The sequence below is a fragment of the Podarcis muralis genome, chromosome 13 (assembly GCF_964188315.1).
Source record: "Podarcis muralis chromosome 13, rPodMur119.hap1.1, whole genome shotgun sequence".
Classification (NCBI taxonomy): Eukaryota; Metazoa; Chordata; class Lepidosauria; order Squamata; family Lacertidae; genus Podarcis; species Podarcis muralis.
Window position 1 is genome coordinate 9619169 of NC_135667.1, and position 71432 is coordinate 9690600.

The following is a 71432-nucleotide window of genomic DNA, read 5'->3' on the forward strand; positions in this document are numbered from 1 at the left end:
GCTGGAGAAGACTCTTGAGAGTCCCATGGACTGCAAGAAGATCAAACGCATCCATTCTTAAGGAAATCAGCCCTGAGTGCTCACTGGAAGGACAGATCATGAAGCTGAGGCTCCAGTACTTTGGCCACCTCATGAGAAGAGAAGACTCCCTGGAGAAGACCCTGATGTTGGGAAAGATGGAGGGCACAAGGAGAAGGGGGCGACAGAGGATGAGATGGTTGGATAGTGTTTTCGAGGTTACCAGCATGAGTTTGACCAAACTGCGGGAAGTAGTGGAGGACAGAGGTGCCTGGCGTGCTCTGGTCCATGGGGTCACGAAGAGTCGGACACGACTAAATGACTAAACAACAACAATTAAGCATAACCTTTTGTTATGCAATGGGCACAGTCAAGGGGATCAAGAGGGTTATTTTACTTTTATCTCCCCCAAAGGATTTACTAGCACCATAGATTATATCCTAACATCTAATAATGTGCCAGTTAACCGAGATACCTTCAGGATAATTCCCAGAGCTGAAAGTGACCACTTTCCACTTGAGTTATCTCTGACATCATTCGTTTCTCCTGCCTTTCCTAAATTATTGGATGAAACAGAATATCTGATACTTGGAAATAGAAGGTTAAAATGGAATGCACAGGTCCAAGAAAAAAATGATTCAGATCCTGGATTCCCATGAATTTGCTTTATTAAAGGGGGAAATGTTGTTAGAAACAGGAAACATAATCGGACTTTATGAGAACATAATCAACTCAATGAACGCACCGATGACCACAACTAGTGTGATAAAAAACAAAAAGTTTAAGACAGACTTGGTTTGATAAGGAATGTCAGAATAGCAAAAAATGCCTAGCTAGGGAACTTAGAAAACTGAAGTTAAAACAGGATAAGCACAATCTTGCTCTACAAGCTGAGGTAGCCCAATTACGATACAATTATAAATTATTACTTAAAAGCAAGAAACAAATATATTATGAACAACAGTGGAATGCATTGGGAGATGCAGTACTTCAAAAGGACTCATGGAAATTTTGGCATCTGGTTGCCCAAGGCACAAATGGGCCGGGCTACTCGCTAGAAGCATCTGTCCAAGGAAAGGATTGGGTGACATATTTTACAGGAATATATGGCCCCTGTCCTGACCCATCACCACAAGTTTACTACACTCAGTTATCAGAACTGCCAGAATGGCCGGACGTCACGCCCAATCAGATTAAGAGGCTAATCACAAGCCAACTAGCTAATAAAGCTCCAGGAGAAGACATGAACCCAATGGAGATCTATAAGATAAGACCTGATTTCTGGTCTCCTATTTTTGCAAAATTGTTTTCATACATAAACAGCTCAAGTCGCATACCTGAAGGGTGAAAGTTGAGTATAATTGCCCCAATATATAAAAAGAGTGATAAGGAAAAACCCTGACAATTATAGACCCATTAGTTTGTTAGATGTAGCCTCCAAACTATATGCCAGGCTCCTTCTTGGGAGACTAGAAGAATGGGCAGATACAAATAAGGTGATATCTGAAGTCCAGGCAGGTTTCCAAAGAGGGAAAGAGGCAGGAGAAGGAGGTATGGAAACCTTTGATTCTACACAAGCCTGACCAATCTCTCGCTCCTCCTTCACCTGTTCTTCACTCTCCAATCCTGCCGCTTCTCCTGTCTCTGACTCACATCTCCTGGCCATTGCAGGCTCTGTTGGATCACTGACCCTTCTTCCAAATCAGTCTCCAACCCCAGTTCTCCTGGTGCTCACTCATCAGTATCCAACTGTCAGGGGCTCAGGAGCAGAGGCGCAGGGGAGAGAGGAAATGGAGAGCGAAGGGGAAGAATCTGAGGGCAGCGGAGGGCAGAATGACAGTGACCCGAGAGATTCCATAAGCCTCTCCAGTGAATCAGAAGATTCCCAGAAGGGGGCGCCGATGGCCAGGGCAAGGGGGGTCCCAGGGGGGACACACCAGAAGCAGGGGGCCAGCGGAGACTCCCAAAGCAGTAGCTGGAAATCAGGACCAGCTTCCCCACCAGAGCGTAGTGGGGGGGAAGAGCCCCATAGGTCAGAGTCAGCGTCTCCTCCGGCAAACAGGGAGGAGTCAGACCCAGCTAGCATCCCCGAAGAGGGAAGCAGCGACAGGAGCAGTATAAAGGTCAGAAGGAAGGTGGCAGGCTGGGCGCGCGCGCCAAGTTCAAATGTACAGGCGCGCGGGACAGCAGAAAGCCCGGATTGGGAACCAGGTCCTAAAGCTCGCCGGAGGGAGGGGGAAGACTCAGGGGACTCAGCGTCAGAAGAGTCTAGGAAGGGCAGGACCTCGGCGGACAAGCGGACCCAGAGGAGGAGGGAGCAGAGGAAGAGGTGGAGCAAGGCTAGGGTCTTAAACTGGTGTCTGGGGGGAGGAGAGTCAGACGGAACTTCGGCGGTCTAGGGTTTAAGACGTAGAGCTGCGCGCCGCGGCTGTAAAAGAGAAACTGAACTTCAATAAAGACTATTTTATATAACAACGGACTGGCGTTGGTCCTCTGTGAGCTGGGACCTGAGGCGGCTCTGACACCAACCACCACTCCTTGGTGTCCAGCCAGTCCCTGACATGCTCTAACATTCTGACCAAGTATAATACCAATGGACACCAGACACCAAAGTTCTCAGGTTAACTCATAAAAGTAAAGGTAAAGGTACCTCTGCCCGTACGGGCCAGTCGTGACCGACTCTGGGGTTGCGTGCTCATCTCGCTTAAGAGGCCGGGAGCCAGCGCTGTCCGCAGACACTTCTGGGTCACGTGGCCAGCGTGACAAAGCTGCATCTGGCGAGCCTGCACCAGCGCAGCACACAGAAACGCCGTCTACCTTCCCGCTGTAAAGCGGTACCTATTTATCTACTTGCAGTTAGGGGTGCTTTCGAACTGCTAGGTGGGCAGGAGCTGGGACCGAATGACGGGAGCTCACCCCGCCGCGGGGATTCGAGCCGCTGACCATACGATCGGCAAGTCCTAGGCGCTGAGGTTTTACCCACAGCGCCACCCGCGTCCCTTAACTCATAAAAGTACATACCCAGTAATGTCAAGAACCTGGGGGAAACTCTCTGATGTTCCGCATATTAATTTCTTTTTTTTTTTTATAATAAATTTTTATTAGTTTTCCATGAATAAAGAAGAGACAAAACAAAAACATAAGCATAAACAAACAAAAACACGACTTCCCCATACCACCCCTTTTCTGCATTCTTGTTTCAAGATTTTTCAGCAACCCTCTGAACATAACTTAAATATATTTCATGTATTTAACTTCAGTTAATTATTAATACAACTGTAGTTCTATATCTCTTGTAACTCTGAGCCCCTAATTTTCCAAATTACAACAGTTTTTAAGATAAACTTTAAATTTGTTCCAATCTTCATCCACCGCCTCTTTCCCCCGGTCTCGAATTCTGCCAGTCATCTCTGCCAGTCCCATATAGTCGATCACCTTCGTCTGCCATTCTTCCAACGTGGGTAAATCTTGCGTCTTCCAATACTTTGCTAGGAGAATTCTTGCTGCTGTAGTGGCATACATAAAAAATGTCCTATCCTTCTTTGGCACCATTTGGCCCACCATACCCAAGAGAAAGGCCTCTGGTTTTTTAACAAACGTTCTCTTCAGAACTTTTTTTATTTCATTATAGATCATTTCCCAGAAAGCCTTAATCTTCGGGCAGGTCCACCAAAGGTGATAGAAGGTTCCCTCCGTTTCACTACACTTCCAACACTTGTTGTTGGGCAAATGATAGATCTTTGCTAACTTAGCAGGAGTCATGTACCACCTGTAGATCATTTTCATAATGTTTTCTTTTAAGGCATTGCATGCCGTAAATTTAACACCAGTGGTCCATAACTGCTCCCAGTCAGCAAGTTCAATGTCATGCCCAATATCCTGTGCCCATTTAATCATATTAGATTTCACCATTTCATCTTGAGTATTCCATTTCAACAGCAAGTTGTACATTCTTGACAAATTTTTAGTATTGGGTTCTAACAGTTCTGTTTCTAATTTTGACTTCTCCACTTGGAAGCCTTTCTTTCTGTCCTGTTTGAATACTTCATTTATCTGTCGATAATGTAACCAATCTCTCACCTTAAACTTCAGTTTCTCAAAACTCTGCAATTTCACATTTTCACCATCTTGTTCTATAATTTCACAATATTTAGGCCAATTAGAACCCATATTCAATTTTTTCACCTCTTTTGCTTCCATTGGTGACAACCACCTGGGGGTTCTACTTTCAAACAGGTCTTTATACTTAATCCAAACATTATACAGAGCTTTCCTCACCATATGGTTCTTAAAACCTTTATGCAATTTTACCTTGTCATACCATATATATGCATGCCAACCAATCATTGCCAGAGATTGAACCTCTTTTCTTTTGTGTTAGTTTAGCTTTAGATCTGGTTCTTATCTCCTCTGCCGTGCCACTCATATCCCAAGGCCGTTCTCACAGGAAAAACTTGCAATGGAAAATCCCACTATTAGTCAGTTACTTTGCAATTTTTCCCTCTTAGCCCTCAAGAGGGAGCAGTTAAAAGTTTCCAAGTTAGAAACAACAAAGAGACAGAAAACCGGATGTAGAAAATCTCAAGTCCGCCATTAAAGTTGTAAAACTTTTTCTCCAATTTAAATTTGGTTAGTCCAATGTCAGTAACAAAGTCCCATTCAAATCTTAAATGTCTTAAAATTTTTTCACCATTTAAGGTATAGTCTATATCCACTTCAAAGTTATTTTAAAGAACAGTTTTCCCGGTGTTAAGTCCTGGCAGGTCGTCCCGGGGATCAGAGCAGTGAAAAACTTTGTTTCCCTTTAGATTAAAAGTATCTTCACAAGACTGTCTTTTTTCCCCCTTCTCCTGCCAATCTGGAGGGGAGAGATACTTTTGACAGCTCAGGTTTGACAGTTCGCAACTAAGTTTCTAATAACTGCAGCGAGGTCTTTCGTTGCTTTAAATTCCTGCAGTCCGGGGGGGGGCAGACTTCCTTATTTTTTGCCCTCCCGTTTTCAGCCAAATTTTTCTATTTTTAAAGGTTCCTGATTTTTTTCCCTTCTTACTCACGGGAATCCAGTCCAGATTTTCTTTTCAGGAAGGAATCGGTGCTCTCCGCTAATGGCGACGCGGCTTCACTCCGCAGGCTGGGTAGCGACTCTCAGCACCGCGCTCACTCCCGATGCCGCTCCGGAGCCTTTAAAAAGGCTCTTTCACAGTACCGGGGGGCGCAAAGGTGCCCACCGAGTCTCCTTGCTCTCAGGCTTCCGCGCCTGAGATTTTAGGGGTCCCCCACTCGCCGTAGCGGGTAAGACCCGAACTTGCGGAGCAGTCCTTCTCCGGAGCTCGGAGGTAGGACCGCCATTAAGCGCTGGCACCGACCGGAAGTCCCGCATATTAATTTCTTCTGTATACATTTGACAAAAGGTAGCTGGGAATAAATAAGCATCAATTTTATAAAATTATTTCTCTGTTTGTGAACAGTTCATTAATGCCTCCTGGGGCTGAAAGAAAAAGCCTTTGAAGACTTCTATAGTTTCTCCCATGCGAATTAAGAACACTAATTAAGGTTTTAGAAGTTGTTGGGTTTATGTTGTTGTTGTTTTAAAAAAAGCAAAGTTAACTTAGGAAGTAGCAGGAATGGTTGACTCAGTATGAGGGAGCTTCCTAATTTCTCCTACATCCCCACCCCTTGCCCAAAACTCCTTCAACATTTCTAATTTATAGAATTGTTTTTTATATGCATAGATCTCTTTTACAATTAAATTGCTTTGAGATGTTGCTTAGGAAGTGATTCGTGAATGAAACAAATAAAGCAAGCAAAACTATTTAGGCACTAAGTGGTATATAAACAAACCAATTATAAAACAACCCAATAATAAAAGAATCAATAGTAATGAGGTATTCTTTTTTCCTATCTCCTTGTTGCTTAGGAATTTAGGAGAGACTTAGTCCACTTCATCACACAACACTTAAATAATGGTTGGAATTTGCTACCACAGCATGGAGTGATAACTAATAGCATAGACGGCACCAAAAGTGGATTACACATATTCATGGATGCAATGACTATCAATGGCATTTAGTTATAATGACTTCATGGAGCTTAAGTTGTTTTTGCTGCTGCTGTTGTTTAGCTTACTTACTCATGGAAATAAATCAAATTGACTTACAAACATAATAAAAATACTAGAACCATTTTTCAATGGACACAATAAATAAATACATAAATAAATACCCAGAACACAGGTGAAAGAGGCCACAAATGCTCACTGGAGAGAACATTCCACTAGTGGGGAGTCACTGCTGAAAAGGTCATTCTCATATTGCCACCTCTGGGCCTCCCATGGAGAGGGGAGATGAAGTAGGGCGTCAAATGACAATTGCAGGGTTTGTGTTGGTTTGTGTGAGGAAAGGTACAGGGATCATGAGGCATGGATGATGATATTTATATCTCACCCTTTCCCCTGACAGGACTCAAGGCACCTTATAGCTAAAACAAAAACCACTAGAAAAGCATAGAAAAACCAACATTAAACATTACAATAAAAACAGCTCCCCCAAATAATAATAATAATAATAATAATAATAATAATAATAATAATAATACAGCATTTCAAACCACACTATGCAAGAATCTGGAATTCTTGAACCCATGGGAGCCAACTCCTAGGGGCTGAGGTTCTTTCACCTTCTCCCCAATAAAATACTTGAGGGGTCCCTCCCCAACCAAGTTGATGGGCATTGCCATCTGCTGCATCTTGTGAACGATTATGTGGGGCAGAGTTTACCTCCCCCCCCCATATTTTATTCACATTGCCCCCCCCCTGCATGAACCTGTTTATGTGGTAATTTGAACAGTAGATCTTTAATAGATGGGAAAATATAAAAATACAATCAACCCCTCATAATAATTGTAATTTATTTATGTATTAAAACAGTATTATTATTTTATACTAGAGTGTATTGTGGTTAAAGATCAGACAACATATGTTTGTGTGTTTGTTTGTTTGTTTGTTTGTGTGTGTGTGTGTTCTTTATAGTTAAAATTCTTTTGGCTTATTCTGAGGAGAAAATAAGGAGCTCAGAAACAACCAGAGAAATAGTTATACAAAGGGATTGAGTTGGTGGGGGGGAGAAGAGGGGAGGGTCATCCTGCAAGGCTTAAGGTTATAGTCTGCATTTGGTATCTATGTGTTTGTATTTTTGTACCCTGCATTTGTACTTTATTATGAAAGTAAATAAAAATAATTAAACAACAACTGAAGCACTTTGAATTGATTCTCAAAACTAATTGTTAAACAGTTTCATCAGAACTGGAGTTACATACTCAGATCTTCTTTCCCTGGTGAGAAGAAGAAGAAGAGTTTGGATTTGATATCCCGCCTTTCACTCCCCTTCAGGAGTCTCAAAGCGGCTAACATTCTCCTTTCCCTTCCTCCCCCACAACAAACACTCTGTGAGGTGAGTGGGGCTGAGAGACTTCAGAGAAGTGTGACTAACCCAAGGTCACCCAGCAGCTGCATGTGGAGGAGCGGAGACGCGAACCCAGTTCCCCAGATTACGAGACTACCGCTCTTAACCACTACACCACACTGGCTGAATTGCCCACTGAATTCTGCAATAGCTGTGCCTTTTGAACTATATTGAAAGTCAGCCCAATGACAGTAATTTAATGTAGAGGCTACCAGAGCATAGACAATTGAAGGTAGCCTCTCTGTAAGTATTAGAAGGCTACTTGTTTTCATGTCTTAGATGGTGTGCTTCCCAAAAGCACCTGGTTGGACACTGTGGGCTACAAGATGCTGAACTTAATGGAACTGTGCTGTGGTCCAAACCAGTCTTTTCCTATACTTTAAATAATGATTTTTGGAAGCAGGATTGCAAAAGACCTTTATCTTGTCAGAGTCAACAATAGTTGTCTATGTGGGTCAATGAATGATAATATAGATTCATATGAAAGGCCCCAGGTGTCAAAATATATTTAAAGCATATGACAAAATGTATTAAGACAGAAATCAAGGCAGAAATCCTAAAAAGAAAAATACTAAGATCTAAATGCTATAGAAGTGGTTCAGGAGAAAGACAAAGTACACTAGAACCAGCATTATAAATATTAGGTTTTAAGTATGATGTTCTTCCTTGAGTAACATCAGCTTATTTCTGGAGAGAGACGTTCTAAGGCAGCTGCTTCCTGTAGTAAAATTAATTTATTTCTCTAGTCCTTCTCTTAATTATGATTTCTGTTAGCAGCTCATTTTGTACACTTGCTTTTATTGTGGAACGTGCACACATTGTCAGAGTTTAACTCCAGAACCAACAGCATCAATAGCAGCAGAAAAATAAAATTGGATCAATCTCAGTGACTGAGAGTCTTCTAGGGTAATAACATTTGATACTAATGAAAGTATTCAGAAGACCTTACAGGATTTAAATGAGACAGCTTTCTCATTAAGCTATGAATCTCCTTTCTGGAAACTATACCAATCAAAAGTCTGAACTGATCTTGAACAACAATATTATAAGTCATTAAATTGTCAGAAATAAACTAAATAAAACAAATAATCACTTGTACATAGAACACAGTGAAATAATAGCAAGCGACATAAGAGTCCATTCCTCTTCTTTCTTCATGAAAAATAGAGAGAAGGACGAACAAGCAGCAGTATCTACTTTGAGTTGATGTGTATATTTTTAAGAATGGAAGAGCCAGATGGAATCATGTAACAGAGCTCTTTGAATTCCACCCCATAGCTCCTGGAAACAAATGATAAACAACTATATTTGCAACTTCAGAAAGAAGGATAGTATGGGTGGTATTCAACTGACTACTACTCAAAGTAGACCCATTGACATTAATGGACATGACTGCTAGGTCCATCAATTTAAATGTGCCTACACTGAGCAAATGTTATTTGCACTATCAGGGAGAACCTGAATTATCATATTTTTTGCTCTATAAGACTCACTTTTTCCCTCCTAAAAAGTAAGGGGAAATATGTGTGCATCTTATGGAGCGAATGCAGGCTGCACAGCTATCACAGAAGCCAGAACAGCAAGAGGGATTGCTGCTTTCACTGTGCAGCGATCCCTCTTGCTGTTCTGGCTTCTGAGATTCAGAATATTTTCTTTCTTGTTTTCCTCCTCCAAAAACTAGGTGCGTCTTGTGGTCTAGTGCGTCTTATAGAACGAAAAATAAGGTATATCTACCAAATGAGCACCCTGAGTATTACCACATTTTCCCTTCTGTTTTTTTTTAAAAAAGTTCTAAGAAATAGCTGACAATATACCCCTGATCTCAGTGACACTCCAAAGTCTTCTGATTATGCTCATTAAAGAATTTGCTGAATGTGCTTTGCAAGGAACACTGCTTGAGCAATCTCATGACCACAGAGGAAGGCAGCTGGCAAATTCTGCCCATTGCTTTTTTTGCAGCAGTTTTGAAGTCATTGTTTCGTATTGTGAAGATGAAGGGGCTTAGGGTTGGCAAAACAACACAGATCACCATGAATATGACTTTGTTGATTCGGGTGTCACCTTGGGTCGAAGGTCTCAGGTACATGAAAAACGTTGCCCCATAGAAGATGCCCACAATAGTGAGATGAGAGGAACAAGTGGAAAATGCCTTGGACCTCCCGGTGACAGATGGAATCTGAACAATGGTCTTTAGAATGCATGCATAAGAGCCCACTGAGAAGAAAAATGAGCCACACAAAATAACGACACTATAAAACAAACTCACAAGCTCCCACATAGTTGTGTCAGCACAAGCCAATTTCAAAACAGGTCCAATATCGCAAAAGAAGTGATCGATGACATTACCACAGAATGGGTAAGAGGTCCACACAACTATGAGTTGAAAAAATATAACTGTAAACCCTACAACCCAAGCCATCAATGATAGGTGGAAGGAGAGTGTATTAGTCATCTTGATATTGTACTTAAAAGGTTGGCAGATGGCTGTGTAGCGGTCAAAGGACATGACGGTGAGGTTAATGAACTGAATGGCTCCCATCGAGAAGACCATAAAAGTCTGAGTCATGCAACACATGTAGCAAATGGTGTTTTGGTCCAAGACCATGTTGGTTAGCATCTTCGGAATCACAGTTGTGCTACTGCAGAGCTCAGCCAAGGAAAAATTGCTGAGGAAGAAATACATGGGTGTATGGAGCTTGTGCTCTATGAAGACCACGGTAATGATGAGGCAGTTGCCTGAAATGGAGAGAAGGTACATCAGAAGGACAATCCCAACAAAGGGCATCCTCATGCTATGGAGTTCAGGGAATCCCAGAAGAATGAATTCAGTGATTGATGTAATATTTCCTTCTTCCATTTCCTTCCTTCCTGCCTGCCTTCCTTTAAAAGAACAATAAATTTAATAAAAACTGCTCATTACCACACCAGCAAACATATCTATAACAATATGCTTTGGTTAACCCATGGCTGAATATATAAATAGGTGCTACGTTCAGTTACGCTGTATGAATATTGTTCCTTTTTTGCAATAAAAGCAATTAGGTAACAGCTCAGAATGAATAGGAGCAGTTTATTGTTTAGTTTTTATTTAACTTTATTGAATTGCAGCAACAAAAACCAAACAATATCACAAGAAAAAAGAAAAATAACAAATTACACAAAATAAAAAAATAAAAAGCACACACCAAAAAATACGGACTTCCCTCCACCCATGTTTGACCTCCTTCCCTTAATCTTCTTTTATTCGTTGTGTTATTAGCATTATTTTGTTTTTGTTCCACTTCCATCCATTTCCTCAATATTTCTACCCTGTAAAATTTATTCATTGCATATTGATATATTTATCCCAGAAAAATGTTTTTTCCCCATGTACTTGAATAGGAGCAGTTTAAATGAAACTCAGTTGGGACTGTGTCTTCTGCTACATTGGGGGGACACCCTCCCCCCCATTAGGAAAAATGCGGCAGTGCCCTACCAACCTCAGTCTGCCCTCTGCAATCCCCCCCCCCCATGCTGTCTTACTTACATCCAGTCCAGAGGGTGGCACTACTTGTCAAATTTCTCCTCATTTGTCTCAGAGTCACTTTTATAAAAACTCAGCACAGAGCAGGATGAGGACAAAACTAGAATTAGTTAGATGTGGCACCACCTAGTGTTGGTCTTCCTGTCTTATGTCCTATGGAATCCAGTGAGCACTGTTTCCCCATTAACTTGTAAAGGTAAATTCAAGAACAAGGGGGACAGCATCATGTTCCACATATTCTTTTCTTCTGCAAGCATTTGCCCAAATCTAGATAATACACGCACATGTACGCACGCACGCACGCGCACACACACACACCACACAAATACATTGACGTGAATATTAAAAGAAGAAGAAGCATAATGACAAATGAGTGTGTCACTGTAATAGCCCTAATGTAAAACATCATTCTTATGAATTCTCCTGCTCCCATCTCCACTTGTGAACTTTTCATCAAGGCCACATGGGATTGCAAGAAAAAAGTCATCCAAGATTTTAATAGTTTTCCCCGTGCTAATTAAGAACACTAATTAAAGAGTCAGAAAGTTGTTAAAAAAGAAACAAGGGCAACTCATCAAACAGCAAGAATGCTTTGTTGTGTTTTTATGCATAAGATGAAAATGAAGCAGAGATTATATGTTCAAGGATTGCTGGTTGTCCCCTGAGATGGTGAGCCTCAGTTGACATCAACATGAGACCAAGTCCTTAGTGTCATTGGCCCAGTCCTGTGGAATGTTCTTGCAGTAGAGCTTCAGCAAGCAACTTCTATTTTAATTGTTAGAAACATTTTTATTTTATTTTATTATTTTATTTTATTTTATTTTGCTGTCAGGTTTACACAAATAATTTAGAAATACTAGCATTAGAAATTATTCACTCCACTTTTACAAAGCATTGTCAATCATAAACCCACACATCAATTTTATGTTGGATTGCAGTGAAATCATCAAAAGTGACAGAAGAGCTAGTTCCTCTTCTGTCCTCATGAAAAAAAGGAAAGATTAACAGACAGCAGTTTCAGCTTTGCCATTAGCTTTTTGTATATGTATTTAATAAAATAACATAAGCTTAATCAGACCAAGAAAGCATCCCTGGTTACAAAAATGCTAATTAAGAGACTACCTGAGGTTGTAGAAAAGTTTTTTTAAGTACTACAAAATTTATCTGAGATTGCCCACGCCAATTAATAATGCTAATTAATCTTTCAGAATGTCCCCCAAACACTGAGAACAGTCAACTCCTTACAGAAGAGGCAACCCAGCCAGGTAAAAGATAAAGGACCCCTGAAGGTTAAGTCCAGTCAAAGGTGACTATGGGGTTGCGGTCCTCAGCTCACTTTTCAGGCTGAAGAAGCCAGCATTTGTCCACAGACAGCTTTCCAGGTCATGTGGACAGACTGACTAAACTGCTTCTGATGCAATGGGACACCATGACGGAAACCAGAGCACATGGAAGTACCGTTTACCTTCCTGCCTCAGTGGTACTTATTTATTTACTTGCACTGGCATGCTTTCGAACTGCGAGGTTGGCACAAGCTGGGACTGAGCAACAGGAGCTCACTCCGTTGCGTGGATTCAAACCATCAACCTTCTGATTGGCAAGCCCAAGAGGCTCAGTGGTTTAGACCACAGCACCACCCATGTCCCCAAGCCAGGAGAATACACTGAGGAAAGGGAGGTGTGATACCAGATTTGCCCATCCATGCAATGAACTCAAGACGCAAAGATTTGGATTGGGCTCCTTCTTCTGTTCAATAGTTTGCTAAAGGCCAGCAGTCTGACAGGTGCAGACCAAAACACAAAACAGAAACAGAAAAGTGTCTGTTCTGCTGGGTGGATCAAGTGATTACCCACATAAACATAAGGGCAGCATTGTGAGTTTTTGATTGCATGAATCTGGGTTTTTGCACAGGTCCAGGATCCTTTTCGAATCCATGTGCACCCACCGGATCAGTGGTGTGAGATTCTAGCCCTAGCACCTGACCAGCAGATGGGGTGATGGCACATAGCAATTTCTGGTTTCTGAATGATTCAATTTCACTGTGGGCGCTGCAGTAATAGAGACGACTGTCTTCAACCACAAGCTTCCTTATCTCTAAGTAAACGATGTTCAGTGCGTTATTCCGGGAGATGGTAAATCTTCCCCTCAGAGGCTGGTGCATACCTATTGCTTTGCCATCTGGACTGATCTCTCCAATCCACTGAATTCCCTGGTCCCCCATTTTCCGACTCCATTGCATCCAGTACTGATCCAAAGAGGAGGAACTTTTGCAAGTCAGAGTCAAGGTCTCTTCTGGGCGTTTGATTTCTGAAACAGGCTGGATCAGGGAAATCTGGGACTGGGTAGCTGGAATCAGAAGGGTGGAAGCAATTTTTGATCATCAGACTGGCATCAAATATGTGCACATAGCATTTACATCTTCAATCGAGTCTCTTGCCCAGCGATTATGTCTGAATCATTGTCAAATCGTAGAAGGCCATTGTGCTCAAAGTCTGGTTTGAGCTTCCCAACACTTTATCTGATGGACTACCGATATCTTGATGGCTGGAATATGACTGCATTTTACATTTCCACAAATAAAGGAACAGAATGGTGGAGAGAGGAAAGAAAGTTTCTGGGTAGAAAGGGACAGACAAGCATAAGAAGGCTACTCTGAATAGCACCAAGGCAACCAAGTTATACACCTCATTTCCCAAAAAGAAATGTGCCATGCTGTTTCTGCCATCTCTGTATTCTATTTGGCATATAGAAATACTCACCAAACAACAAGCTTATGAATACAGAGGATGTTAATAAAGTCTGCATGATAATGTGTTTATGGGCATAAGCAATTGATGAAAGCTATGTATTGGGAGGAACAATGTGCCAGAAGGTATTTGAGCAGGGGGGGAAGTACACTAGAGGAAGTATCATTTGCATGGGGATGCCTACAAGAAGATTCAGTTCACTGTTTCATATGCAGTTGTGTAGAGAATGGAAGACCAGTGAAAAATAAGAACCCAGCAGCAGATACGGATGGGCAAATCTATCATTTTAAGTTTCTCATTTGCCCGATCCAAAGTCCAATTCTCTACATTTCAACATCAGTTGGCAGGTTTGGTTGTTTTGGTGAAATTTCATCAGCATTTTTGTGCAAATTTCTCCTAAAATGCAATTTTGCCTAATCTTCATATCTTTGCAACACAGTTTTCCGTGCTATCGTGCATTGGCAATGTTATTTTAACTAATATGTGCATTTCTGTACATATTATGCATGTATGTGTAGTTTAAAAGCTTTTGTACCCTGCTCTTTAGGCAAAATGTTACCCAGAGTAGCTTCCATACAATCAATTACTAGAGGAGAACTGTATTGCAAAATTCAAAGGCTAGTTGTTTTAATTCAACTATTGTTTCAGAAAGTGTGAATTAGGTAGTTCTACACTGTGTGATGATTTCCACTGTAGGGAGCTCAAAGCACACCATGGACACAATTTCTATCTGGAAAGCATGAAAAACAGCTAAGAGCAAAAGAACACTGTTTGTTTGTTTGTTTGTTTGTTTGTTTGTTTTAATTTTCTGTATGTGGTTGCACAAGTAACTTAATGGAAAATAAGAGCTAATGTTTTTTGAACATCAAATAATTTTAAAATATGCTTACTAGGCATTCCACACATATAGATACCTAGCCAAATCAACAAAGTGGAAACATAGACAAGATGTCCTTTGTGTTGCTTGCAGTCTGGGGACCTCTAATGACTATGGGAGAAAGTTGTAGAACTCATAACACAACAATGCATGGATGGGGAATCTGGGGTCGTCCAGATGACTTTAGACTCAAACTCCCATCAGCCACAACCAATACGTCAGGAACGATGGGGGTTATAGACCAGCACATATGGAGTGTCACAGATTCCCCACCCATGCAACAATGATTGGTTCTTAATCCGAATCTTGACTTTTCTTCACACTCAAGAAACTAATCTACATTGATCAGTTAAAATGTTATCAATTTGTTATAAAAGTGTGACACCAGAGGGTGGCATAGAGCAGTCAATGGAAAATTGCACATAACTATTTTTGAGCATTTTTACAGCTCTGTGTAGATGATGATGGGAAAAAAATATTAATATTCCACCCTCCCTGGCTAGAACTGGGCTCAGGGCAGCTAACATCAAAATATATAATACATTAAGACATAAAATTCAGCAATTGACTGAAATACAGCTTAAAATCGAATTAAAATCAAAATAAGATTAGATGGCTGCCCACAAATTATAACTATAACTATAGGGGTTGGGAACCTAAGTACTCACCAGGCTCAGCTATTTGTATGAGCCAGTGAGAAAAGTTAGAGAGGCCACTTATATGCAGGGCCTTGTAAAAGATCCAGCCAAGATCCAATTGGAGGTCCAAAAGGAATCTCCCTGCATCACCTTCTAATACAGATCAGCAACACTCTGGATTAGTATATTTTATTTTTGTGCCAAATATGAATTGTGTTAAATCTCCCATCAGGGTGCCTAGTAGGCATCTTCTACCATGCATGACCTTGTTGGTTGTAGAGCAGGGAGTATGTATGTGTATATGTGCATACAGTGAAGATGTGCTCCATCCTTATAGTACACATGTGCTGTAGACCTTGACTGTGTTTATGCTTTGTAATTCTTTGATTTCTGCACCAACAGTTTAGCAGGTTTTTTGCATTGATTTGCTTTCTCTGCCACTGAGTTTCCCCCAGAGGGTTTTTGACTGCCTGTGCATGTAGTCTTGCCCTGTGTGCCCCTTGCACAGTAATATACAGTGGTACCTCGCAAGATGAATGCCTCGCAAGATGAAAAACTCGCAAGACGAAAGAGTTTTTCGTTTTTTGAGTTGCTTCGCAAGACGAATTTCCCTATGGGCTTGCTTCGCAAGACGAAAACGTCTTGCAAGTTTGTTGCCTTTTCCTTAAAACCGTTAATAGCCAGGGTGCATTGCTTGAAGAGGTGCAGTTGCCGTGCTTCGCAAGACGAAAAATTCGCAAGATGAAAAAACTCGCAGAACGAATTAATTTCGTCTTGCAAGGCACCACTGTACAGCTGTGTCTTCAGCTTTCAAATTGTTCAGCTGCAGATATGAAGTGCTGAAGGAGATGTCCACACTGATGGTGACTTGACCTTCGAGAGACTCAGGATAGAATGTTTTGAAGTTATCCATCCGTGTAGTACCGACCCACTCCAGTCCTTTTTCAGGGGCCTGTCTGACCCAAGAAATTGAGTACCTGGCAAATCTATATCCAGATGCCCTACAGGTGAGTTTCATTGATTCTCCAGGGCTTTTAATTTCATTACCAGGTTGAAAAAATTGGATTTGAGACTGGACATCTGTGGATAAAAAAGAGAGAGAGTATAATTCATTCATATACTCTGCTGTCTATGAGAATAATGTACTGACTGTTTCTTCCCATTCTGCCAGACTTGTCTTTTTATTTAATTTATTGTCTAAATTTAATAGAAGCTAGTAAACTGGTGCTCCTTTTTCCTTCAATCTCTTTTGAGACTGACCAAACATGTGCAGTATACATTTCCGAAATAAATAAATGCAATATTTTTGCTGTAGCATTATCCAACCAAACAATCATTGTTTCTCCAGTATAAATAATAGTGTGGTAGATAAATACTTCCATGTATTTATCTACCTTGACAACTGCCATAACCAAAAAGACCAGCAACATTTTGGTGTGTATTTTGACCTAGGGCTCAAGCAGTAGGGAATTGAGGTTCCTCATGTCCCATATAATATCTGTCATGTCTCTCTTCATTGTCTTCTTCGTTATGTATCACAACATTTTCAGAATCTTTGACTGACAAACCAAAAATATAAGTTAGGACAGATCTTTCACTGGCCATCTCCTTTACCTGCTAATGTTGCCGCCCAGAAAAGAAGACACAGTGTAAAACTCATGGTTTCTGTTTTCAAAGGCAAGAGGACGATGCCAACCTGCTGGCCCAAAGCATTGCTTTAAAGGTTTCTAGGAAAGGAAACATAGATTTCTAATTTGCATATGGACATTACAGTGGCTTTAAAAAACAGCTTCCAGAGACATTGTCTCTGAGACATTGTATGTCCCATCTCTCCCCTGTGGAAGCTGGTATCTTTTGTTCTACATACTGTAATTTTTCGTTTCCATAATGATGGTTCTTGTTTTTACAATTTTGTATGTTTTTAAACTTGAAGTCTGGGACGCGGGTGGCGCTGTAGGTAAAAGCCTCAGCGCCTAGGGCTTGCCGATCGAAAGGTCGGCGGTTCGAATCCCCGCGGCAGGGTGCGCTCCCGCTGCTCGGTCCCAGCGCCTGCCAACCTAGCAGTTCGAAAGCACCCCCGGGTGCAAGTAGATAAATAGGGACCGCTTACCAGCGGGAAGGTAAACGGCGTTCCGTGTGCTGTGCTGGCTCGCCAGATGCAGCGATGTCACGCTGGCCACGTGACCCGGAAGTGTCTCCGGACAGCGCTGGCCCCCGGCCTCTTGAGTGAGATGGGCGCACAACCCTAGAGTCTGTCAAGACTGGCCCGTACGGGAAGGGGTACCTTTACCTTTACCTTTAAACTTGAAGTCACGTAGAGACTTCCCTGTCTTGGGTGAACAGCACATTTGATGAATTTAGCAATAATCAAACAATAATCATTTTGAGAGCCAGTTCTTCTAAATGGGAAGATACACATGAGGAATTTCCTCAACACAAAACAAACACCCAAGATTGTCCATAGTGTTAGTTAGTTAGTTATTTGTGTGCAATTGTGTGCTGTTATGTGCATGTTCCCAAACTGTGGTCAGCTTTGGTGTCGTGATCCTGCTCTGGATGTAGTTGAGCAGATTTGCCATAAATTCTACCCATGTCAGGATGTTAAGAGCAGGAAGTAGTCAAGATAGATCAAAGACTATTTATGTATGCCACAGCAGCAGCGAGAACTTTAATGGCCCCAAAGTGGAAGTTACAGGAGGTACGTACGATTGCTGAGTGGCAGGCAAAGATGATGGACTTTGTGGAATTGGCCAGGATTTGAGATCAGGACGATCAAAAATTTCAAAGGGATTGGAGTAAATTTATTGTACAGTGGTACCTCGGGTTACATACGCTTCAGGTTTCATACACTTCAGGTTACAGACTCTGCCAACCCATAAATAGTACCTCGGGTTAAGAACTTTGCTTCAGGATAAGAACAGAAATCGTGCTCCGGTGGTGTGGTGGCAGCAGGAGGCCCCGTTAGCTAAAGTGGTGCTTCAGGTTAAGAACAGTTTCAGGTTAAGAACGGACCTCCAGAACGAATTAAGTACTTAACCCGAGGTACTGCTGTATATTTGAATAACAATTGCAAAAATTTGAAGACACTAGCAGGATTGAAATAAATTCTACAATGTGGACAATTGAAGTTAAAGAGCTAAATTGCGAGATTGGACTTGAAAGCAAAAAACCTGCTGAAGGGAAGCATGGAAGTCGCATGTTTGGCAGAGCTGAAAGTCTTTGTGTTTGCTATTATATTGTCGAAAATATTGTTTAAGGAGGAAAATAATAAAAGCATTTTTTAAAAAAGAGTAGGAAGTAGTCAGATTAGGCACTTTTTGGCATAGTTTCAAAATTTTCTGTGGAGTATTTATACTGGAGGAAACCATTGTGGCCAACTCCCACAGTGATAGATTCTCATTAATATGCATCTGGACAAATCTCAGAGGAACATCTCCTTGGGGATAATGTGGTGGTGGAGGGAGATTTATTTAGGCTAAAGAAAATGATTATTACAGGAAGCAAGGGTCCCCCCCACCCCCACTTCAGATATTGGAAAACATGAAATGATTTAAATTATCTGCTCTACTAAAATGCTTGTAGTGTTGTCACTAGAACAATTCAAGAATGAAGCACATCACCGCATTCAATGCAATGTTGTATACACGTATATAGGTGAGTGGCTTTGTGAGAGGCAATGTGGTGTTCAAAGGCAGAGGGGCAGATTTGGGCAAAGATCTCTTTTATGTTTGCTAATTAGAATGACGGCGTTGGAACCTGAATGGCTGGTACCCACTGAGGAACCTCAATGGTAATATATTTCAAATCCCTGCTGATGCAACAAATCTACTGCTACAACATCCCTAATAGGTGTCGACCCAGCTGCCACTTAAAAACCACTGGCAGCCCACCATGTTCCAAGGCTTTCTGTTCAGCTCATACAGTCAGGAAGTTCTTTTTAATGCTTTGTTAGAATTCTTCTCACTTGAACCCATTGCTTTATGCCCAACCATTTGCAGCACTGGGAAACAAACTAACTCCATCATCTACCCCAGGCATCCCCAAACTCAGCCCTTCAGATGTTTTGGAACTACAACTCCTAACATCCCTAGCTAACAGGACCAGTGGTCAGACAGTGGTCTGTTCTGGAACAAACGAATACAAAAATTAAAAATATGGCTAACCCTTTATGCTTATAAAGGCTTCTAAACCCTTTATGCTTATTGCAAATAACCAATGCAATAATTTAGTATGCCAGATCATGGCTTCCTTCAAGTTTCTTGAGCACTACCACCTACTAGTGGTCATGGAATATGAGAACTCATGATATATCAGCAACTAGCTGAGCTTCTGGTGAGTGACAAAGTCTTTCTCATCCCAGTGGGTATATTAAGGTGATGTTTAGATTTATGCTCAGTGCCAGTTCCAGGAATCAAAGCAGTTGAATGGACACATGTGAAGTATAATATTTCAGCCTATATGTTATTCCAGGCTGCTGGAATATTGTCTGCTGACATAGGTTATCAAATCTTCACTATCAGCATTTGGAGATGTGTTTTTAGACTCTCTCTCTCTCTCTCTCTCTCTCTCTCTCTCTCTCTCTCTCTCTCTCACACACACACACACACACACACACACACCCCTCTTTGAATTGTGAGTTTTCTTCTTCCAAATCAACAATTCTGTTTGCTAAACTACATTGGCAAGTGTATAAGTTTAGCAATCCCAGTTAGAGGAATAATAAAAAAGTGTACAAGAAGGAAATCCCTTCTAATGAGGTCCCTGGAGGATATTATTATTTGCTGCTGCTTCAAAACAAATTCATTGCTTGGGAAGAAAAACATTGAAAACATAAGACACACATAAAATAACTCAGTTCCAAGCTGACCTTCCTCATAATACTGATAACTGGTATTATTTATCATGTCATCATAAAATCTGCACTAATTATCTTGCTGTCACTTACAATTTGAATGTATCTTCTTTAGTGCCTTGAATTTAAAGTTTTAGTCTCAATTAAGGAAATGTTGGTGTGTCTTGTTTTTTGTTTGTGATCTAAGGCAAGCATCTTGCAGTTGAAGGTCTATAGGCTGTATGAATAGAATTATCCTGGCTGATCTTGGCCATTTCTTCATATCATTTATTTCATGTTCAGTAAGTACATTTTACCTACTATGCCTATGCTGTAGTTTACTTGGAATGTTACCAGGATCTGACACTGCGGAGAGTTTGTCGTGCTGCAAATAAACCCTGACAGCAGGGAAGGCACAGAGAAATAATATATGCTTAATTTGAAAATAATTTGACTTAATTACAGGTTTAGTCACATCAGGGCAAAAGAACTTTTAGAAAAAGGAGCAATTAGGGAGCATGATTTTATATTTCTCTTTTTTCATTTTAAAGCAGATTTCTTACACCACTGTTTCTGAAGATCAGTTTGGAAGTTTGTGGGTAGTGTCTGAAGACGGAAGGATCTATCAATTACAGTTTCATTTTATTTCATTTCTCCCTCTCACTTTTTAGAATCTTAAATTCAGTTCTCCGCATTATGCAGCAATACAATTTTAAAAACTCAGGAAATTCATCAGCATTTTAGTGCAATTTTTCTTAATAAATACCTTTTTTATACACTAATGTACACCTTCTTTGCAAGTAATTTCCCCTAATAAAAAGGATTTTGTATGTCCTTCCCCATTAACATCTTCACATTTTATACACTTCCCCAATTAAATGCATTTTTATTAATATTGTTTGGTCAGATAACTGCATTGCAAAATTTCGATAAGTGTGAATTTGGATTGTAATGATTGAAGATTGAAGATTTAAGCAAATTAAGTTCTGCTTTCTCCTAAAGTATGTTTATTCATCTGGAGGGGGGGCATACTATTTTCCCTTGCTTGTTATTGCTCTACCAGGGCTGGAAAAATATTAAGCCAACTTATTATTCTGAAATGAGCTATAATAATCAAGCAGACATTAATGTGTCTATCTTGGTGGAAACCAGGAAGGTTAACTTGTGGTTGTACATTTGCTAGTAAAGGACCTTGCAAAAGTTTTGACGTTCATTTAATTTCCCCAGACTGAACAAAATCTAAATCTAAATGTCTCTTTCTCTTTATACATCATTCAAATCCTGCCTCAAAAATGAATTCACTGTCACAGGGAACCTTCATCCTACTTGCAATATTCACTTTAAAGGGTTGTTGTATGGATTAGTGAGAATGTATGGAATGTAATTCCATGGATCTGTACTAGGAGCAGTTGGTATGGTGTCCTCTTCCCCCTCCCCCTTGTATAACACGCCTATTGATTTAACATAGGGTACTTGAGCCTGGTCTGAAATTAAACTAGAAATCTAAGCAGGATGATGATATAGCTAGTTTGTTAAGTATAATCGTATAATTGACACCAAAAGGGGGAATGCATTTCTGCGTTACTGCAGGCTTTAACGATTTTCCATGGGGCTATATTAAGCTCTCCAAACTTCTAGATCTGTTGATAACTAACTATTGTTATTCTCTGCTAGCTAGCATGTGAGTGTTTAACCTTAGATCAGGTAACAAAGGTACCGGGTTGCAAATCTCCGTTTTGAAAGGGAGTTCCCAGCAAGTGTGGAAGTAAGATTAATAATGGAGCTCATTCCAGAAGCACATAACCTCAGGTTGTAATGAAGGCTGTAATGGGGGAAAGATAGAGTTTTGACCTCAGTCCTGTTTAAAATTATTTTTAAGATAATAAACCTGAACATCACAGAACTGTTTGGATGTATAATTTACTGTTGTTGTTTTTTTGCTCTGTTTTGAAGAAAGTTATGCAGGTAAAGCTTTGAATCAAACTTTTGGGCCTGGGCAATCTTTAATTCCAGAAGGAGTCAGTTTTTATGCATTCCGTACCTTCAAGCTGCACACTGCAAAGGTTTGCTGTCTTGCTGATCTTTCCCCCCCATGCTCTTAGCAGGTATAGAAAGGAGTCGGGCAGATGAGTCTTCTTCAAGAAATGCCTCAAACAAATCAAACTGTCCTCACTGAGTTTATTCTCCAAGGGTTTCCAGGTTCCGCAGAGCTGCAGAAGTATCTATTTGTTCCCGTTCTGCTTATGTACATCCTCACTGTCACAGGCAACATCCTGATTGTTTTCATCGTCATCCATGATCACCATCTCCACAACCCCATGTACTTCTTCCTAGGGAACTTCTCTTTCCTGGAGATCTTTTATGTCACCACGCTGTCGCCCAAGATGCTGGCCAATTTCTTGGCAGAGAGGAGGGCCATCTGCTTCTACTGTTGCATCACCCAAGCCTTTTTTCATTTCCTTCTTGGGGCTACTGAATTCTGCCTGCTTGCCTCAATGTCCTTTGACCGCTACATAGCCATCTGCAACCCACTGCATTACAGCATCATCATGAACAGCAAGCTTTGCCTGCAGTTAGCCTTGGGGTCTTGGCTGGGAGGTTTCTTCACTGTCATAGTGCAGACCATCTTGATCTGCCAACTCCCATTTTGTGGCCCCAACCTGATCAACCATTTCTATTGTGATGTGACCCCATTGCTGAGCTTGGCTTGCTCTGATACCCACCTGCTCGAGCAGATAGTGTTAGTGGGGTCTGCCCTTCTCCTGTTCAGCTCCTTCTTACTCACTGCCATCTCCTACATCTTCATCATCTCCACCATATTGCGCATCCCTTCTTCGTCGGGGCGACAGAAGGCTTTCTCAACCTGTGCCGCCCACCTGACGGTGGTGTCCATACAATATGGAACAGTGATGTTCATGTACGTGAAGCCCAAAGCAAACTCCTCTCTGGAGGTAAACAAAGTGGTATCTGTGCTGAATACAGTTATAACCCCGCTCCTCAACCCTTTCATCTACACCCTGAGGAACAAAGACGTCAAAGAAGCTTTGAGGAAGGCAGTGAATATTAAAAAAAAAAAATCCACTGAACTGATACGGAGTGACTTGATTTGATTGCCATTTATTGCCAAAGAGGATTAAAAATATATAAAGTTGGGAAACTGTCTATGTCAAAAAATAAAAAAAATAAAAAATTCACAATCGTAAGCAACACTTTCAGAAGGTCTAGGAATCTTTTGGTCTCAGAGGATGGTGGTCACCTTTGAATGTGACTCGGAATCTACAACTAATCCAAAATGCCACAGCTAGACTGGTGACTGGGAGTGGCCACCGAGACCACATAACACCAGGCCTGAAAGACCTACATTGGCTCCCAGTACATTTCCGAGCACAATTCAAAATGTTGGTGCTGACCTTTAAAGCCCTAAGCACTGCTAATGTTCCTTTTGAAGAGCTGGGTCCTTGCAGAGTCCAGCTGGGTCCAGCAGGTGCTTGCAGAGGTGGAGGCAGCCAGGTACATTTGCCCCAGGTCTTGGAGGACTAAGCTGGCTGGGTGTGGGGGACAAGGGACTAGCTGCTTTTTTTGTTTGAGTTTGTAAGATTAATAAAACAAGATTCCCGTGTCAGGTCTCAGACAAGCCAATGGTCATAGATAATGATAGAAATATATATATATTTTTAAAAAATGTCCAACTAAGTTTGTTCTTGGTATGAGCTTTTGTATGTATGTACACTTCTTCAGATAGATAATGATGTCTGTAGTCTACCACATCTAGAGGGAACTGGAAGGCCCAGCCTTTCTTGGAAACAGGCACTGCAGGTAAACTCAACACAAACTAATTATTTAAATACAGTAGTCGGGGTGTCCTATTTACTCTTCAGTCTCAAGGCCCACATTGCCTTTCTACTCTCATTCATCTCTACAGAAAGTTCCCTCTTCAAGTAGTTCCTCCACACCCAGGAACTAACTGTATACACAGGTACAATGTGTTGACTACTCTTTGCCTAAAAGATGGCCATTTATTCACATTTCTATACTTCTACTCTGACAAGGCACCTGAAGGCACTAAACTATTAGAATCATAGAATTGTAGAATTGGAAGAGACCCTGAGGATCATCTGGCCCAAACCCCTGCAATGCAGGAATATGCAGCTGTCCCATACAGGGATTGAACCTGCAACCTTGGTGTTATCAACACCACGCTCTAACCAACCGACTGGTTACAACCACTTGTATTTTGCTTTGTTTTTAAGGAAAGCATTGAAGACATTCCTAAAGGATGATTCCAACAATGGTGATTTGCCATGAGACTTAAACAGATCTTCCATGTTCATAGGCATTATCATTCTCTGGGCAACAAGAAAGGGGGTTTTTAATGTTGGGGGGGGGGGCAAAGCACAAGGGAGAGCCATTGTGTTCCTGCCTTGCATGTATGATCAAGGCAGGAAGCATCTGGTTAGCAGTTTTTGGAAGCGGGATGCCCCCCTTTTCTGCTGCTCTGATCTAGAGATGCATTTTGTGGTCTTCCAGCTTTTACTCATCTCCCATCTAGTCCAGTACTCTGTTCTCACAGATGCCTATGGGAAGCCTGCAAGCTAGACAGGAGTGCAACAGCACTCTGCCCACCTGTGTTTCCCAAGAACTGATATTCACAGGCCTACTGCCTCTGGCAGTGGAGGTAGAACTCAGCCACCATGGCTAGTAGCTGCTGATAGCCTTTTCCTCCAGTAATTTGCCTAAGCCCCTTGCAAAGCCTTCCATTGTTTCCTGTGCAAGCAAGTTTCATATCTTAATAATAATGCATTCTCTGAGTATTTGAGGCCAGGAGTCCACCAGCAGCAGCTCCACAGCATTCAAACCCTCCGGCTTTGTCCAGGCACTTGCCAAGGAAAACATATCTTAAGTTCCCCAAAGTGCTTCTCTGTCTCTCTCAGGTGGTTTAATTTCCCTAGTGGGAATGGTTAGGACTGAAGTACTCTTTCCCATATATTTATATTGCTCTTGTAAACCCGCACCAAAGAACTTCATTGTGCTCTACAGGAAGCAGAATGCAAAAAGATATATGCCTGAAGTATTTGTTCTTTTCCTCCTCATTTATGTGCTCATCTGCACATATACAGGCATCAGAGCAAGAGGCAGACAGTGTTATAGTTCGATAGCATCTTTAGCTGCTATTAAGTATCATGCTCTATATTGCATATATTGTTTTTCTCATTATCATAAGTGCTTTGAAAATAGTGGATACTGTACAAATACTAGAATATGTGACAATGTTTTCCAGGAAACAAACAGAAAATGTTTACTCTGAGAACCAGTCGGGATGTGTAAAATTGTGAGTACCCTCTTTCTTTTTCAATCATATGATGATGTGTGGTTTATTTTTCTACATCGATCAAGTGCTATTTGTTATTGAACCAACAAGGTGGTTGCAGCACAATGGGGTGAGTGGTGAGCCAGTGACCCATATTTTCATCGATTGTGCAAAATTATTGGTCAACTGCAAAAGCTTTACTCAATTGATAGTCCAGTCATGCCACTAAAGGAACTGAGTGGCAATGTTCAAAAATCTTTCAGCAGAAAACAAAAGGAATTAAGTATATGCTTTACTTCATCTCCATCGATTGCTGTAACTTTTATGTGTGAATGTTTTGAGGTTCTAAACAGCACCGTGTCTTCAGAGCCACAATCTCACACCTTCTTTAAAAATAATAATAATGAAGTATACACTTAATCCAGATCATTAAATGAATATATTTTTTTTTACAGAGCCATATAAGGTTTTCTGCCCAAATTGCAAAACTAAATCTGAAATGCAATTTGCAATCTGGATTTGACCTTTTTTTTATTTTCAGTCCAAATCTGACATTTTAAATTTTAATTTTAAAATCCCTAAAGTTCACTTTAAAGTGAAATCATATAGTTCAATTATCTACGTGTGTGGAGGTGCAAGGAATATATGGAGAATTATGAGTTTTGTTCTCCTTAGAAGGAAGGCTAAAGTGGTATAGCGAGACAGGGTTTATGATCATAGATTCATAAAATTGTAGTGTTGGAAGGAACCAGAAGGGTTATTAGTTCAGCACTCAGCAATGCAGGAACCCTGACTCTTTTCCAGAGAATGTAATTATTTCTTTGTGCTGTATATATGGATAGTTACAGAGGGCAATCTTTCTTTGGAGACTAATAGCATGGGTGGATATTGCCATTGCATCTGCTTATGAGCATTTCTATTGGCCTTTAAGATCTGTGAAGTGGGTATGTGCTAATAGATAGAATCTGGGGATAGGGAAGCAACCCAATTCAGTTCATGTTAAAATGCAAGCTTACTACACTTTCTGAAACAGTACATGACCCAAAACACAGCCGTCCTTCATAATCTGTGTTTCTCCCAATTTAGCAACGCCATTCTCCAGTCAAGTAAAACATACAATAATGCATATAGTGGGGAGAAGTGAGCATGAAAATTTATATCTTTAAAAAGCATGCAAAATTGGTTTTGAAATGTGAAGAGGCTAGATAAATGAGAAACAGAGAAACAGATTCACCCATCCCTAATAGAATCACCTTCTAGATAGAGCATCTCTCTGACCCGGTTTTGCAACTCTTCCCTATGTTTTAATGCAGGTGATGATGGAAAACCAAACAGTTGTGGTCGAGTTTATTTTACTGGGCTTCCCCAGCATCCAAAAGGTGCGAATTCTAGTGTTTGTGAGTGTCTTGGTGATCTACACCTTGACTGTCACTGGGAATATTGTCATCGTGGCCACTGTAGTCCATGACACCACTCTACATAAGCCAATGTACTTCTTCCTTGGAAACCTTTCATTCTTAGGAATCATCTATGTGACCGCGACCATACCCAAACTGCTGGCCAACTTACTTTCAATCAAGAAATCAATCAGCCTAGCTGGTTGCAAAGCTCAAGCATTCTCCCATTTTTTCCTGGGGGCCACCGAATTCTTCCTTCTCACCGCCATGGCGTATGATCGCTACATGGCTATTTGCCACCCTCTCCACTACCATGCCATCATGAGCAGTAAGGTTTGTGTTCAGCTGGCTTGTGGCTCTTGGCTCGGTGGCTTGATGACGGTCTTGGTGCAGACGATTCTAGTGTTCCGCCTGCCTTTCTGTGGCCCCAATATCATCAATCACTTCTACTGCGACGTTGGACCATTGCTGAAGCTGGCTTGCACTGACACTCGCCCCATAGAGTGGATCGTCTTCATCGTGGCCACCATTGTGGTCTTCTGCAATTCCCTGATGACGGTGGTTTCGTACATCTTCATCATCTCCACCGTGATGAGAATCCCGTCAGCCTCTGGGAGGCAGAAAGCTTTCTCCACTTGCATTGCTCACTTGATGGTTGTCATCATGCTGTATGGGGCAATCATCTTTATCTACGTCAGGCCAAGCGGACATGCCTCTTTGGGTTGGAACAAGCTGGTATCCCTCCTAAACACCCTAGTCACTCCACTGCTGAACCCTTTCATATATACACTCAGGAACAAGGAAGTGAAAGATGCCCTGAAAAAGGGATTCACCAGGAATAAAGTATTTGAGGACAACAAATGGTAAATGAAAGGAGGATTATGCACAATGTGGATGGGATTGGGTCTAGTGGAACTTTTCACTGGGAGATGTACAGAACTCAGAAATCGCATCTGATCAACCCATATACTTGTGCTATTTTCCCCAGGTATGGAGGTGTCAGTTTATAATGGACAAGAAATGGATAATGAACAGTAGGCACCTGAGGTTTAGGGAATATACTATTACTGGGCGGGAAATACACATGTGCTATGCCAGAGAAATGGGACATTAGATCTTAGCACCTTCATATACATACCCACTGTGACTATGAACTCAGTTAGGTGGCATTGGGGAACTCACTCATAGCTCAGCATGGTCCCTTTTCATGAAATGGGGACTTACTTTATAGAGATGTTTCGAAACTGGGTGAGAAATTAAAGATGTTGGGAGCTGACAAAATGTGGGCAGAATAAATTTGTGGCAGAAGCGTAAGGAATAGTTCGAATTTTCATGTACAGTTGGATATTATTTTTTTTAAAAAAAGAAATCATCAAATTGTGTTGGATTGTCAAATTATTGTTGCATTCTTTGGAAGATGAATGGAAAGAATGGCCTACAAAGATCACATAAAGCATTTTTTACTTCTTTATTGATAGATCTTGTCACACACAAAACATATACGACTGTGGGCAAATTCAACTTTGGCTTTCTTATTGTGAATGATTATTTACTTTTGTGCTATGGTTGTTTTCATGCATTTTTTACAACTCTTTTTTTTAAAGTGAAATAAATAAAATAGAACATATTAGGTTGAATTATTTTCCATGAAATGACATGAATAAGGGAAGATCTGTGTGACAGGAAATGCCTGGAAGTTGTCACCTCCTAAATCTTATCTAGAAGGAGAGGTATATATGCTTCCAGAGATGGATTGCTATTTATCAAGGGAAATACAACTGGAATGATCACCAACACCAGATGTAACATTAAGGACTATAACTTTAAGGAATTGTGCTTGAGCTAGATTCTCTTGCCTCCCTCCCCTTTCCTGTTTCCTTATGTGTCATGTCTTTTTAGTTTGTGAACCTAATGGAGGAACCATCTTAGAACTTACTCTGTAACCTGCTCTGAAAACATTTTTTTAAAACTAAAGGGTAGGGTGTAAATGCTGTAAATGAATAAAATAAAAAAAAATGAAAATCTTTTATAGAATGTTGCAGTTTCCCCCCTGCACTAAGGGTGTGCTTGTGTGAATGTGACAGTTGTAACATAGCCATAGGGTGGCCCTGGCAAGGCTTCAGTGTTGGATATGATGACTTGTGTAGTCTAATGTGGTCATGGGATATTTGGGCAGGTTTGCCACAGGTCAATTCCAAAGTATTAAATGATGCTTCTCTAATTCATGGTGTGTATATTGCAGCAAGAAAACTAGAATATGTGTGCATTTGTGTATTTCCTGATTAGTAGTAAAAGCCTACAAGATCAGATCAGAATTCACCAGGTGATTCCTAAAAGCTAATAGCAATCAGGATGTCAGACAATTATATCAGAGGTGTTTGATGGTGCCTGCCTTAACTTATGAAATACTTCACATTATGCGAACGTCTGAATGGGTTTTTAGACCTCATCCTGTAAATAGAGCATATAGGCAAAGAGCAGCAAAAATTGGAAGCTAATGAGATTGCAAAGAAAGTCCTCTAATCCTCTAAAGTGTTTTAGCTGCTTTGGGTTTTTTTTCTTTTATGAAATAAATAAGGTAAAAAAATAAATCATCAAAAGAGTTCATTGTGTCTGGAGTACTTTGGATGAGTTTGTTTTCTTCTTCAAAAGAGTTGATCCTTCACAGATAACTGGCCCTTGTTGATTAATTTCTGCATTAATTTTCTGCTTTGTGGAACAGAGAAAGTCTTCACTATATTTCCATCTTGAAGACTTATGCTATTGAAAAAGCTCTGAGAGCTAGAAATCTTCCACAAATTGGCCCCTTGATGATTATGAAAGCTCTTAAGGTTTTTAAATCTCTTGGGTTTGACAAGAATCTGAAATTGCCCTAAGATGCACTTGACAGTTCCAAAACCACTGAGAGTGGATGTTTGTGTCTGAATGCACAATTTGAAGAGAGAGAAGTAACTTAGACAAGAAAGCAACTCTTAAACTCAATATTTCGTAATTACTGACTAACTGGAGATAACTTATCTGTACTTCAAAAAAAAATCAAGATCCTTAGTTACTTTTAGGGTGGAGATTATTTGCATTGAAAGCTCTTGTCCCTCAAAGTTATCTGGATGTTTTGCTTCAGATTTAATTGGTAGAGCCAACTACATCTAAGGCAACCTGGTATTACTTAATTATTTTATTTCTTAAAATTTATTTACCATTTGATTGTAAAACCAAAAAACACTTCATATCTATTGTTTATGCCTCTGCTGTTCCAGCCTATTAGTATGTATTTATTTATCAATGCATTGATAACCTGACTTTTAACCATAATTTCTGAGGGGCTTCACAACCCTTTTTTTAAAAAGCAGGAAAAAGCGATACAATATATAAATTAAATTCAAGTTAAATTAAGGAAGCATCTGAACATCCAGTTTTGAGCAGTATGGAAAATACCATTAAAAGGACACCTAGTTCCCATTAAATATTGGGGTGTGAGAGAGAAGTGTCTCCTTGAGTCACATGAGAGGGTCCAAAACAAATGCGAAAGAAAAGGGGGTTTCACTCCATTTAGAAATAGCAGCATTTAAAATATCTAACAAAGTGGAAGATGTTCATCTCTCTGCTTCCCTTTTTTCTCAATCCTTTTTCCATTTGTGAATCTATGGGACTCTAAGAAGCTTCTCTGAATCTTTTGTTAGCACCACTCATTTACTAGCAGTCATCACAACTTACTAGGTTTGAAGTTGATCACATCAATCAACAAGCCAAGGAGAGCCACATCAACTTAGTAGGATGTCAGTCAGTCCTACTAAGGTGAGTTGTTTTCTAAATATTATTTAGTAAAAACTACCTGCTAACCAGAAGGTTGGTGGTTCGAGTCCATCCAGGAATGGCTGTGAGCAGGATTCCTGTATTACAGGGGCTTGGACTAGATGACCACCAGAGTCCTTTCCGTCTCTATGTTTCTATGATTCTATGAAAAGGCTAAACAGCCTTAGAAGTCTAACAAAAAAAAAATTGTGCATGAGCATTCCTGGGGGCAACTACCTTTATCAGCTGTGTTCATCAAATGAAGGTCTTAAAATATATTTGCTAGAATAACATGTGGTTCTGATGATGCAGCAAGAGCTCAGCTTCAGTTTGTTGTTGTTTAAAAAGTATGTTCCATTGCAGAGGGCAAAGAATGGATCCAGAGACCAACAACCAGTCATCAGTGAAGGAATTTGTTTTCCTCTCTTTCCCATCCCACCGTGAGGTTCAGATCTTCTCCTTTGTGGTCCTGCTTTTCACATACCTGCTCACCCTCACGGGAAACGTGGTCATCCTCTCCATTATATGGACTGACCTGCGACTCCACACTCCTATGTACTTCTTCCTCAGTAATTTGTCTTTTCTGGACATCCTATTCACTACCGTGATTGCCCCCAAAATGCTGTCCAGCCTCCTGGCTGAAAAGAAAACCATTTTGTTCACAGGCTGCATCACTCAGACATATTTTTATTTCTTCCTGGAAACGGTGGAGTTTATCCTCTTAGCAGTCATGTCCTTTGATCGGTACGTGGCCATATGTCATCCATTAAGGTACACCATCATTATGAATGGACATGTGTGCTTCCTTCTGGTTCTGGGCTGTTGGGTAGGGGCTTTCCTCTCAGTTCTTTGCCCTACAGTTGTTGTCTCCAGACTTCCATACTGCCGCCACAACATCAACCACTTCTTTTGCGACATTGCACCTCTGCTGGAAGTAGCCTGCGTGGACACTCACTTCATTGAGCTCCTTAACTTCCTTCTGTCTTCCTTGGTGGTCCTCAGCTCATTGGTGCTCACTGTGGTCTCTTACAGCTATATCATCTCCACCATCCTGAAAATCCCATCTGTCCAAGGGAGGCAAAAGGCCTTCTCCACCTGCGCCTCTCACATCACTGTGGTCACCATCGCTTACGGGAGTTCCATCTTCATGTATGTCCGTCCAAATCAAAGCTACTCTCTGGCTTTTGATAAGGTTGCTGCCATCCTGACCACAGTGGTGACTCCTCTTTTGAACCCTTTCATATACAGCCTCAGGAATGAGAAGGTCAAAGAAGTTTTGAGGGAAGCCCTAAGCAGGACATTTTGCTCTAAGGAGGTGGTTTCCTGATTCAGGCTTGTGTGCCATTTCTTCCCATGTAAGGAAGTTAAGGACTGGGAATACTCTTTTGGACTTTGGAGGTTAACACCTTTGGAGCATCAGTTTAAACACATTTACCTGAGAATATGTACAACTGATCTCAATTGAACTTATTTCACTGGACATGCATAGGACTGTACATTTTGGGAGTTACAGTATACCATGAGATTTAAGATCATATAGGACTACCATACATTTAAAGCACATGACTTCCATTAAAGTGTTACACCTCACAGAGCTATAATTCCCAGAACCCTTAACAAACTACAGTTCTCAGGATTTAGAGGGGAGATGCCATGTGCTTTAAATATGCTGTATACGCAGCATCCAGCATTTAGTAAGCTATCTGTTTGACTCACAATCAATATAATGCAAGGTTTTGCGTTGTCAGCTCCACATCTCCACCCTTTTGTTACAGACACATCAAAATACTCCAGAAGCCCTCAAATTCTTGTTTGGCCTAGCTTTTAACAATTCGGATTAAGCAGGTTAGGGTTAAGAGCTGGTTTCCATCAAATATAGTATGTTATATGTTATATAGTATGTTATAGAGCTGATTTGCCAGTACAGCTATTCCTAGGAAAAATAGCCAGGATATGAGAGAGAGAGAGAGAGAGAGAGAGAGAGAGAGAGAGAGAGAGATTTGGTTTCTTCATGTATGTGAGACCCAATGTTCATCCCTTGTCCTGCGTAAGCTGGATAGTGGCAGTCTTAAACATTGCCCTCGTGCCAATGCTGAACATGGAAGTGAAAGAGGCTCCCAGGAGTGTGATATTGAAGAAGACAGAGTTCCTTAAAGAAGTTCTTGAAAAAATGTGTTTAAAATTGCAAGTGTGATGCTTCCTACCTATTGCTACTAGTAGCACAAGAACGGGGGGCCTTCTCTGTAGTGGCCCCCATCTATGGAATACTCTCCCCAGGGAAGTTCACCTGGAACCTTCATTATACACCTTTAGGTGCCGGGCAAATATGTTCCTTTTTTCATCAGCCTTTGGTTGATCTGACTGACAGACTATGCCCTTTTAAAATGTGTTTGTTTGGTTTTTTGGTCGAGGGGTTATTGGGTTGTTGTTTTCATATTGATTATATATATGGTGGTTTTTATGTTGATTTTGCTCTGTGAACCACCCTGAGACCTTCTGAGTATAGGGCAGTATATAAGTTCAATTAAAAAATAGTACTACTACGAACACCAGCTCCCTCGGCCTGAAAACAAGATGAGCACCCCATCCCATAGTCGCCTTTGACTGAACTTAACTGTCCAGGGTTCCTTTACCTTTTAACTTACTTTGTGCTACTACTAACTTCTCCAGTGAAAGAGAAGGTGAGATGTGGGTTACCTTTTTATAGGAGGATTCTGAGAAATATTTTTTGGATGATGTATGTCCATCCAAATCAAAGCTACTCTCTGGCTTTTGATAAGGTTGCTGCCATCCTGACCACAGTGGTGACTCCTCTTTTGAACCCTTTCATATACAGCCTCAGGAATGAGAAGGTCAAAGAAGTTTTGAGGGAAGCCCTAAGCAGGACATTTTGCTCTAAGGAGGTGGTTTCCTGATTCAGGCTTGTGTGCCACTTCTTCCCATGTAAGGAAGTTAAGGACAGGGAATACTTTTTTGGACTTTGGAGGTTAACACCTTTGGAGCATCAGTTTAAACACATTTACCTGGGAATATGTACAACTGATCTCAATTGAACTTATTTCACTTGACATGCATAGGACTGTACATTTTGGGAGTTACAGTATGGATGATGTATTTGGGGCACATATAATATTAAAGCTGCAATCCCAACCCCATTTACCTGGGAGCAAGCCTCACTACATTCCATGTGAATAACATCTGAGTAGGCATGGTTAGAGCTGCAGTGAATTTTCAAAATGGCAGTGTGTTGTTGTTGTTAATTGTTTATTAAGGTCAGTTTTTTACATCATGCACAAATGCCTAGCAGTTTCCTTTCATTTGTGGAATGATTTGCACCTTTGTGTACATGTCATTTAGTGAATACCATTTAATTCCTTCAAACGTGTGGCTTTGCTATTGGAATTGTCAGTTACTACTGCAAGCCACTGTGGCTGCTCTTTGTGTACTCTAAGACCCTCTGTATTCAGTATATACACATTAGAGGCTTAAAATACAGCGAGGTCTCTTTCAAGCTGCATTTTCATGTACACATCCAAGATGGAGTGAAGATATCTTCACCCAACATGCATTGCCTGTTTGGTTTCCCTATCTTTGCCACACACACACTCACTCCCATGCTGGAACTCCTATTCACGAAACTGCCTTCTGCAAATAGATGCTCACCTATGCATGCACAACAGCTGTTTCAGATGAACAGACCTGACTTAAGTACAATGTGAACAAGAAGTAAGTGATAATGTGTACAAAAGTAGGATTGCAAAAATAGGAAATTGATTGATTGATTTTTGCAAATGGGGAAGTTAAACCCCTTATTGAATTTCTCCTATTTAAACGAATGAAATGTTTAGTTTTGCCCAAGTGTGGCCTTATGTTGTCCATATACACTTCTGAGAACAATGGTTTCCTTGGATCATTCTGTGTTTCCAGATCTTAGACAAGAAAAACCACACACACACACCTGATGCAGTCTTGTTCTGATGTTTATATAGCCCACCTCTGTAAGTTGTGCACTAGGGTGAATTTCATATGATCAAATATTTAACAGGCATACAGTCTTGCCGAAAAGAGGGAGGGAAAGGATCAGCTGAAAAAGGCAGTATTCATGATTTGTCTAATGGCCCTTATTAAACCATCAAACACTTGATAGGGATGTTGGAAGATGCATTATAATGAGTCAGACCACAGGTCTATTGAGATCAGTATTGTCTACACTGGCTGCAGCTCTCCAGGGTTTCAGACTGGGGTTATCAGTAGCAGTCAGTGTGGTGGGGCAGAGCCACATTTCTTTTAATTCCCCTAACAGACACTTTGTGTAAATCGGGTCCTCCCTTAAAGAGGGCACGTGTTGCAGTGAGGCCTGGCAACCAAACCCTGTGTTGTGGGTGGGTACGATTGGATAGCCACAACACCCGATTGGTAGGTCCCTTGATGCAGGGTTTGATCAGGCCAATGGGAGGCAGCCAAAACGGATCAAGGGACCTATATATACCTATGCACATGACCCAGAGCTTCCTCTTTCGGTGCGTGCATCAGAACACCCACCCACCTCTCCCTATTTTCCATGGCTGTGTGCTTGACCTTGTTATGCCGTCGTCTGGACAGGGGCACTGCAGGAATTTCCCCACTTGGCTGATTGGCTGGTGCCATTTGGGTTTCGCCTGCCACGTAGCAAATCGTCACACCTTGTAAGGTTGTGGAAAGGCTCTGGTTCAGGTGATAGGGATGGGGGAACACTCCCACCATCCCTATGTGAAGGGTATTTCATTAAAGGAATCCAGGGACTCAGGGGTTTGGTCAACCCTGTGAGGGGGTTGTGCCTGTGCCGGAGTCCAGGCGGACATCTGGGTGGTGGACATAGCCTGTTCCCGTCTTTCCGCCTATCTGGGTTTTCACCCTAGACTCACCTATGCTGGTGCCCTGGGTCAGCGCTATCTGCAACGGTGCAGAGAGCTAGTCGAACCAGAGCCTATGCAACCACTCACTTGCTGTAATCAATAAAGTGTGGCCTAAATTCTGCCAAAAACCAAACCAAAATTTGAGTCTTGTCTGAATTTATTTAAGGGGGAGGTTTAAAGGTCTGAACACGCAACATCTTGTCTGATGAAAATATGTTGAGATCTCAAACGCTTCTCACAGCTTGGTGACATTTTGCTTGTGTCTACTAAAGATAGTGACCAGCTGTGGACTCTCTTCTCCTCCACACACTCTTATGAACCAACATGACCAACTTCACATTTTAGGCATTCTGAATATTATGTCAAACTGTAGATGGTTGTTTATTAAGCCAGCTGAGATTCCAAATATGGATATTTGCCCATCTGAAGAATACAGAAACGCACACATGCACACACAATCCAGCTTCACCAGGCTTCTGCCTGACATATTTTATCTAGAGAAAACTCTACATAACTCTAGTTTGATCTAGATTCATAAATAGTGAGAATACTCATGAGACAACCCTTCCCTCTTGGACATCATTCTCATGAGAAATGCATATCCAACAAAACCATGTGTTATATTATGTTGAGAGACTTGACGAAATAGCCTCTCATGAGAAATGCTTGGCACGTGGACAAATTGGTTGCTTGGAAGATCAAAGAAAATAAATGACCTGCTCAAAAGCCGTCCTTTCTAATGAAGATTCTCTATTCCTGTGGAACTGTAGTAAGGATAAGCACTGTGTTATCATAGCAATTTAATCAAGTTGAAGCATTCATGTAGAACACAACTTTGTCATGTGATGGTGAAAATAGGCGCAAGATGGGGTCTAAAAAAGCCAAGAGGCATTGCAGCGGGTGTTATTCTTACAGAGTTTCAGCCTGTTGATTGTGTTGAAGACTTTCCTTTATTTTGTATCTCTCAATTGCTTTCATCTCCAGAATCATGAGACATTCTTTCCCACAATTGGAGTAGACATGTAATAAATCTTTTAAAAATAAGTAGAGTAGTGACATTTCTAATATATTGCATATACTGTCCTGGTTATTCATAAAGTGTTATGCACTACTAAAGACTTCCTTTTTAAAAATAAATAAATAACTTTTATTCAAAATTATAACAAAACATATTTTCCAAAAACATATCCTTATTTCCCCCCCCATTTTTCCTCCCCCCATAAAACCCATCCCCCCACTTCCCTCAGTTCCAGTCTTTGGTTTCTCCAATAATGCTATTTTCTGCATGTTACAGAGTTGCATAGATCCTCCAACTGTTTAGCTTATTATTATCAGCAAAAAAATTGTGAATGTTTATTCAAAACCTGCCAAGGAGTCCAGTTCACTTTGTCGCATCTTCAAATACTTTGTGAAAGGTTCCCATTTATCCTTATTTCGTCGTTTATGTGTCAGTTTTGCCAGTTTTGCATAGTCCATCAATTTTTCTTGCCATGATTCTTTAATCGGAGTTTCTTCAGTCTTTCATCCTTGTGCTACCAGAACTCTCGTGGCCATTGTCGCATACATAAAGATGTTTTTCAACTTTAGTTTTTAACATTTGTTAAAAAACCCGAGGCATTTTTGTTGGGGATTGTAGGGAAAGACCTGCCAAGACTTCCAACACCATGAAAAAGGAGCTACCATGAGCTATCGTTGAATAACCAGGAAAAATGATAGAGGATTTCTTAGCTGATGGCGTAAAAGTGATGACAGAACTTTAAAACAAAATTCCATAAGGATCTATCTTCATTGATGGTAAGTTTATTTTCCTTCAGTGTTTCTGCCTATTATATTCAGGATGAATTGCTATTTTCTCCATAGTTTACTATTTTTGACTCTTCACGTGGCTTTCCATTTGTCTTCTTTTGCAGCCTAGGTCAGTTTAATTCTGTCAATCTGGAAAAAATCATTACGTGTGTGTGTGTGAAGTTTTGGACATACTTTGAACCACCTCAGAGGATTATTGGAGTTGTTCTGCTGTGATGACCATATCAAATACCTCAACGGTAGATGAATTTATTCTACTGGGAATTCCTTTCTTCCATGAGCTACACAGTATCTTCTTTGTAGTAGGTTTATGTATGTACATTATAACTATCCTAGGAAATGGGTTCATCCCCATCATTGTAGTCATTGAACAAAAGCTTCAGACACCGATGTACAAATTCCTGAGCAATCTTGCTTTTCTGGAGATCTGCTACTCCACAACAGTTGTCCCTAAGTTACTACAAACACTAATAAAAGCACAAACCACTATTTGTTTCTATTGCTGCATGACTCAGAATCTGTTCCATTTTATTTTTGGCGGTACAGAGCTTTTAATCCTCACGGTGATGTCCTTTGACCGCTATTTGGCCATATGCAAGCCTCTTCAGTACCCCATGATTATGACCAAGAATGTTTGTATTCAGATGTCCTTGGCTACCTGGTATGGATCATTCATCATTATGTTTCTTCAGTGTGCTATTATGTGGATGTTGCCTTACTGTAAGTCCAATACCATTGACCACTTCTACTGTGATTTTGGTCCATTGTTAAAACTAGCCTGTTCTGACACCAGCGTCAGTCAGTTACTGGGATTTATCAGTTCCATTGTGTTTGTCATCATGACCTTGATCTTCAACACAGTGTCCTACATCTTCATCATTTCCTCTATCCTTCGGATACCTTCAGTCAGGGGTCGCAAGAAGGCATTCTCCACCTATACATCTCACCTGATTGTTGTTTCTATACTGTATGGAGCCTTGATCTTCATTTATGTCAGGTCCAATGTCCTTGCCCAATCTCGCCTGAGCAGAGTAGTAGCAGTTTTGAACACTGTCCTCATTCCAATGCTAAATCCTTTCATATATACAATAAGGAATGCAGACGTGAAAGCTGCTGTCAGGAGTGCTATCCATAAAAAGAGTGCGGCCCTCAAAAAATGATTTTTAAAATGTGCTTCAAAAAACTGGCTGGTAAAAGTTGTCTTGTGAGAATCCTGAAGATTGAGACATTAGTATTTGACATGGATGATGAGTGCAATGCTAGGGGCAAAGAAAATCTTAGCTTAGTGTTAAAGGCACACTGTAGGGTATGTTCAAAAATATAATGCACAATAATGGTAATATTATAATAGAATTTGCTGCAGTGTAGATCTTTCACTAATGCTAGCCATATTACAGTTATTACTAACTATGATTGCCAATGGTTGTGCTATTATGTCATTGTTATTATTGGGTTGTATCAAAGGCTAGTTCTACTAAGAGGAGACCCATTAAGGTTAATGAACATGACTAACTTAGATTCATTAACTTCAGTGGGTGTACTCTAAGCAGAACTAGCATTCTGCTTGGCTGTACTCCTGGATCCATTGCTGTTGCTTGAAACTCAGGTAGCCTCAGTGGCTCGGAGTGCCTTCCATCAGCTTCGGCTGGTGGCCCAGCCTAACTTCTGTTGTCTGCTCTGGAAGCCTCTAGGTTACATTACTGCTATACATTATATGTGCAACTGCCTCTGAAGACAGCTCAGAAACTTCAGCTGGTACAGAATTTAGCAGCCAGGTTGCTCACTAGGGCAAGAAGAAGGCTGCCCTAAACAAACAAACAAACAAACAAACAAACAAACAAACAAACACTTAAAACATCAATCAACATCTCCTTAGAATTTCAGTCCCACACCAATATTCTGATGTTTGGTTCATGTTACCAAGTGAAGTCTTCAAGTAGTTTTAACACTGAGAGTTACTAATCTTCTATTGTTTCATGCTCTAAAGTGATGACATTTATTTTAAATCTGTTTTTATATTTTTGTATGATCTGAAAAACCTTTTAGACTTGAACTGTGCAGTGCAAATGTATGTAAACTGATTAAAGAATATGTGTGTTTGTGCGACCCAAGTTCTTCAGTTGTTGCTTGTTGTTGGATAGAATTGTGGGACAACATAATTTGTTGAAAGATCCTTATTAAATCACGAAAGTGACACTTTTATTTAGTCATGACCTATGGATTGTTTTTATAAAAAGAAACAACTGCTCTGAAAACTAAACCTTATTGCTACTAATTAAGTCAGGGGCTGGTGGGTGGAAATAGCATTGGTGGAAAACCTCCCCTTCTCTATGGTCCCACCATGCCCCTAAAATGCCCCCTTTCATTAGGGTTGCCATATTTCAAAAAGTGAAAATCTGGACACAAATTCACTGCAGCAATTTCTGACCGAACACTGCTTCCATAAGTCTTCTATTTTATCCAGGTGGAAATTACCATGGGTAATTATTTTTCTATTGTTTGTTCTTTCTTCATCTAAATCATCTCACTCAACAAACAGGTGCTTTCCAGATGTTTTGCACTACAACTTTCAACAGCCCCAGTCAGCATGGCTGATGATCAGGGATAATGGGAGACATAGCCAAGGGGACCAGATCTGGGAAAGCTATTCTAAAGTATTAGTTGACTTTTATTAAGGAAGTCTTGAAATTCCCCAAATGGGTATTCAGCAGATGAGTAAGCCACCTTCCCATTTGCCTTTCTCATGTGAGTTTGCAAAGTTCAATCTGCAGAAAACTTTCTACCTGTTAATGAATCTTGTTAATAGCCATTGGAGAACCCTGCATTATTGGAAGTTTGCCATGTCCCTTGAGAAACATGAAGACTTCTGTGTTCCAAGACATATTTAATAAAATGTATTTTAAGTCCCATGTTCCAAGATTTGGACAAGCGCTTCTTGTTAAAAAGTAGACAAATGGAACAATCAATTTCTTGGAAGACAAAAGCTAAGCTGTCAAGAAGGACATCTTGTTACAAACTGTACAAACGGTAACATTCAAACATTTTAGGAAAAACCTGCATTTGAATCATTTATGCCCATCCAAAACGTCTCTAAAAACAGAGAATGGAAGATGTACAGCAAAAACACTTAGGGGTGAGTGGAATCACTATTATTTAAGTGTGGCTAATTTTACAAAATGTCAGTGTGGAAGCCCATTTGACATTTGCTGAAGGTTGCTTTTTAGTGTTTTGGTTATCAATTCTTTTTCCTTTTATTTATTCGTTAATGGCTGGTTGCATTGTATTTTTCCTTCTTTTGCAGCACATTTCTTCTCCGAATTCAAGATCATGAGGAACTTCCCATTATTAAAACAAGTGGGTAATTATCCACCTAACAGTAAGTAGCGATACTTTCAGTGTATGCAAATCATGTGAATATTTCACTAACACGAAAAGTGTCAGAGAACTTCATAACTTTTGGTGTAAATTTAATATCATGGCCTTAACCCCAAATATCCCCTTAATTGCTGAAAATGTCTTTTTAACTCCCCTTGCGTCCATGTTTTTAGCAAGTTACCTGGACTCAGGTTACACTCCACCACCCAGCGTTACCAATAGCCAGGGATGACAGAAGTTGTCACTTTATTTGGTCTACAGACCATAGACATCAAATATGGTTGTAAAAGGGACATTCCCCACCACTGTTTTAAGGCGTTGTAAATTATATAACTGGGTATTTATTTTTTGTGTATTTACTAAATTTATATCCTGCACTTCCAAAGCAAACCATAAGGTATCCATAAGCAACATATTTGCTTAAAATGTTCTTAATTATTTGGCTAACAGTCTTTCTTTCTTTCTTTCTTTCTTTCTTTCTTTCTTTCTTTCTTTCTTTCTTTCTCTTCTATATTTCTTTAGTCAAAAAGTCTGCTGTCTAAATATGAAAACAATAACATCTTGAGCTGCTGCATCTTTCAAAGTCCAATAAATCTACAATTTTGCTTGATATATACTGCTGGTACTTCCAAGGAAGCCTTCCTTCATGAGTTCATTTGTTCATTTTTTCCCTTCTTTCTAATACTCCTTCCGAGATTTAATTAAAATGAATCACATTGAATCGATTTTAGAAGTTCTACTGCTATTTTGATCATCCTCAGTTTAAATGACTTTTAACTGGTGGTACATCGTTAGGTTATTTTATATATATATATAATAATAAAACTTTTACACGGGAAGACACCCGAGGACACCAAAACCTGCATAATAATAAAAAACTTCCACTACAGATATGCCATTCCCACTCCCCCACCCCCCAGCATCCCTAGGCAGTCTAATTCTATATAAGCTTGTTGCTTGCATCCATCTATCACTGTGTTACCAGCACCGAAGTGACCTCCATGGAGCACAGGTTTAGGCAGTGTGTATGGAGGTCCTGGACTGCCCAGATGACAAGACCCCCTTCTCAGCCTCACTGATGTGGTCCAAAGGAAATCAGAGTGATACGTTTGGCACCAGATGCCTGCACAAGTTGCCAGAAGATGATGTACAAGGTGCCATCCAACCATTTTAGGGACTCCACTCTGGGTTTGTGTGGTGTTTTCTCCTTAGTATTTTCTTCTCCTGAAGATATCCTGCAAGGCAATGGGGGTTTAGGATCAGAGTTGTCCTTCTCCTAGATGGGAACCCAGGGTCCTTCTTATACATGGACATTTGGGATGTCCTCCAAGACACAAATGAGGATTATTTGATGGTGATTTCCACTGATGAATACATCAACAGTGACTGAATTTATCCTTCTTGGGTTTCCTTTACTACCTGATCTTCACAGAATCTTCTTCGTTGTGGGTTTATTCATGTATATCGTAGCCATCATTGGGAATGGCTGCATCCCCATCATTGTGGCCTTCATACCAAGGCTTCAGACACCAATGTACATCTTCTTGAGCAACCTTGCCTTTCTGGAGATGTGCTACACCACTACAGTTGTACCTAAGTTGCTGCAGGCCCTTTTAGAAAGACAGACCACTATTTGTTTCTATTGTTGTATGGCCCAGAACTTCTTCCACTTCATGCTGGGAACTACGGAGCTTTTTATCATCACGGCCATGTCATTTGACCGCTATTTAGCCATATGCAAGCCACTTCGTTACCCAATGATTATGACCAACAATGTTTGTATTCAAATGTCCCTGGCCACCTGGTATGGGGGATTTATTATTATGATTTTTCAGCTACCCATCTTGTGGACGTTGCCGTTCTGCAGTTCTAATGTCATTGACCATTTCTACTGTGATTTTGGCCCCATGCTAAGCATAGCTTGTGCCGATACCACCCCCAGTCAGTTGCTGGAACTGTTGAGCTCCATCCTATTTATTCTCTCAACCTTCTCTTTAAACATTCTGTCTTATGTCTTTATTATCTCAACCATACTTCGCATACCCTCTGCTTTAGGGCGCAAGAAGGCATTCTCCACCTGTGTGTCTCATCTGATTGTGGTGTCTATTTTGTACGGTGCTCTCATCTTTGTGTATGTGAGGCCCAGCGTCCTGCACCCATCCCCAGGAACTAGGGTTGTAGCAGTCTTGAACACTATCCTCACCCCAATGTTGAATCCTTTCATATATACCATAAGGAACACAGAAGTGAAAGAGGCTGTCAGGAGTGCAATCCATAAAAAGAGGTGGATCCTGAAAGAAGGCATTTAAAATGCATTCCAAAGGGAAGAATTGGTGAAGTTCAGATTACTGATGGAATTATGCATATGGATTACTCCTCATTCCTATTTCTCTCATTAATCTCAATGAGAAGTGAGGTTCAAATCAAATACCTTTTTTGGCATCACAGTATAAAACATTTAAAATCAGTGGAATAATTAAAAGGACAAGGGTGAAGCTGTTGAAGATCATAAGAAATATATATTTTTTTAAAAAATGTCCAGTAGCACCTTAGAGAAGAAGAAGAAGAGAAGAAGAGTTTGGATTTGATATCCCGCCTTTCACTCCCCTTCAGGAGTCTCAAAGCGGCTAACATTCTCCTTTCCCTTCCTCCCCCACAACAAACACTCTGTGAGGTGAGTGGGGCTGAGAGACTTCAAAGAAGTGTGACTGGCCCAAGGTCACCCAGCAGCTGCATGTGGAGGAGCGGAGACGCGAACCCGGTTCCCCAGATTACGAGACTTAACCACTACACCACACTGGCTCTTAAGTTTGTTCTTGGTATAAGCTTTCGTGTGCATGCAAACTTCTTCAGGTATCTATATTGGCTGCCTCAGACCAACATGACTACCTACCTGAATCGAAGATCATAAGGTGACACTGTGATCGTGTGCACTTATACATTCTGCTTCACCCTGTCTGTTCCCTGAAAGGATGGTTCGTTAGGAACCCTTTCAGGTAAAATTATGGCTAAAAAGGAAGCTACTAAAGCAGTGGTATCTTGGTCCCGATCTGCCAGGAAAAACCTCGTTTGGCTTCTTCTTGGAGTTATAGGCCGGAGAGCCAACATTTTGCTCAGCATCAGTTGGCGAGGTCTACTGTGTAGAGAGCAATCTAAGAGAATATGTTCTGCTGAATCAGGTACTTCTTGGTTGCAGGCACACCGGCGGGCTTGATATGGAGTATGTGATAATCTGCCTTTGGTCACTGCAGAAGGGAAAGCAAGTGAGGTTTTTCCTCCTATCTCTGCTAAAAATACAAACAAATCCTGAAAAGTATATGCGTTGTTACAAATATTTTTATATGAATGACATTCTGTATACTGTATATTACACACACACACACTATAAAAACAGCACAAAAATTATATACAACAATGTCTATAGCTATATGAAAAAATTAGGCATCAATATGTTTATTCAGTTATGAATAATAAATATAGCACAGCATATTATTTGTATTATGTGTGTAACGGATTGATTTTTGTGTATACCTTGCCATATAATTAGACTTAAGGGGTGGGTGGGTATTTAAAAATGACAATGCAGAAGTATTTTGGGTGCAAGTGGACACTTGATGTTAAGAGGTGGTCCAAGACAAGCAAAACTTGATAGAGTCGGAACCACCGAATGCCATGAGTAAATTCATTTTGAATAGATTTGCCTCCACTCTTATGCAAATTGAGAAAGAAGCAGACTAGTGGCTTATACACACCTCCTTTTGCTTTGCCACCTTCCCTCTGGGGAAACCCATTTTTTTTAGTGCTGAATCGGAACAAAGAACAATAGGGTTTTCTGCAGATTGCAGTTTGTTCTGGTATAGCACTAAAGAACAGATTTTCCCAGGGGAGAGCAATTGGGACAAAGGCAAAACTGTTCAGACCCATGCCTAGAAAGAGGCAAACTGCTTGTACAAGGCCCAACAAAAAAGAAGAGTAGATAAGCCCTAACATTAGAACTATTGTGGGAGAGGGAGGGAATAGGGAGACTAGAAACAGAACCCTATGGAAAGGAGGAAGGTGCCTTACACTAAGTCAGGCCATCTAGCTCACAACTGTCTACACTGGCAGCAGCTCTCCAGGGTTCAGAAAAGGGTCATCCTCCCAGCCCCAACTGGGTTAACCTAGAGTTTTGTGGGGAATCATTCTGAAAACTGGTGATGTGTAAAGAGATACCCCAGGGGAAAGGAGTAATAATAGGCTGCCAATGAGCATTGAAGCTGAGAGCTTCCTTGATTGATAGGCAGGTTCGGTTGAGTGGAGGGGTGGTACCAGATGTATAGAGGGAAGGGAGAAAACCTTTATAAAAATATTAATAATGCGGGGCTTCCGGGTTAGCGCCATCGTCTAATGGCGGATTCCCTCCGAGCTCCGGAGGGAATCGGCTCAGTAGGAGACGGGTCCTGCCGTGGCGACGACGCGGGGACCCTCAGAAAGCACAGACGCTGAAGCCTATGGACCTGGTGACTCGGCGGGCACCATTTGCGCCCTCCCCGACCTGAGAAGGAGCCTTTTTAAAGGCTTCGGAACAGGGGACAGGGAGCGGCCTGGTGCTGAGAGTCGACTGCTTCTCCTACGGAGTGAAGCCGCATGCCATGGTCGGAGAGCGCTGACTTCTACCTTTGAACATTTGGACTAAAAGTAACAACCCGTGAGTAATACGGAAATCGGATTTATAAAAGGAAAATTTTTGTTTGAATTCGGCACGATCGGGGAAGGCGCAAAGAGGAAGTCCGTCTCCCCGCCTTGTAAACAACTTGAAGCAAGGACTAGATAACTAAGGTTGAGAGAACATCTTCTTTTTATTGGATAAAATTATTAATTGCACGATTTGGCAGTATAAGCAATCTTGCTGGAGGATAAGAGTTAACTTTGAGAGCTGAAGTGCCACCCCCCACCCCCCGGGGACCTGGGAGTGATTCGCGAGAGAGAGCCTGTTGAGGAGACATAGAAGATTTTGACAGCTGTCAAACTAGCTGTCAAAGTTGGAAAAAAATAGAGAACTTTGTTTCTGTTGTCTTTGCTGGTTATATTTGCTACAATATAGTTATAAATTGTTGGAAACAAAGAAGAACTGAAACAAATTAACTTGACTTTTGGGTTGGAACTGGAAGGAATACTAAATAACCAGAATCCCTCTAGAGGGGGTTCAGAGACATTACAAGAATGGCTGCAGGTGGAAAAATACAGGCTGAACTGGACAAGGCTTTTTTTCTCTTGGGAAAGTTGCAAGAGCAAAGTGATGTTTTGGCTACAAGTGTCACAACTTTGACGTCAACAGTAAATAAACTTACTGAGTTGGATAAGGACTTGACTCAAAAAGTCCTGGCAGCTGAACAAGAAAAGAAATCTGAGAGATTGGAGGAAGTGGAGAAAGAGATATATGCTGATCAGGAGGAACAGGAAGGAGGGGCTCCAATGCTGCAGATGGCAAAGGAGAGCCAGAGGCCTGTCAAGATGGATATAAAGGCAAATAAGGACTGGATGATGAAAATCTGGTTTGAATTGAAGAATGAAGAATGGAGAGATCTCCTTTTGTGGAGATCTGAAGATCTATGGATTACAAATCTGATCAAGGTGGAAGCTGGAGCCTTTGGGACATTTGGACTTAAAAGGATTAAGAAACAAGATTTGAGCTCCACTTTTAAATATGGAGGTCTGGCTGGAAGAAATATGGACATTATTGGGACAGAGCTTCTCCGAGATTTGGTGATTAATACAAAGGACTATCAAAAAAACCGGCAGAGAGGAATTGAGAGAGAATTAAGAGCCTTGGACGTGAGGTCTCCAGGATGACAGCAGATGGACTGATGGACATTGGCTGGGGATCGAAACCGGGAAAGGGAGGGTGGGGTTTGGGAATCCAAAGGGTGTACAATTATATCTTGATTTTTTTAAAAAAAAATTGTTTTGTTGTTAGTATAAAGATGGGGAATTCGTGGAAGGGAATTTGGGTCGACCTTAGGAAAAGGTTTAAGAAGGAGTAATGACGTATAAAGATTGATGTATATAAGTTAAAATTGGATATACAAAATGAATTAAATATTATAATGAACTAAATATAATAAGGTTAAAAATTGGGGACAAGAACTTGTTGAACTAACAATTGGAAATGGAATACAAGAAGGGGAGGCGTGGGGAAGTCGTGGAAATAGGTTATTGAAAATAAGGGTTGTAAACGTTGAGTGTTTTTAATTCTTTTTTTCTTTTTTCTTTTTTCTGGATTTTCTTGAAAATTTCAATAAATATCATTTTAAAAAAAATATTAATAATGCAAGAGAGCAAGAATTCACAGAATGGAATCACAGGTACCCTTATGCTGAAGAAAGGAGCATGAAGCTTTAACCAAGTGAATTAAAGCTGGAGCTTGGAATAATAATAATAATAATAATAATAATAATAATAATAATAATAATAATTTATTTATACCTCGCCCATCTGGCTGGGTTTCCCCAGCCACTCTGGGCGGCTTCCAACAAAATATTAAAATGCAATAATCTATTAAACATTAAAAGCTTCCCTAAACAGGGCTGCCTTCAGATATCTTCTAAAAGAGAGGGAAAAGCAACAGATGCACACACACACACACACACACACACACACACACAAAACACACACACACAACAGAGCATATGTGTGTCAGAAGAACATAAAAGAGAAATTTGTAGAAACCCAAGGGGGGGGAAATATAAGAAAACAGAGCGAATAAAAAAATGGCTCCTTCCATTTGCAGAAGGGCTCTGCTGAATAATAATCCAAAACATCTGAAGGACATCCATTTGGGGATCACTGTCCTAGAGGAAGGGTTGTTTACCTTTAAAGAAGTCATTCTCACTGGAATTAATGTATAACTATACCAAGATTTCTTTGGGGAAAAGACAATGGAGGTTAATGGAAAGGGCAGAAATATCACACTATAGCGATAATAATGCCAATGGCCTTAAGCAATCAATAGGTTCTTGGGGGTATAATATCTCATGAGAAATTATTGGAAAGTGAACAAATAGGGCATTTGGAATATTGAATACAATAGCGATCCCTCCAGAAGTCATGTTTATCAAGAGGATTCTGCATCCAGCTAAGAGACAGAGCAGAACAGACACCAGATTTCTTTTGTAGTTGAATGAGATTGAACAAGCATTTGACCTTTGGGATACTGTGGAAACATATGGAATGCAAGATGCAGACCATAGAGCCATTTGTGGATCAAGGCAAAGCATCTTAACTGTGTTGTCATTTTCACTACAGAATTTTAGCAAAAGGTAAGACTATGTCCTTTTCAAGCAGGTTGCTGGCTGCCAGGCATGCTGTCTGTCTTTTTTTAATGCCGTCCCTTTCTGTTCAGCTTTCTAGCAGGTGCTTTCCTTTCACATTGCTTTCTCCTTATTTATTTGCCTCTCCTACTTCTTGCCCCCATTTCCATTTTTTCCATTTCCCCTTTTTCTTCCCCTTTTCCATCTTCTCCCCTCTTTCTACCTCCTCTCCCCCCCCCCCCCCGTTTTGTTATGATCTTCTCATTTCCTTCCTTCCATTCTGAACAACAGCCTCAAATTCTTGTGGGTTTTGCCTCCAACCAAGCTGATATAGGCAGATTACAAGGTGTATGTGAGAGAGGAAGAGAGAGAGTAGGATATGCAGAATAATAATATGTAAATGTTCTCTTAACTCCCACATAGTTCAATGAGGTTTACTCTAAAACAAAATTACAGTAGAAGGAAAAAAGGGAAGGAGGGCGGGGAGATAGATAAAGGGGTGAATTGAATTAGCAATCTGAAAGATGCAACAATACAGTACTGGGTTGGGGGTGACATTCAGGCTTTGCACTTCCACTGGCACTGTTTCCATCAAACACTTCCTACCTCCCTAATATTACTTTTAAAGCAGTCATGAACAAATCTGATTGATTTAAATTTATTGTGGGCTGGGGCATATTTTGGCCATTCCTAAATTTGATTATATGTTAACTGAAAAGCTCCAGTTGATACAACAACATTTATCTTTCACTGTAGAAAAGCGAGAACATCCTGATAAATAGAAGTGCACTCCAAAATATCTTCCAGTTACAGATAGGTAGCCGTGTTGGTCTGCCATAGTCAAAACAAAAAAAATTCCTTCCAGTAGCACCTTAAAGACCAACTAAGTTAGTTCTTGGTATGAGCTTTCGTGTGCATGCACACTTCTTCAGATACACTGAAACAGAAGTTGCCAGATCCTTCTATATAGTGAGAAGGTGGGGAGGGGTATTACTCAGAAGGGTGGTAAAACCAAACTTAAAACCACGGAGAGACCTGGTCTGAACAAAGATATTGGATTCTTATCTCATTATACATGACAAAGCCATTTTTCACCTTCTCACCCCTTGCTTTTTCCTGTAAGACCTATTGCAGTCGTTAAGAGTCGTCAACAGGCTCATCACAGCTATCTGCCAATCACCCATTCCCACCACCCTTCTGAGTAATACCCCTCCCCACCTTCTCACTATATAGAAGAATCTGGCAACTTCTGTTTCAGTGTATCTGAAGAAGTGTGCATGCACACGTAAGCTCATACCAAGAACTAACTTAGTTGGTCTTTAAGGTGCTACTGGAAGGAATTTTTTTTGTTTTTCCAAAATATCTGAATATGTATTTGTTTGTTTTTTCCTACACCCCCAGTTTCCATGCCAGTTGTTCTGAAGAAGGCTTCTTTGTGGATTTTAAAAATATTGGATATCTTCAGAGCCATACTAGTGGATTATTTGGGCTGTGTGCATTTGTGTGTTTGCTAACATGGAGCTGATGAATGCATCGACAGTGACTGAATTTATTCTGCTGGGGATCCCTTTTCTGCATGAATTGCATGGAGTGTTTTTTGTAATTGGTTTATTCATGTACATCATAGCCATTGTAGGCAATGGGTTCATCCTCATCATTGTCACCATTGAGCCAAGACTTCAAACCCCAATGTACATTTTCCTGTGCAATCTTGCATTTCTGGAAATCTGCTACACAACAACTGTTGTACCAAAAATGCTGCAAACACTTTTGCAGAAAAAGACTGCTATTAGTTTTGCTTGCTGTATGGCCCAGGGGTTTTTCCACTTCATCCTGGGCAGCACAGAGCTTTTCATCCTCACAGCTATGGCTTTTGACCGCTATTTGGCCATATGCAGACCACTTCAGTACCCAATGATTATGACAAAGCATGTTTGCATTCAGATGTCTTTTGCCACCTGGTATGTAGCATTCATAATTATGTTTCCTCAGTCCATCATTGTGTGGAGGCTGCCTTTCTGTGGGTCCAACATTGTTGACCATTTCTACTGTGATATCGGTCCCGTCTTAAGCCTAGCCTGTACAGATACCCACTTGATTGAATCTCTGGGACTGTTGAGCTCCATCCTGATTGTCATCATGACCTTGATCCTCACTGCAGTGTCTTACGTCTTCATCATCTCCACCATCCTCCGCATACCTTCAGCCACAGGGCGTAAGAAGGCGTTCTCCACTTGCACGTCTCACCTGATTGTAGTGTCCATGTTGTATGGAGCCCTTGTCTTCATGTACGTGAGACCCAACGTTCATTCCTCATCTCGTCTAACAAGGGTAGTGGCGGTACTGAACACTACCTTCACTCCAATGCTGAACCCTTTCATATACACAATAAGGAACACCGAGGTCAAAGAGGCAGTCCGGAGCGCAATCCACAAGAGAAGAGGATTTCTCAAGGGCGACTTTTAAAATATATATATTCCAAACTATGTACATTTATGGTGTGGTGGTTGCAGATTTATGCTTGCTTTTTAATTTTGTGTCTATATAAAGCCTATTATTAATAAATCAACAAAATGCAAGGTTGGTAGGCAACTTTCCTGATGTGAGATTTCAAACACCGAGACACATTTATGCAGAGCCATCATTTCAGGTTTCTTTTTTTAAAAAAAAAGATATTTATTAGAATTTTACAAAAAGAAAAAAGAAAAAAGAGAAATAAAAATAGATTAAAAAAAAAACAATTCCATCTTTCCATCACTTTCTTTCATTTGCTTATTTCTCGGACCTCCTCACACCTCCCTTTTTGTATTCCAATTCAATTTGTTAGTTCAGCAAATCCTTCCCCTCTTTGTTTATCCTAATCTTTAATCTTAAAATAATGTAACATTAAATTTTTGTCTGTTAATAACCCATTTTTTTCATACTCCTTATAGCGTTATAGCTAAAAACCACATAACTTTTCATCCAACATCATTCTAACATTCATTAATTTTACAATATTTCTGTAGGTAGTCTTTAAATTTCTTCCAATCTTCTTCCACCGACTCTTCTCCCTGGTCTCGGATTCTGCCGGTCATTTCTGCCAGTTCCATGTAGTCCATCACCTTCATCTGCCATTCTTCCAGGGTGGGTAGATCTTGTGTCTTCCAATACTTTGCGATAAGTATTCTTGCTGCTGTTGTAGCATACATAAAGAAAGTTCTATACTTCTTTGGCACCAATTGGCCGACAATGCCCAGGAGAAAGGCCTCTGGTTTCTTCAGAAAGGTATATTTAAATACCTTTTTCAATTCATTATATATCATCTCCCAGAAAGCCTTAATCCTTGGGCACGTCCACCAAAGGTGAAATAATGTACCTTCATTTTCTTTATATTTCCAACACTTATTATCGGGCAAATGGTAGAGTTTTGCAAGCTTGACTGGTGTCATGTACCACCTGTATATCATTTTCATAATATTCTCTCTTAAGGCATTACATGCCGTAAACTTCATACCTGTGGTCCATAACTGTTCCCAGTCAGCCATCATAATGTTATGTCCAACATCTTGTGCCCATTTAATCATAGCAGATTTCACCGTTTCATCCTGAGTATTCAATTTCAACAGCAAGTTATACATTCTTGACAAAGTCTTAGTTTTGGGATCTAACAGTTCTGTTTCCAATTTTGATTTTTCCACCTGGAATCCAATTTTCTTATCCAAATTGTATGCCTCCATTATTTGATAATAATGAAGCCAATCTCGCACTTTGTTTTTTAGTTTTTCATAACTCTGCAATTTCAGTTTGTCTCCCACTTGTTCCAAAATTTCCCAATATTTCGGCCATTTGGCCTCCATATTGAGCTTTTTCTGAGCCTTCGCTTCCATCGGTGACAGCCACCTTGGGGTTTTATTTTCAAGCAAATCCTTATATCTTGTCCAAACATTAAACAATGCTTTCCTGACAATATGGTTTTTAAATGCTTTATGTGCTTTGACCTTATCATACCACAGATATGCATGCCATCCAAATACATTATTAAAACCTTCCAGATCCAAAATGTCTGTGTTTTCAAGGAGTAGCCATTCTTTCAACCAGCAGAAAGCTGCTGATTCATAATAAAGTTTAAGGTCTGGCAGGGCAAATCCACCTCTTTCCTTTGCATCTGTTAATATTTTAAATTTTATTCTGGGCTTCTTGCCCTGCCAGACAAATCTAGAAATATCTCTCTGCCACTTCTTGAAACAATCCATTTTGTCCACAATTTGCAATGTTTGAAATAAAAATAACATTCTTGGCAATACATTCATCTTTATCGCAGCAATACGGCCTAGCAGTGAAAGCTTCAAGTTTGACCAAATTTCTAAATCTTTTTTCACTTCTGACCAGCATTTTTCATAATTGTCTTTAAATAAGTTCCCATTTTTAGCTGTCATGTTAATCCCCAGGTATTTCACTTTCTTAACCACTGTTAAGCCTGTCACATTCTGAAACCTCTCTCTTTCAATCACTGTTAACTTTTTCTCTAAAACCTTTGTTTTTAGTTTATTCAATTTGAATCCTGCAACCTGACCAAAATCTTGAATCAGTTCCAAAACTCTTTTGGTACTAGATTCTGGCTCCTGTAATGTCAGTACTAAATCATCTGCAAATGCTCTCAGTTTATACTGTTTAGCTCCGACTTGTACACCTTTAACCAACTGGTCCCTTCTAATCATCTTCAGCAAAACCTCCAGGACTGATATAAAGAGCAATGGAGAAATTGGGCAACCTTGTCGTGTTCCTTTTTCTATCTTAAATTCCTCCGTAACCTCGTTATTAACAATTAACTTAGCCTTTTGTTCAGAGTAAATTGCACCTATACCATTTCCAAATCCTTCTCCCACCCCCATCCCCTGTAGGTTCTTCTTCATAAAACTCCAAGAAATGTTGTCAAACTCCACGTCCACAAATATCAAAACTGCCTTAGTATTAATATTCACTTCTAACTTTTCCAAAATGTTAAATATATTCCTCATATTATCAGACAAATGTCTGCCCGGAAGAAAGCCTGCTTGGTCTTTATGAATCTCTTCCATCAACACTTTTTTTAATCTCTTGGCCAAAATATCTGCAAAAATTTTGTAATCCACATTGAGTAATGATATGGGGCGGTAGTTCTTAAGCTGGGTCTTTTCAGTTTCTGTTTTCGGTATAAGTGTAATGTACGCTTCTTTCCACGACTCTGGTGCCTTTTTCCCTTCCAATATTTCATTACAGACTTCCTTTAAAGGTTGTACTAACCATTCTTTTAAAGTTCTGTAGTATCTTGAAGTCAATCCATCTGGTCCTGGAGATTTGCCCAATTGCATGTTCTGAATGGCACCTTCTATTTCCTGTTCAGATATTTTACAATTCAGCATTAATTTATTTTCTTGAGAAATTTTTTTGTAATCCATTTATCTTCAAAAATCGATCAATGTCAGCTTCTTTCTGTGGCCCTTGTGTGTATAATTGTTTAAAATATCTCTGGAAACATTTTTTAATCTCAGTTGGGTTCTGTATGTTCTTTCCTTCCACTTCTAAATTTGTAATAGTATTTAATTTTTGTCTTTTTTTCATTTGCCAAGCCAACAATTTTCCACATTTATTAGCTGATTCAAATGTCTTTTGTCTCATTTGTTTAATTTTTCCATTCTATTTCCTGATTCATCATTTTCATATATTGTACTTGATATAACTTTATTTCTCTCAGGATCTCTTGCGACTTTGGTTTTGCTCTCAATTTCTTCTCACTTTCTTTCAGGTTTCAGGTTTTGGGTGGATTGGGACAAAGCAATTTCTATGTCTACTTACAAAATTCTCAACAAGGCACTCTGAGCATATATTCAAGATTTGATTGTAACCTCCACCCCCCAAAAAAACTCACCTACCGTTTAATATCTGCTGTAGTTACTCTTTTGCACCTTATAATAAGATTGGAGAGTTACAGTAGCAATACTCATTAGGTAGTCACTCTTCTTTAAAGCAAAGTTCTGTTTTTGACTCATTGATCTTGTGCAAAAATAAGACAATCCAATAGTACAATGCTACATATGTCAACTCAAAACTAAGAACCATTGTTTCCAGTTTAACTTATTCTGATGCAAGTGTGTCTTAGGGGGAGTGAAGCAGACCAAGACCCTTGAGCCAAACTGGGTAGCCTCCAAATTAGCCCAAGCTGAATTGAGCTATTCTACCAATCTTCAAAATGGCTTCTGAATGGAGTCTTCTGATTAGCACAGAATAGATAGTCATGTTCTCCAGTGGCCTCCTTATCCCTCCCATTTATGCTTAAAAAATGATTCCACCATACGTTTTTCCCAAGTGAAAGTCACCAGCTGCCCTCAGTAACATCTGTCATTATTTTCAGCAGTGTGATTTTAGATAACAGAAGGAAGAATATCCTGACCAATGGAAGGAGCATTCACACCTAATTTGAGACCCAGCTGAGACAAAATGGAGGACTTACAGTGGTGTATCTCAGGCTGAGCTGAGGAACTTCAGTCAGTGTAGCCATGGCGGAGCGCAAACTCAACCAGAGACCAACCTTTGCTTATCCCAGTGAATCTTAGGGTGTAGTCCTATGGCACAATCTACCAAGATGAGCATCTTAGGATGCAGTGGCTCTCTGGCTCAGAAAATTTATTCCCAGATCAGCTGCACTCAACCAGCGTTCAGCTCCCGACCTTAGCTCAGCCCAAGATAAGCCATCACAACCTGTTCCTCCTGGCTCAGCCACACCTTTTACCTGTCTGTAACCTGATGGTGTGGGAAAGTGCTTGTGGTCTGAGGAAGAAGGACACTTTCTGGACCCAGGAGGTTCCCTAGTGCTGCTTTGATGGACCACCAACTAACTTCCTCCCAAATAATGAACATTTGCATGTCTCACTAGGTTGATTTTAAAAAAGAAACAACAAAAATCGACAGCACACTGCAAGCTTATTTCCCATGGAGATGATTTCTGTAGAGCTTCCTCATACCCTCTCAGACCACTTTCCCATTGAGCTCAATGTTGCTTATTGGCAGCAGCTATCCAGGGTTTCAGGCAAGGGTAGCCTTATCATAGCCTTATCAGCCATATCATAAATGCTAATTTATGTATCCTTGTATCTGATTCTACTATGAAGTAGCTAATCATGCTTTGTCAATGGTTGCTGAAAAAGACTGCATATGGAAATTGGAATCAACATTCCCTCTGGCACTCGTGGACCCCGTAATACCCAGAGACATCTTCCTTGTAACTCACCGATGCCTCTTGCCCCTCCTGTTATTTCCATTGCTGTTTCCCTGCTTGGCAGGGGGTTGGACTCGATGGCCCTTGTGGTCTATTCCAACTCTATGATTCTATGATGCCTTTTTGTTTGTTGAGTGGGTATCCAATTATTATTTTTTTGGCAGGGGAGTTCCTGATTTTTTGTATGTTTAGGTATGGATTTGGGGACTTTATAGGTGTGTTTTTTTCTGTTGTGGGGGGAACGATATTCCTGGAATCACTATTTTCTATTCTGTGAAAGGGATATTTTGTAGCACCCAAGACAGTTTCTTAGTTTTCCCAGTATCTCCCTGGGCCCCAAAAAGTTTGGGAATCCCTGCATATATTTATGTGCTACAAATCTCAAATGGGGAGGGATGTCAGGGCAAGTCTAGGGCTGAACACGCTTAAGATTCTTCCTTCAATCAGAAGCATGGCATTGCCAATGCAAAAAAAAACCCATCACAAATAATAAAACAACAACTTGCTTCTGCCCAAAGAATGGAGGATTGGCCATACTCCTTTGTGCCTCATTAGGTTGCAGTGAACCATTGTTGATTAGTAATTCATTATATTCCCTATTGTGGCTGAAGCCAAGCAGGCATTCATTTTGAATTTCTTTGGCAGTCTTCACAACATTGGTTGTGGGCCTTTTTGCTAGCCATGAGGGCGTTTGTCATTCTTAAAGCTGAATGAAACCATTTCCTTTTTTATAGTCTGCATGTCTGCTCCTGATTAAACTGTGTGCAACCCTAGAAAACCTACACATTGACCTGGGTTGGAACTTACACTCACTTGGTGTTTTAATTATTATTAAAAAAAAAACCAACCCAGTGAAGCAGTAGCTAATTGTGCTTTATCTTGTAACATTATAATCCCCTGGGTTAAGTAAAACATAGATTCAGCTTTAATTAGCTGAAGTAATAACTGTATTGCTTGATCAGTTACTTAAAACATTTTGAATCACTTGATGGGTTCTTCTGAGGTCCTACACGAGTTTTCTTTGCCTTGGACATCTGAAAGATTCTTAAAGAAGAGGAAATGTTAAGTACAAAAAGGGATGTGAGTATTCTCTCCTGCTTTGTGGGTGATCCACATTAATTGTTGTCATTATATAAACTGAAATGCATTATATGGACTATGGGGCAGATTTAGGATGTTCTTCCTTTTAAACTTTATGTCTGACAGCTTGAGGGGGCTGAATATTCAGATAAATTTGGATTAAGTTTTAATTGTTTTTTGATATTTAGCATTTCTTTAATTGCATGTTTTCTTGTTTGCTACCCTGGGCTAATACTAATATTAATACTAATACTACTTGTAATAAGCCATGCAACCATACTGGTGCATCTAAAACCTTTTTCCAGGATCCAACCCAATAAAACTTCAGATATTTTCTAGTTCAGGGAATGTCATTTACCTTCACAAGATGACATGAAAAACTATCAGCTAGGATAGTTCATACAGTAGATTGCAAATGACTCCACCTAGCAAAAGGTTTCAGGCAAGTCATCTCCAAATATTGTCATATTTATTGGACTTCAATTTTCCCAAAATGTTTCGTTCAATGTTTCCCAAGAGATACAACTCCCACCTCAATATACATAACTTCTCCATATTCCCAACAAGGTTTTCAACTCAAAGAATCCAAAATGCAGGTTATCTTTCATTGTACTCACCATGGGCATTTTAAAATGGCAGGTAGGGTAGAATTCAACACACTGCACTATTACAAATGTTCAGTCTGTGCAAGCATATAAGTTTGCCAGATAAAATGACCCCTGCTCCTCTTGTGTGCTGTTCTGTGGCGTGTCCGAACTGTTCCCAGAGTCAGTTTCAGACTGAGGCATAGTGGGGAGGACTCATGAGGAGAGGGGAGGGGAAAACAACCTATTGTGCTGGGCTCCCACTCACAAAATTCATTGGATGAATCCCACCATTAATGTTTTGATGTCACACTGCACATTCACTTCTTTTGAATATGACTGCCATAGATTGATTCATCCACTGAAAGCTCAAAAACTGTACCCTGGAACAAACTTGGATTACTATTTAGTTGTTGTTTTTCTTAAATATTTACATGTGTTTTTATCTTGTATCTTATTCTGTCAACCTTCTGAGATCTTGTGATGAAAGGTGCTATATAAATTTAATAAATATGGATTGCTCCTGCTAAAATCTACTGAGCTTAATCATGTCAATGAACCCTGTGTCCATCTTCTTGCTCTCCCTCTGCATTCTTGTAGGAGTGCTTTTGTTAGTTTTAAAAATTGCCTAATCCTTTTGCTCGTTCATTTGTTCATTCACATGTTTTTCTTCCTAAGACATGAGTCAAATATGGCAAATGACACATCAGTGCATGAGTTCGTTCTTCTGGGCTTCCCAACTCTTCGGCGGTGGCACCTGTCACTGTTTGTACTCATCCTTGTCATATACATTCTCACCTTGGCAGGGAACGGCCTCATCATCATCATCGTGAGAGTCAGCAAGCAGCTCCAGACCCCAATGTATTTCTTCCTGAGCAATCTTTCTTTCCTTGAGATCTGGTACACAACCACTGTCATCCCTAAAATGCTGGAGACCTTCTTGATAGCCAGGACCACTATCTGCCTCCATTGTTGTGTGGTGCAGTCCTTCTTCCACTTCTTCCTTGGCATCACTGAATTTCTCATCCTCTCCATCATGTCCTTTGATAGATACATTGCCATATGCAAACCTTTACATTACACCACAATTATGACCAAAAACCTCTGCTTACTGTTGACACTGGGTTCCTGGTCACTGGGATTTGTAGTTATCTTCAGTCAGGCAGCTTTGATACTGAAATTGCCATTTTGTGCTGGCAACACCATTGACCATTACTACTGCGACGTTGGCCCCATTTTGAAATTGGCCTGTGCAGACACCAGCCTCATTGAATTCCTTGGTTTGTTGGGGACAGCCAGCATAATCCCAAGTTCCTTTCTCTTCACTGTGGTCTCCTACATCTACATCATCTCAACCATTTTGAGGATTCCTTCCAGCAAGGGACGGCAGAAAGCCTTCTCCACTTGTGCTTCCCATCTCACGGTGGTCACCATATTTTATGGAGCTGTTCTCTTCATGTACTTGAAGCCCACAGCACACTCCTCCGTTCACAGCAACAAAGTGGTCTCTGTTCTCAACACGGTATTAACCCCATTGCTGAACCCTTTCATATACACCATACGGAATAAAGAGGTGAAATCTGCCTTGTGGAAAGCTATAACAAAGTGAAGTGCCGCAGGGAGTAGCTGGTGGCAGTATTGTGATATATTTTCCAGCTGCGGTACTGTATTTCCAGAATGATTTTAGTAGTAACATGTTTTACTTCTGTTTGCATGGTGTTTTCAGTGGGGATTGGACAGCTTTGCCTGCCCCCTTGATATGGTCACAAGCACAAGATAAGACTGTGTCTGCCTTCCTTGAAATGGGACTGACTTTGAAATGACTGTTCTACTCAACCATCCTTTTCAAGAGAAGAGATGAGGGAAAAATTGAACTCTAGGACTTTCTGTATGGACTCTTTGCTTGAGATGACTGGTCTGAATCATGTGAATCATCTAGTAACCACACAATATACTTATGAGGGGTGGGGTGGTTGGTTATTGGGGAAATATGTGTATATTCTTGGTAAGAGAGTAGTCTCAGTACAGTGATACCTTGGTTCTCAAACGCCTTGGTTCTCAAACAACTTGGAACCCCAACACTGCAAACCTGGAAGTAAGTGTTTTTTTGGAAGCTGAACATGCTCCATTTTGAGTGCCACATTTCCGTTTTGAGTGTTACGCTGAGGTCTGTCTGTTTTTGCTATTTATTTTGCGTTTTTGTTTTGCAGCTTTTTTGTTTTGTTTTTGTGACTGTGCGGAACCCAGTTCAGCTACAGACTGATTGATTGTGTGACTGGAGGACATTGTTTATTGCTTTCATTTTATGGATCAATGGTCTCGCTAGATAGCAAAATTCATGTTAAATTGCTTTTTAGGAGTTGTTTTTTAAAGTCTGGAATGGATTAAGTTTGAGAACCAAGCTACCACTGTATTGCCGCTTCAGTCATGGAATGCTCTCCCTAGGAACACTGGCTCCACACTTGCATCAGTGCAGATTACATGACATCTGTTGAAATTCCCTTCCCAAAAGAACTATCAAAGATGGAGAAGATTTGTCCCCTTTTCACCCTGCTGCCCACCCCACCCCACCCTTTGTTCATTCATGTTCACAGACTTGTACCTGGACACCAGGAATTGCAACTGAATGAAAATTGTGATTTAGCAAACCAGCTTTATCCCTTTTGTAGCTTTATCCCTTTTGTATTTGCAGCTTTATCCCTTTTGTTTATGCACAGGAGGGTGATGCAAGCAGGATTTGTATATAGAGTAATGGAAATATTTTACTTATTTCATAAAATTTCCATGCTGTTTGATATTGTACTTTTTATAAGTGGGTGTTTGTTGGAAGGGCAGAGTTCACTTAAATAAATGAATATATTACCCCGGGCTCATAATCAAACCTCTCAACTTGGGGAGACCTAAAATAAATAGCAATAACCTTGCAATCTGCACTTAATTAAATTTTAGGGAGCTATCCTATGCAGAAAAAGTTGGTGAAAAGCAAACTGTTGTAAATTAAGCTGGTGTATAGTTGCATCAAATCCCAACCCTGTTCAGCCTCAAGGGTGCTGCTGCTGCTCCACCCGACAAAGGTAGAACAAGCCTTTAAAATAAGGTTCAATGCCAGGTTGCCAGGTCACATGATTAAGCTAAACAGGTTGGGATCCAGCCTAAGCCACCCACCACCCCTTTGGTCCTGTCTCTGCTACACCCCCAGAAACCCCTTTTGCAGAATTTATAAGTAGTCAGGGTGACAAGTTGTACCTGTGTATCTTCAACTGAACCTTCACCTGAACCTGGGTTGGGTACTTAAGACCAGCTCAAGCCAGCTGAGTCAAGAAGCAGCCAGCTAAGATGGAGATCTGCTGCAACCAAACCAGTTCTTACTATAGGACCCCCACCCCCCAATGTCTTGTAAACAATTATGCACTAAGATGGAAATGTTTGCAATTCCTCTCCCTCTCTTTCTCCTCCTGGCAGCAATGAAGCAATACTTAATTGCAATTATATTGTGCCATTAAATCTCCTGGGCAAGTAAAATGGGTATTAGGCTCTAATTGCTTGAATTAATTGTATTGGTCTATCATTGGAAATGGATGGTTGGGTTCTTCTTCAGAGGTCTCACACAAGATTATTTTCGTTTGGATAGGTCATGCAATATAGTCATTAATATGGAATTCTCTTCTTAAAAATTGAATTCTGTGACATTTGTCTTCCATGCAAATGATGATAAATATTGTTTTGAAACGAAAGAAATCATTAGGGTATGGCCGCAGCTATGAGTAAATTCCCACGGGCATTACAACTTCCCACAAAGATTGTATGGTGACCTGAAACTTGTGAATGCACAGTAAAGCATCATGTGCATAGTGTTTTGGTCTGGAGCATTTATTTCTGGGTGTCTATCAATCAATTGCCACACATTATGTTGGCCATGTTATATTGGCCAAATGTCACTTGCCAGAAAACATTTCTCCCATAGATTTCCCCCAAAGATGTCTTAGGGACATCTACATGTCCACACAATGAAAGATGTCAGGATCCCCAAGGATGTGCTCCACAGGGAGCTGGCTTCAGGCACCAGGCCCATTGGCAGACTAACTCTGTGTTACAAAGATCTCTGCGAAAAGTGACACAAAGGCTGACAACATCAACCCTGCCATGTGGGATCTCTTGTAGACAACCACAGTGCCTGGAGTCAGACAATCAGTGTCAGGAGCCCAGGAGCCCAGCTTGATAACACAGTAAGCGTAGGTAATTAAAAGGAGGATTTATTGCAAAAACAAACAGATAGCTCTGGACAGCTCTAACAAAGCCGCCAGCATTATCACTCAAGATGACCCTTCTGAAGACTTCTTCCGGTTCCTACAGAATATGTTGAACTGTCACCCCTTACGTCTCTTGTTTTGCTTCCTGTCTAGCAGCCTTCCCATTCGCTGACTCTTTGGACTTCTTTGATCAGCTTCATCCTCTTCCTGTTCCACTAGGAGGTGGCTCATTCCTGACAGTCATGTTGGGCATCCATAGCAGTGACCAGAGGAGGAATGACTTCTGGGAGAAGTGTAGAGAGAAGAAAACCTGCAGCAGCACAACCGGACACTTTCATCTGTCCCAGCTGCAATAAAACATGTCTCTCCCATATCACTCTCCACAGCCACAGCAGGCGCTGTAACCTTCCAGCAACTTGGCCTCACCCCTAAAGGCTCACTCCTCCATTGTCTCTTGAAACAGATGCCAGCTACAAACTATTATGGAAATAATCTTACAGGTGTTAAGTTAGTCACTCATGGAATTACCCTGAAGTTTCATCTCATCTTTTTTTAAAAAGAAAACGTATTCAACATTAATTAGTTTTCTTAATTGGCTTGAGAAGATGTGGGAAGTCTCCTTCTCTTGTGAGACAAAGAAGATACAAAATATGGGAGGGGGGAGAATATGCTCACACAGTCTTAAGGAACAGAATTGAGATCTTGGCCGTTCCTTGTGGATATTGCTTCCTGACTACATGTGAAGGTGCACGAGGGTCTTGGGGGAATGTGTCTTTATAAACTGTGGATATATGAATGTCTTTGACTTGATTCTCAGTAAAGCGGCACCTGGGTTGTGCCTTTTCAGAATGCACTTTTGTCAGAAGGGTGGTGCTGTGGTCTAAACCACTGAGCCTCTTGGGCTTGCCAATCTGAATGTCGGTGGTTCGAATCCCTGCAACGGAGTGAGTTCCCGTTGCTCTGTCCCAGCTCCTGTCAGCCTAGCAGTTCAAAAGCACACTAGTGCAAATAGATAAATAGGTTCTGCTGTGGTGGGAAGGTAAACGGCATTTCTGTGCACTCTGGCTTCCATCATTGGCTTCCGTCAAGGTGTTCTATTGTGCGAGTAGCAGTTTAGTTATGCTGGCCTCATGACCTGGAATACTGGCTCCCTCAGCCTGAAAGCAAGATGAGCACCACAACCCCATAGTCACCTTTGACTGGACTTAACCGTCTTGGGGTCCTTTACCTTTACTCTCTTTTTTTTTACCTTTGTCTGTATGCTTCTGAGGTGTTTTGTGAATGAATAGTCCTGTGTTTAATAATTTCATTCGAATGTCATGGGGACAATTCTCTCAGCTCACCTTCACTTTAAGTGAATTATCTACATGCAGCTGACTGATGGATCAGTTTTAAAGGTGGTCCATTATGTCCCCCACATACACAGCCCTCAAGGCTGCGGTGACCCCCTCTAAGCTCTCTGTTACAGAGATGGTTTAAGGTAGGTGTGAGAGAGAAAGGGGCTGTCTGCTAATAGGAAACTGCCTTGTACTGACTCCAGGCTCTTCACTGACTAGCAGTGGCTCTCCAGGATTTCAGACAGGGGACAGTTCTACTGAAAAGTGCTTGGGATTGGACTTTATGCTTAATGTATGTAAAGAAACGCTCCACCACTGAGGTACAGTGGTACCTCGGGTTACATACGCTTCAGGTTACAGACTCTACTAACCCAGAAATAGTACCTCGGGTTAAGAACTTTGCTTCAGGATGAGAACTTTGCTTCCTGCACGGCGGCAGCAGGAGACCCCATAAGCTAAAGTGGTGCTTCAGGTTAAGAACAGATTCAGGTTAAGAACAGACCTCCGGAATGAATTAAGTACTTAACCCGAGGTACCACTGTATAGCCACTTCCTGGTGAAATGTGATAGGTCATTCTGGACTTTCCAGTTCATGCAAAATAGTCCTTTCATTTGCAAAGATGAGGAGACAGTTCCTTTTTCAAGGGAAGTCTCTTACAAAATTTGATTTTCTTTTCTATTGTCTACTGTTATTGTTCACAGTAGGGCTTGAAGGATTTTTTAATTTCGGCACTGAGGGCAGGGATGGATTCCTCCTCTCTCACCCCCCCCCCCCCAATCTGAAATTCAGTTCTTAACACTTCTGCAGAAATTTGTGGGTTAAAACTGCCATGAAAAAATGTCACTTTTCATCTCAGTTTCCACCTATTCATCACATTCTTGCATGCAGTTCTCACTAACACACTCATATTTTAAAAGTAGTCCCTAATATAACACACTTTTGTTCCTAATGTTGGATGGTATGAGCTGTTAAAGATGTTTCTATTACTGCTCTCTCTCCACCCCCAAATAGAAATTTAATACCTGGACTTTAGAGTTCCTTAGGAAGAGGGATTGTGAGTTCAACCACTCTAAGCGCTATAGCTTTGTGAGGGGCGTTGGGGTCTTCTAACAACTTCAGAACTCTCTTAAAAAACCCAGAAACCTACAATTCAAAGGATTGGTTTTGCTTCTTTAACTGTGTAGTGCAAATGAGATCTGGGTTTCTTTAATGAATTACCTCACTGAGGACCAGGGAGACCCCTACCCCTGCCCACCCCCTGTCTCCCCAAAACAGTAGTTCTGTCTTGTCGGAATTTAACCTCAATCTGTCAACCGCCATCCATCCTCCAATAAAAATAAGAAAAATATTTATTTGCATTTTTCCACTGTCCCTTTTTCTTTACCTATCTTTTTTGTCTTTTTTGTTGATTTTTATAAACTCTTCTTTTTCCAGTATTAATAGATTTATAATAAGTGGATTAGTGATACCTGTTTATATGATCATGATTATTTAACAATATTTCAGTTTTCAGGTTAGATAGCAACTTTTATAATGCAGTGATCAGATGACACTATTATACCAATGTGATTAAATGATGATACTGAAGCATAATTTTGAAGTTAAAAAAAGACGAGTGGTCACTTTAATTTCTTCAATTGAATTCCTTTTGTTAATTACATATTGCAGGACAAAGTATTTACCATTACTTGAAAAATCTAGAAGTTTACAAATCCAGCCAATATGCTTCTGCTCAGACAATACTGTGAATTTTACAAAATTTTCTTTCTGGGGAGAATATAAAATATGTCCCCCTCACCAGGGTCATTTGCCCGTTTTATATCAACAATTCCCATGAATAGTTAAATATAATACTGTTCCCATATATTATTGCTGTGCTTTCAGGAAAGAAGGAAGGAGCGGTGGAGATGGCTAATGCAACATTTGCGACTGAGTTTATTCTTCTAGGATTTCCAGAAATTCAAGAAATGAACATGGCATTTTACACCATTCTCCTACTGATGTATCTTCTCTCCTTAATGGGACACAGCTTAATCATCTCAGTTGTTTTCATGGAATCCATGCTCCATACTCCAATGTACTTCTTCCTTGTCAACTTCTCCACAGCTGAGATCTTCTCCACCACAGCAGAGATCCCGAACATGCTGGTCAATGCCTTCTCGGGCAAAACCAACATTTCCTTTGCATGTTGCATGTTACAAGGTTTTGTTGTCTTCACAATGGGGTCTGTTGAATTCATCACTCTTACCCTCATGTCTTTTGACCGCTATGTAGCCATTTGCAAACCTTTGCTCTATAAAACCATTATGACCAACAACCTCTGCCTCTTCCTGACTTTGTTGGCTTGGGTTAGTGGATTTGTTATCATTTTCCCTCAATCAGCTGTAGTGTGGACTTTCCCATATTGTGGACAAAATGTCATTGATCATTATTTCTGTGATGTTGGGCCTGTTTTGAAACTGGCCTGTGCTGATACAACTTTGATGGAGCTGATAGGTCTCATTTATGGTGCTATTTTCATGTGGGGTTCCTTGGGTATCTCATTAATTTCTTATACATACATCATATTCACCATCATTCGGATGTCTTCTGCCACAGGCCGATCCAAGGCATTCTTCACATGTGCCTCTCATCTAACTGTTGTTATCATCTTCTACACAGCAGATATGTTTATGTACCTGAGGCCTACAACCCAAGGTGACACCCGAGTCAACAAAGTGGTATCTCTTGTGCGCACAAGTCTCATTCCCATGTTGAACCCTTTCATCTACACAATCCGGAACAAAGACTTCAAAGCAGCCCTAAGGAAATCTCTGAGAAGGAAAATGGTGTTATAGCAATTCCCAGAATACTTTTGTGGAGATGGACCTCATGCCCTGAATGTCTGAGTTATGCTCCACTGCCCAGTAGGGGAATTAAGATAAAGAAGTGGAACCCAGTTAGTCTTGCCACTGCCTTATGGTTATCACAAATATAACACTATATCCTGCTTCCAGGATAAGCTGGCCCTTTTTCATGTACCAAATTATGATGTTTTCATACATTTTGCTATTATTTCAGGACAAAGGGAGATGGGAAATGCTACAATCATCACCGAGTTTATTCTTCTGGGATTTAATGAATTTCATGGACTGAATATGGTGCAGGGTGCAGAGTTAAATTATTACATGACTTTTCCAGCAACTTTTTGTATTGAAGTGAAGGATCAAACTCACAAATTTGAATCTCCTAACATTCTTGAAACAGTCTTTGTGCTGGCCATGACAAATGAAAGAAGGAAGTCTGCTGACTTACTACTACTACTACTACTACTACTACTAATAATAATTTGTAGCCCATCCATCTGAACTGGGTTGCCCCAGCCATTCTGGATAGCTTCCAGCATATATAAAATCATAGTGAATGATTTATAGCATAAATAAATAAAAATATCAATATATCATGTTCTGATCTTGTCCTGTATTGAAAGAATATCTACTTTTTCTTCTTCACCTCCTGCTTTTTCTCATTTCCCTCTTCTAGGCATATTCCCAAGACATCTGGGCTCTGTGTCAAAAAATAATTTTTTTATATAAATTATTAGATGTTCAGCTACAAGTCTTTGGGCTTAATGCCAGGGGAATTGGGGCAATACACCAACATCAATATTATTCCCTATTTCATACACAGTAGAACAATACTGAATTTTTTTTTTCTTGTGTGTGGACCGTCTTTCTTTTTTAGCTTACTTGGCTGACTGCAACAAACCCTAACATGTGTAATTAGTGAACTGTAATTTCATCAATATGAAGAGAGAGTTATCACAAACCTATCTCATTCAGGAAGTCATTTGTTACTGTTGTTGTTTTGTCTCTTTCTCTTATTTTATTATTTTTGATGGGTTCTTTTTTTTTTTTACAAAAAATGATATTTTATGTTTATGAATGTAAGAGAGATATTCAAAAATACACTTTATATTCAAATATAGAATAGTTGACTGTTGGATTTTTGCCAAATTGTTTAAGTCAAACAATGAAGAGATATTGGAGGAATATTGATAAAAGGGTCAAAATAATTAAAAATAAATTAAAATATGAAAATAGTCTTAATGTTAAAATGTTGCTAAAATGTGTACAAGTGAATCAGTTAGTGTTGTTGAATAGTCTAATCTTGTTCTTCGAAAAAGGTGCCTTGATAGTAATTAGCCGCTTAATTGGCATGGGATATCTCTGAAGTCTCCCAAGGCTTTTCCTTATTTTGGAAGCCTTAGGGTGTCAGCATGTTCCAAGGAAGAAAATAATTAAAAAAGCTTACAAAATCAAATGCACCAGAACTTTTGGGTCTTTCATAGCCAATGCTGTTTCTGGAACACGTGGAATACTACTAAGAAGGTATGTGAGAGTACTTCCTATATTGCAATGAAAAGGTGGTAACAGTTGTAGAATCGTGGACCCATATAGAATCATAGAATCTTAGATTTGGAAAGGACTAGTCCAATGCCCTGCAATGCAGGAACCTCAGCTAAAGTATCCCTGACAGATGGCCATCCAACCTCTGCTTAAAAAACTCCAGTGAAGGGGAGCTCATCACCTGCTGATGCAGTCTGTTCCACTGTTGAACAGCTCTCACCATCATGAAGTTCTTCCTGATTATTTTCTGTTCAGTTTTCATGTTAAAGTCTGCAACATGTAGGGCATGGACATGATGAGTGATATAGGATAGATAGATGATAGATAGATGATAGATAAATAGATAGATAGATGATAGATAGATAGATAGACAGATAGATAGATGACAGATAGATATAGATGGATAGATGATAGATAGATAGATGATAGATAGATAGATAGATAGATATAGATGATAGATAGATGACAGATAGATAGATGATAGATAGATAGATAGATAGATAGATAGATAGATAGATAGATGACAGATAGATAGATGATAGATAGATAGATAGATAGATGATGATAGATAGATGATAGATAGATAGATAGATATAGATGATAGATAGATAGATGATAGAAGATAGATAGATGATAGATAGATAGATAGATAGATAGATAGATAGATAGATAGATAGATGATAGATAGATGATAGATAGATAGATAGATAGATAGATAGATAGATAGATAGATAGATAGATGGATGATAGATAGAGATAGATAGATGATAGATAGATAGATGATAGATAGATAGATAGATAGATAGATAGATAGATAGATAGATAGATGATAGATGATAGATGATAGATAGATGATAGATAGATAGATAGATGATAGATAGATAGATAGATAGATAGATAGATAGATAGATAGATAGATAGATAGATGATAGATAGATATAGAGATAGATAGATGATAAATAGATAGATGAATGATAGAGTGGTACCTCTGGTTGCAAACGCCTCTGGTAGCACACGCTCCGGGTTAAGAGCTCCACGAACCTGGAAGGAGCCGCGCCTGGTTGCGAACTTTGCCCCGGGTTGTGAGAAGAAATCGCAGCAGGAGGTGCCATTAGCGAAAGTGCGCTTCATGTTATGAGTGGTTTCCGGTTATGAACGGACCTCCGAAATGGATTTTGTTCGCAGCCAGAGGTACCAATGTAGATAAAAATATAATTTAAGCTGTTTCCCCCCTAATACATTTATAGCAATTGACAGTGCTTTTTTTTCTGGGGGTACGCATACCCCTAAACATTTTGTGACTCTAAGTTTGGCCTCATTGAACAGCAGTATTTCAATATGAGTAGGAAAATGAGAGTACCCCTAAACATTATTATTTTTTTGAAAAAAAGCACTGGCAATTGATCATTCCAAAGCGATGTATGCCAACTCCCCTTACATCCCTCCCTACAATAAGCTCCTACTTACTCTTCATGCAATTACTAAGCTTGCTTTTCAACTTCTCAATCCCATTTTTGAAGCCACTTCTGTCTGCTATTCCACAGTCCCACTTTGCACTCCTGTTTTTACCTTCACACCCAGGTCAATGTCTCCACGTCCTCCTCCTCCTCGTATTTTCCAACAACCCTTGCATGAAATCACCCAATGGTATCCTCCTGCATCTTCCTCCTCCTAACTACTATTTACCTTTCACACTATGTTGACGCCACCATTCCCTCTTTTTCTGTAGACCTTTTCTTGCCCCTTCTTTCATATTCACCCCATTCTCAAGCCTTCTACTCCCCACTTTAAAAAATGCTTTGCACCCCCATTTCCACCTTCACCCCCTTTCCCTAACTCCTCTTTCTCCCTTTGCACACAAGACTACTCCACATTTCTATACCTCATTGTCTCTCCTATTTTGCAGTCCACTTTGTGCACGCAACACATGATGGTATATGCTATTGTATCTTTAAGGGGAGTATAACCTTAAGAACAAGCCTGTCTGTTCATTTGTTCTGGGTGCTGTACACATATGGGTGAAATATCTGTTCTTATTACATTTAATCTTGAAATGCTGCTACTTATTGCTGCTGTCAGCCAGTGTGGTGTAGTGGTTAAGAGCGGTGGACTCATAATCTGGTGAACTGGGTTCGCTTCCCTGCTCCGCCACATGCAGCTGCTGGGTGACCTTGGGCTAGTCACACTTCTCTGAAGTCTCTCAGCCTCACTCACCTCTCAGAGTGTTTGTTGTGTGGAAGGAAAGGAAAGGAGATTGTTAGCTGCTTTGAGACTCCGCTTTGAGACCCTTCCTCTTCTTCTTCTTTCTTCTTCTTCTTCTTCTTCTTCTTCTTCTTCTTCTTCTTCTTCTTCTTCTTCTTCTTCTTCCTTCTTCTTCTTCTTCTTCTTCTTCTTCTTCTTCTTCTTCTTCTTCTTCTTCTTCTTCTTCTCCTCCTCCTCCTTCTCCTTCTCCTTCTCCTTCTTCTTCTTCTTCTTCTTCTTCTGTCCCTGTTATGACTACTACTGTTGAAATTTATTACCTGTCCTTCACCCAAGGTCCCAGGCTGGGTTACAACAATTAAACACAATATGAATATTAAAACAGAATATTAAAAACATTTAAAATAAATTAAAATTACAGAAATGCGATGGGTCCTAAAAATATGAATCTCAAGAATCAAAAATCAGGGTAAATAGGTGCATCTTCAGCTTTAGCAGAAATCTGTATAATGAAGATGCCAGGCAGTCCTTCTAGGTCACCATCTCCTGAGAATCCAAGGGTGGTTGACTGACCAGGAGGCTAACCTCCACCACTCTTAGCACCCAACACAGTTGGCATGGAAGGAGGCAGTCTCTGAGATATTTGTGAAGACCACACATAGCACCAAGAGTGAAATATGTTGTGCGGAGTTATTTTGGATTCTTTGGGGGATTATGCATCCTTTGATTCTCTCACATAAGGCATCTGAAGATTGGAAGAGGGAAATTTTGTCTATCTGATACATGGCGGTTTGAGTAAAGCAGGGATTGAGCAATACTGAGCAGAAAATTGCCATTTTAAACAGCAGAGGTTAGGATAGAAAAGGAATGGAGGAATACCGAGGAGATGATTTAACAGGGGTGAGTATAACAACACAAAAAATAACATAACAAAGCCTTGACAAACCCTCCTTCTTGCTGTATGCAAAGCTTGCTTTAAACTGTCACTCATCTTGCCCCTGTGTCACCCACTTCTTGCTTTACTCAAACTTTTGCCATTGTATAAAATGCACACTTTTTTGCCTTTCAGCCCCCCCCCCTTATCACTGTTCTCAAACTTCTCCCCCTTCCATTCCTCAGCTTCCTCATGAGAAAGAGACAAGGATGCGGAGCACTCAAACATTACATAGTACTTTTCTCAAACCTCTGCCATACTTTAAAACCACAATTTTCCTCTCTGTTGTCTCCATTCCTGCATTACTCAAACTTCTGCCATTGTTTTAAACAAGCTGAACAATATAACACAACACGATGGCCAATAACAATGACACTAAACACTATTTATAGACTAATACAAATGTTAAGAAATTACAACCAAAGTCTCTAAATCTTCTTCACCAGTCGCGATAGAATAATTCAAAAGTTCAATATATATATAATCTGTCACCAAATATCGCCGGAACAGAGTTGTAATTTCTGAACATTTGTTCACTATAGACTTAGTGTTTAGTGCCATTGTTATTGGTCATTGTGTTGTGTTATTTTGTTCAGCTTGTCTATATTGCAACACAGGGGTCTGCTTACGGATTATTGTTTTAAACAAGCACATTTCGCCTCACAACATCCATGTTTTCTTGCTCCCAAGTCATAGCACAGAGGACATGCTGTGATGAGGCACTAAAAATCCTCCAATGGTGGTTGTGATATATATTCATATTTATATTCATATTTCTGATCTTCCACTGGGGGAAAAAACCATTTTGTTTGCTTGCATTATTTCAGGAAGGAAGAAACGACATGGTCAATGTCACATTTGTCACTGAGTTTATTCTCCTGGGATTTCCTGAACTTCATGGACTAAAGATGCCATTCTTTACCATACTTCTAGTGATGTATCTTCTCACACTAACAGGAAATAGCTTAATAATTGTGATTGTTTGCATGGAACCCATGCTACATACTCCAATGTACTTCTTTCTCGTCAACTTCTCCATGGCCGAGATCTGCACCACAACAACAGTAGTACCGAAGATGTTGGTCAATGCCATCTCAGGCAAAACCACAATCTGCTTTGCATGCTGCATGGCACAAGGATTCGTGGTTTTTGCAGTTGGCGCTGTTGAATTCATCACTCTCACAGTCATGTCTTTTGATCGTTACATTGCCATTCGCAAACCTTTGCTCTATAAAACCATCATGACCAACAGACTCTGCCTGAACTTGACCTGGATGAGTTGGGTTGTAGGGTTTGTGATCGTCTTTTCTCAGTCTGTAGTAGTGTGGACTTTCCCATTCTGTGGAAACAATGTCATCGACCACTTCTTTTGTGATGTTGGACCAGTTCTGAAACTGGCCTGTGCCGACACCAGTTTAATGGAGCTGATAGGTCTCATATATGGTGCAGCCATCATGTGGGGTACC

The 71432-nt window shown here is 40.3% G+C and overlaps 10 protein-coding genes across 10 annotated transcripts in view; 9 read left to right on the forward strand and 1 right to left on the reverse strand.

Annotated features, from left to right (window-relative positions):
• Window positions 1-9300: 9300 nt before the first annotated feature.
• LOC114583516 (olfactory receptor 6X1-like) lies at window positions 9301-10263 on the reverse strand. The gene has a single exon (XM_028704828.2). The coding sequence runs from the start codon at window positions 10261-10263 to the stop codon at window positions 9301-9303; it is 963 nt and encodes a 320-aa protein (XP_028560661.2).
• Window positions 10264-22238: 11975 nt separating this feature from the next.
• Window positions 22239-23204, forward strand: LOC114583515 (olfactory receptor 6X1-like). The gene has a single exon (XM_028704826.2). It carries the CDS (start codon window positions 22239-22241, stop codon window positions 23202-23204), a length of 966 nt encoding a protein of 321 aa, XP_028560659.2.
• Window positions 23205-26721: 3517 nt separating this feature from the next.
• Window positions 26722-27666, forward strand: LOC114583514 (olfactory receptor 6X1-like). The gene has a single exon (XM_028704825.2). The coding sequence runs from the start codon at window positions 26722-26724 to the stop codon at window positions 27664-27666; it is 945 nt and encodes a 314-aa protein (XP_028560658.2).
• A 3298-nt stretch (window positions 27667-30964) lies between these two features.
• LOC114583513 (olfactory receptor 6M1-like) lies at window positions 30965-31918 on the forward strand. The gene has a single exon (XM_028704824.2). The coding sequence runs from the start codon at window positions 30965-30967 to the stop codon at window positions 31916-31918; it is 954 nt and encodes a 317-aa protein (XP_028560657.2).
• A 5589-nt stretch (window positions 31919-37507) lies between these two features.
• On the forward strand, window positions 37508-38452 carry LOC114583512 (olfactory receptor 6X1-like). Its single transcript, XM_028704823.2, has one exon. The coding sequence runs from the start codon at window positions 37508-37510 to the stop codon at window positions 38450-38452; it is 945 nt and encodes a 314-aa protein (XP_028560656.2).
• Window positions 38453-42034: 3582 nt separating this feature from the next.
• On the forward strand, window positions 42035-42976 carry LOC114583511 (olfactory receptor 6X1-like). Its single transcript, XM_028704822.2, has one exon. The coding sequence runs from the start codon at window positions 42035-42037 to the stop codon at window positions 42974-42976; it is 942 nt and encodes a 313-aa protein (XP_028560655.2).
• A 6495-nt stretch (window positions 42977-49471) lies between these two features.
• Window positions 49472-50422, forward strand: LOC114583510 (olfactory receptor 6X1-like). Its single transcript, XM_028704821.2, has one exon. The coding sequence runs from the start codon at window positions 49472-49474 to the stop codon at window positions 50420-50422; it is 951 nt and encodes a 316-aa protein (XP_028560654.2).
• A 7126-nt stretch (window positions 50423-57548) lies between these two features.
• LOC114583509 (olfactory receptor 6X1-like) lies at window positions 57549-58466 on the forward strand. Its single transcript, XM_028704820.2, has one exon. The coding sequence runs from the start codon at window positions 57549-57551 to the stop codon at window positions 58464-58466; it is 918 nt and encodes a 305-aa protein (XP_028560653.2).
• Window positions 58467-64352: 5886 nt separating this feature from the next.
• LOC114583508 (olfactory receptor 6X1-like) lies at window positions 64353-65282 on the forward strand. Its single transcript, XM_028704819.2, has one exon. It carries the CDS (start codon window positions 64353-64355, stop codon window positions 65280-65282), a length of 930 nt encoding a protein of 309 aa, XP_028560652.2.
• Window positions 65283-70808: 5526 nt separating this feature from the next.
• Window positions 70809-71432, forward strand: part of LOC114583507 (olfactory receptor 6X1-like) — a 930-nt gene continuing 306 nt past the window's right edge. Inside the window, exon 1 of the mRNA XM_077917993.1 lies at window positions 70809-71432. This exon is cut by the window's right edge and continues 306 nt beyond it. Coding sequence (XP_077774119.1) covers window positions 70809-71432 — 624 coding nt within the window.

Excerpts from the sequence above, each read along its gene's own strand:
- LOC114583513 (XM_028704824.2), top strand. The coding sequence starts at position 30,965 with ATGGATCCAGAGACCAACAACCAGTCATCAGTGAAGGAATTTGTTTTC.
- LOC114583510 (XM_028704821.2), top strand. The coding sequence starts at position 49,472 with ATGGAGCTGATGAATGCATCGACAGTGACTGAATTTATTCTGCTGGGG.
- LOC114583514 (XM_028704825.2), top strand. The coding sequence starts at position 26,722 with ATGGAAAACCAAACAGTTGTGGTCGAGTTTATTTTACTGGGCTTCCCC.
- LOC114583512 (XM_028704823.2), top strand. The coding sequence starts at position 37,508 with ATGACCATATCAAATACCTCAACGGTAGATGAATTTATTCTACTGGGA.
- LOC114583516 (XM_028704828.2), bottom strand. The coding sequence starts at position 10,263 with ATGCCCTTTGTTGGGATTGTCCTTCTGATGTACCTTCTCTCCATTTCA.
- LOC114583511 (XM_028704822.2), top strand. The coding sequence starts at position 42,035 with ATGAATACATCAACAGTGACTGAATTTATCCTTCTTGGGTTTCCTTTA.
- LOC114583508 (XM_028704819.2), top strand. The coding sequence starts at position 64,353 with ATGGCTAATGCAACATTTGCGACTGAGTTTATTCTTCTAGGATTTCCA.
- LOC114583515 (XM_028704826.2), top strand. The coding sequence starts at position 22,239 with ATGCCTCAAACAAATCAAACTGTCCTCACTGAGTTTATTCTCCAAGGG.
- LOC114583509 (XM_028704820.2), top strand. The coding sequence starts at position 57,549 with ATGGCAAATGACACATCAGTGCATGAGTTCGTTCTTCTGGGCTTCCCA.